Raw genomic sequence first — 72,089 nt, forward strand, 5'->3', positions numbered from 1 at the left:
GCAACTACAATGCTCTTCACCTGACAATTTATAATCATTACTGACTATGTCTTGAAGTTTGAGTTAAAGAGGCAGAAAGGGACCTCAGGAATCCTCAAGTTGTGCCTTCGGCCTGTAATCTGACGTTACAGTGATTGTCAGGTGAGTATAACATCTCTTATCTCCATGCACATATTATCTGGATCCATTTATTCATGTATAATTATATATTCAGATGATGAGTCATAATAACGTGGCTGAAAAATGTTGACCAAACCACTTACTAGAAATTTAAGAGACGACGACGTTTCGGTCCGTCCTGGACCATTATCAAGTCGATTGTGATGAGACGCGGGAGGCAAGGGCATTAAATAGGCAAGAGAGAAATGGGGAGATGGAAATCTTAGAGGAAGATAAGAGCAAGGCAAAAGGTACGGAAGGTAAGGTGTAATAATAGGAATAAGAAAGGGATCGTAAAGAAAAAAAACAAAGATAAAAAACAAAGATAAAAGGAAGGGTACGATTATGTTAGGTCACGTTTGTTAGAAAGTGTAAGCCATTTGAGTACATACTGTGAAAGGGAAGATTCAACAGCAACAAAGCCAGGACTAGGTTGTGTATCAGAGCCGATTCGACAAGACGGCGTCTGTGTAGAGGTAGGAAAGATTATTTTAGAGGAAGACCAATGAATAGGATGATTAGGATCTCTAACATGACAGAAGAGAGCATTGTTTGTGTCTGCAGACTTAACTCTTCTTTTGTGTTCGTTTTGTCTGTCATTTAGTGTTCGGCCAGTTTCACCAAAGTATTGGAGAGGACAAGACGAATAGCGAATAGAGTAGACACCAGCAGCATTAGAAGCAGGAGGAGCAGTGTGAACTAGATTGCTACGAAGTGTGTTAGTTTGTCGAAAGGCGAGCTTTATGTCAAGAGGACGAAAGGTATTAGTAGGAGTTTTGAGTTCAGAAATAAAAGGAAGGCAAAGCAGTGCTAATTGTGTCGGAAGTAGGTTTAGGATGAAAGAAATTTTGTTTAGCTTGAGAATAGACACAGTTGATAAAATAAAACGGGTAACCAAGGCGAGAGAATGATTTGTAGATAAAGGAAATTTCAGAATCAAGAACCTGAGGGTCGCTGATGCGTAGAGCGCGGAGGAAGAGAAACAAGAATATTTTTCTGAAGAGGATGATGGTAGGAAAGGAAGTGAATGTACTTGAAAATGGTCCAGGCCGGATCGAAACGTCGTCGTCCCTTCAATTTCTAGTGTGTGGTTTGGTCAACATAATTATATATTCTTACTCAAATGCTGGCTACATAGTATAACATCAACCAAACTGATCTGTTCACACTTGTATGTCTACATAACTTTATTGTGCAATTAGGGCAGACCTTAATAATCTAAACTTCAAATCCCATTGTGCTGATGGAAATTCCCTGTTGAAGTGATTATTAAAGTTAAGCAATAAACTCACTTGTAGACCTCCGATTCTCGTATACATGAGAATGTATACATGAGAATATATATACTCGTATATATGAGAATGTATAGTCTTCAACACAATAATGCCAGTAGCCTCTTCACTTTCAAACTATGTATTATAGTATTGGGTTAACCACCCTGAAAAAACTCATTAACTTTGACATTTGGGATTACGGAGCATTTTGGTTTCACATTTCCATTTACATGATACACATGAGCAAAGTAAAAATTTTCCATTTGTCCCATTTTACATTCCATGCGGTTGTGATCCATGAGTCTTTCAATTTTTACCGAGTCCTCAGTACTTCAGTTCACACATGATTTTCGTATCGACTGTGCATTCCCTCTCCTCGACGTATACGTCAAGACCAGAGACGCCACCTTCACTACTGACGTCTACATGACACCAACAATCATGGGTGTGTGTGTGTGTGTGTGGATGGCCTCAGTGAGTGACGCTACTGATACAAGACAAGTGTGATGAACTCATACACACTTAGACCTCTCACCCACTGCAGAAACTGCACCAAGCGCACAAAGAATTGGAGAATATGGCGAAAGCCCCAGTAAACTATGGATAAACAAAGAAGTGAACACCTGTATTACGAAGTATCTAAATAAATTGTACAACTCCACCCACACCAGCAGTCGCCCCCACGCAAGTTAGTCAGTAAACTAGCCCGACATTCAAGAAAATAGGCAAGCAGGCAGTCAGGCTGACATGAAGGCAAGATGGTAGGCAGGGAGACAGAAAAGCAGACATAGAGGCAAGCGATCTGGAAGGCAGGCCATCAGGAAGGAAGACAGGCTTGCAGAATGGCCAGAAAGCAGGAGGTGAAGCAGAATGACAATCAGGCTGGTAGGTTTGCAAAATGGCAGGCAGGTTGACAGGATGGCATGGAGTCTGAGAGGCAGGATTGCAGGCAGGCTGGGAAGCATGATTCAGGCGGGAAGGATGAGAGGCAGGTTGGCAGGACAGCAGATTAACTGGCCGGCGGGACGTCCTGCAGACTTGCAGGAAGGCTGGCAGATTGGCAGACAGGCTGTGAGGCACACTAATATCATGGCAAGCAGTCTGTCATGACGGCAGGCAGGCTAGCAGTACGGCAGGTAAGCTGGCAGGCAGGCTGGCAGGAGAGAAGTAAGAACGGCAACAGGCTGGCAGGTCGGAAGACAGGTTGACAGGATGGTTGACAGGACGGCAGTAAGGCTGACAAGATGGCAGGAAAGTTGACAGGATTGCAGGCAAGATAGCAGGTAGGCTGACAGGAAGGCATACAGGCTGGTAGGACGTCAGGCAGGAAGCTGAAAGATTGGCGATCAGTCTGGGAGACACGCTGGTATGATGACAGGCAAGGTAGCAGGATGGTAGGCAGGACTGCAGGCACACTTGCAGGAGGGTAAACAGGCTTTGATGGTCGACAGAACGGCAGGCAGTGTTGGAAATTTCCAACAGTTATTCTCATCCCTAATACAATAGGATGTATTTCCTGTACACACACACTTCACACTCATTAAATACTCATTTACTAATCCTTAGTACAATGGGATGTATTTCCTGTACTAAACGTAGTAATTAACTAACACTACTAATCCGTAGTTTAGTATCACAGAATTCATTGCATTAGGATGTGAAACATCATGTAATTTCACCTAGAATTTTGGCAGTGTTGTGTCAGCCACCTACGGAGAATAAATTTCCACATATCTGTAGATGTAATAGAAGTCCAACCATTTACTTTCCGTTATCAAGGATAATTATTTAGTAATAGGTTTACTTTATTTAGTATACAACAGTTTACTGGAATTCCTTTACCAAGCTTGATAGCTGTGCCAGTAAATAATATTATAATCTAAAAGGATTTTCACCTCCAAAGGATTGTCGTTTTATTTGTGCAGTCTACATTAACAGACTAGCACTACGAGAAAATATATTACTACATGATGCATTTATATATGACGTAAATATTCGTCATAAACATTTCCTTCCCTATTAAACTTCAAATAATTAAATATAATTTATGGTTGGGGCCCCGACTGGGAGCTATCGAGCATACCCGTCCCGAGAGGGAAGGGGACTCTCGCCATTTTTCATCAACTGGCAATACGGTGTTCCGAAGAGATCCTTACAAATCCCACAATCTAGCAAGCATCCGTACATCATCGGGCTTCAGATTGAGGACGCAGCTTACCAGAATCACGGACACCAGTTCGGCAGACATTTTTACCTTTTGTATTATTATTTTAAGCTCTAATAATAATTAATACAGGTGCCATATCGTGACGCTGCAGGCGATAAAATAAACCCCATGTAAGTGTTGTTTCCACCCCTCCAAATATTTAGATATTGCATTTATGTGTGTGAATACTAATTTGGAGTGGAAATTATGGAATTTAATTATTGCGGCCTGGGGCAACACCACTGAAGAAGCGTGTGACTCATATACTCACGTGTTCCAAGCATCACTATCTCAAGCTGTTTCCAGGCTGTTGTAGAGATTGGACTCCACCTACGTCCCTCTGTCACAGCTGAGATTTAATCAGTTTTCATTGAAGATAGTACCTTTTAATTATTGAGAGTCAATACATACTATATTGCATTGATTACTTATTAATCTTTATCGTGCAGTAGCATTTTTGCATTACAAGTTATATCATTATCTATGTGTGTACATATTGTCATTATTATTATCATATAATATATGTTGCAAGGAGATTAAACTCATAGAATACCCCCCAAGATGTGTCATGGGAAGCTGGTTCTAGATTGTATAGAATTTAGTTACTGCAGAATAGAATATTAGAATTTATTACATATAATCATAGAGATCAATAAGTCACTGGTTCTCTCATTTATCAACGCATTCTGATCCTTCGAGCTATCTTAGAATTATTATTATTTGCATTTATAGAATTATACACTTTATCAGTATTAAACTACAGCCAGATTTCCCCTCAGGCAGGCTGACATGAGGTCAGGGAAGCTGGCAGAATGGTAAGATGGCAGGCAGGACGGCAGACAAGTTAGCAGACTGGCAGGCTGAATGGCAGCCAGGATGGCAAGACGGAAATTAGGCTAACCTGCTTAATGTCTGTCCTAATATCAGGCTATTTAGCAGGATGGCAGGCAGGCTGGCAGGACGACAGGTAGGATGGGAGAACGGCAAACAGGATGGCAGGCAGACTTGTAGGTAGGCTGGCAGAACGGCAGACAGGCTGGCAGGCAGGCTGGTAGGATGGTAGGCAGAACAGTAGGTAAGCTGGCAGACAGGCTGGTAGGTAGGCCGACAGGATGGCAGGCTAGCTGACAGGCAGGTTGGGAAAGGTGGGAGGTGGGCAGATGGGTGGCAGCCTTGAGTTAAGATGGTCAGTAACCACAAGTGGTTAATCTGGTTGTGTCTGAGCCTTAAATATATGATGGAGGAATTGTTAAACAGAGCAGTATGTATGGAGTAGTTTGGAACCCTAAAGACATGCTGCATTTTTATCAGATTAATAATTGCAACTAACTCTAGCAAGCTAGAGTATCAGAACCTTTAGTCAGACCCACCTCTTCCCATGGACACTAGTCAGACCCACCTCTTCCCATGGACACTTTAGTCAGACCCACCTCTTCCCATGGACACCTTTAGTCAGACCCACCTCTTCCCATGGACACTTTAGTCAGACCCACCTCTTCCCGTGGACACTTTAGTCAGGCCCACCTCTCCCCATGGACACTTTAGTCAGACCCACCTCTTCCCGTGGACACTTTAGTCAGACCCACCTCTTCCCATGGACACCTTTAGTCAGACCCACCTCTTCCCATGGACACCTTTAGTCAGACCCACCTCTTCCCATGGACACCTTTAGTCAGACCCACCTCTTCCCATGGACACTTTTAGTCAGGCCCACCTCTTCCATGGACACTTTAGTCAGACCCACCTCTTCCCATGGGCACTTTAGTCAGACCCACCTCTTCCCGTGGACACTTTAGTCAGACCCACCTCTTCCCATGGACACCTTTAGTCAGACCCACCTCTTCCATGGACACTTTAGTCAGACCCACCTCTTCCCATGGACACCTTTAGTCAGGCCCACCTCTTCCATGGACACTTTAGTCAGACCCACCTCTTCCCATGGACACTTTAGTCAGACCCACCTCTTCCCATGGACACCTTTAGTCAGACCCACCTCTTCCCATGGACACCTTTAGTCAGACCCACCTCTTCCCATGGACACTTTAGTCAGACCCACCTCTTCACATGGACACTTTAGTCAGACCCACCTCTTCCATGGACACTTTAGTCAGACCCACCTCTTCCCATGGACACTTTAGTCAGACCCACCTCTTCCCATGGACACCTTTAGTCAGACCCACCTCTTCCCATGGACACCTTTAGTCAGGCCCACCTCTTCCATGGACACTTTAGTCAGACCCACCTCTTCACATGGACACTTTAGTCAGACCCACCTCTTCCCATGGACACCTTTAGTCAGACCCACCTCTTCCCATGGACACCTTTAGTCAGACCCACCTCTTCCCATGGACACCAAGGAAGGACTGTGGGAATTTACATATGAGAGCAATATTTAATAAGTTTAATTTTATATGATAAATTATTAAATTTTGGTTAAATATATATTTAATTACATTATAAGTTTATTTTATTAAAAGTAGTGGACTGAATCAGTCTGCACAACTGATTCCTTTCACACTTGGGGGGGGGGGGGATTATATATAAAACCATAAATAACTAATCTTAAAAAATCTGTTAATTAAGTTAAGATTTTGGATTTATGGCGTTGCTTTGCTATACGGTCTTGCTCTCAGTCTGGACGCCAGCCTGCCTACAATATACATTGCAGTAATGCATACAAAATTTATTGAATTATTAAATCACGAAATAATGTGATTTATTATCGGGGATACTTACCCATCAGTGCTGGTTGATCATGCCACATAACCATATCAGGCTGGTAAGCTAAGAAGGGCCACTCCCTATAACTATATCAGAAATGGAACAAGGCACTTCCCTTATTGTAGAAGAAGTCAATCAGCTGAGTGTACCATAGAACCTTAATACTCTTCAAAACTCCAGCCCTGCATCAAGTGCACTCACTTAATAGGTCTTGCGGGGTTTGTGCTTTGGCTCTTTGATCCCGCCTCTCAACTGTCAATCAACTGGTGTACAGATTCCTGAGCCTACTGGGCTCTATCTTATCTACATTTATAACTCTGTATGGAGTCAGCCTCCACCACATAACTGCCTAATGAATTCCATTTGTTAACTACTCTGACACTGAAAAAGTTCTTTTTAACGTCCCTGTCGCTCATTTGGGTACCCAGTTTCCACCTATGTCCCCTTGTTCGCATACCACCCGTGTTAAAGAGTTTATCTTTATCTACCCTGTCAATCCTCTGAGAATTTTGTAGGTAGTGATCATGTCTCACCTTACTCTTCTGTCTTCTATGTCGTGAGGTGCATTTCTCTCAGCCTTTCCTCGTAACCCATGCCTCTTAGTTCTAAGACTAGTCTAGTGGCATATCTCTGAACTTTTTCAAGCTTTGCCTTGTGCTTGACAAGGTACGGGCTCTATGCTGGGGCCGCATACTCCAGGACTGGTCTTACATATGTGGTGTACAAGATTCTGAATGATTCCTTACACAAGTTCCTGAAGGCAGTTCTGATGTTAGCCAACCTCGCATACGCCGCAGATGTTATTCTTTTGATGTGGGCTTCAGGAGACAGGGTTGGTGTGATATCAACTCTTAGATCCTTCTCTCTCTGTCCGTTTCATGAAGGACTTCATCTCCCATTCTGTATCCTGTGTCTGGCCCCCGGTTTCCACGGCCTTGTTTCATTACCTTACATTTACTCGGGTTGAACTTTAGTAGCCATTTGTTGGACCATTCATGCAGTCTGTCTAGGTCATCTTGTAGTCTCATACTGTCTTCCACAGTCTTAATCCTCCTCATAATTTTTGCATCATCAGCAAACAATGAGAGGAATGATTCTATACCATCTGGGAGATCATTGACATATATATAAGAAACAGTATAGGTCCAAGGACTGAACCCTGCGGAACCCCACTGGTGACATCTCGTCAATCTGAGACCTCACCCCGCACAGTGACTCGCTGTCTTCTGTTACTTAGGTACTCCCTTAGAGTATGTACCGTTTGGGTTAAGTGTAATATGGCGAGTCTCCTTTCTCAGTCAAGGAGCGCTCTTGCCCATATATATTTTATCACATTCCCAGAGGAGAGGTATTTAAATTTTACTTTCTTTAAAATGATTTCAGCTTTTATTTATTTTGTTAACTTATGCTGAAAACCGTAACCAGCTTCTATGAATTAAATATTTATGTATAGACACAAATACGCTCTGTACTCTACATGTTTGTGACGTGGCGGTCACATTTTCTCCACAATGAATGGAGGAATTATTTACATTTCTTCCTATTGAAGATAAACTTAACTTTAATTTTGTTTTGAGGGTTCTACACAGCAACAGAAACTCTCTTTTCCTGGTGTATATTTAGTTAGGTAAAATATAATAACTATAAATAAATATTGTGTGGGAAATTTCCCACATAATTCCAGGGAAAAGAAACATGGATCGGAACCCACTGTTTAGGACTAGCCGAACACTTCATTACTCCTTTTCAGAATTTTTAAAATATTGTTTTAGTTTTAGTTTGCACTCCTGTGTAGCAGTACGTACAGGATGGACTTCCAGTATTGGAGGTTTCTTGGCGACCTCTTCTCCGGGCAACTTTTATAATGTCTTGAGGCTAGTGGTGCCTTTGCACTTTACTTCTACTATCGTCAAGGTAACCTGGCTGTGTGGGTGAACAGTAACAATACATCCTATAAGCCACTCTGAACGTGTGGCTGTTGCTGTTCATTAGAACAACATCGCCATGGTTGAAAGTGAATTCGGTTATAGGGGTTGGTAGCCCCATTGTGATACTCACGCAGAACAGTTAATTCTTCCTTGTCCAAAATTCATTTGACCGACTGATTACCTGTGACAGGTGTTTATAACTCCGAGGTAAACCATTCTTCCCAACGTTTGAAGGATCTCTACGTTCTTCATCAGTGAGGGAGGCAATAGGGGTGACAGATCCTCCATACATCAGATGAGATGGACTAACAGGCTCGTGTTGTGAGTTGTCGTCAGAGAGGTAAGTCAGTGGTCGGTTATTGACCCGGGAATTAATTTCTGTGACAACGGTTTGGAGTTCATAGAGATCTATTTTCTGGTAGTTCAGAGTTTTTTCCTTAGACAGCGTTTCACTGTCCCTACCATCCTCTCGTAGAACACCCGGGTCACAGTGTTCTGGGTGGTAAAATTGCCAGTATCACTGCCATTGATTCAGGGCAGTCTGAACAACTGGGTGGTGCAAGACCTACAATAGGCATACTTCACCAGCCACCAAGCTGGACCCGTTATCGGGTATCATCAACTTGGGGCAGGCTCTACATACAGCAAACCTGTGGTAGGCCTGGATGAATGATTGAACATTCATTGGGGAGTCACTTCCAGGTAAGCTCCTCGATTGGTGGCACAAGTATATAGGCCTTAACAGCCTTAACGGGACTTTATCCCTGGTGTCTGTTAGGATAATAGCTCCTGTGATGTCTACCACAGTGGTCTCAGAAGGATGAAGGTGCAGTTCTCGGTCCCTAGGATGTGGTGGAGGTCCAGGGAAAGGACACATCGAGCATCGCATCTCAGGTAAACAGGATTTAAGAATTGCAGGAATTAAGAATTGACTTAACAGTTTGGGAACCTTAGGGAAGCCAGTAAGTACCCCACCATGGAGTGCGCAGTGGTCGTGAAAGTAAAGCACAAGCAATCTACTTATCTAAAGATCCCGGGGGGAGGAACTGAGGTTGTTTACTTCAAGATCAACGTCTGTGTGCTGTAATCTTCCCCCACAATGCAGAGCGTTCTGATTGTCTGGGTCAAACCAGATATTTAAGTCATTTATATTTTTTGCTGAGAAGTTTCATAGTCCTCACTCTAGGGTTACACTTGTGCATGTTTGACCCAGTACTTAGGAGCACCTTGTGCTCTTAATAATCTATCTACTTGTGCTTGATACCTACTTTCTGCAAAAAATCAAACACATTTTGGGTTACTCTGAGTAGTTTATTCAGAGCAGAGCACTGAGAACAGTCAATTACTGAAGTCAAGTGAGGCTTGGGATCTCAGTGAGAACAGTGATATTGGTCACTATGACTTGTGACTTTTGTTCAGGCCACTACCTATCCACTTCAGTGGATAGGTAATTATTTACCTATCCACTGAAGCCCATGGAACCACATCTCGGCTTTAGTTATTTGCTTTAATGTCAGTCCTCTAGATAGATTATCAGCTGGTTTCTCCTTAGTTGGGACTATCAGAGTTTGTATCCAAATGATAAGTCTCTAATTAGTTTAGAGTTGTTACTGACAGAGCATTTTGCTCTTATAGTTGCATTTCAATTGCAGTACCGCTTCATTGTCTGGCCACACCACAGTTAGTTGGATGTTTATTAATGTTTTCTGAAGATTTACTTTATACATCTTCTGAAGATTTAAGTTGAAGATCAGAAGAACCGACACCATTTACAAACCTTTAATACAATATTCAGTTAATATTGCTGCTGTTTTTGTACTAACAAATTCATTCAAAAAAACGAGATTGCTGTGGAATTTTCCTTGAGAAAAACGAGATATCACTGCTATGTCCCAATTAAATTTACCAGCTAACAATAAAGTGAATCACTTTAAACACCAGTCTATGCTTTCGAATTAACGAAAGTATTCTATATGACTGGATCTAATATACTTACTAAAAAACTAGTCTGCCTCCCATTGTCAATAAAAGGACATTATAGGAACTGGCGAGAGAGATACGTCTCTCAAGCCGGGAAGGAGGCAAACGCCGTTAATTTTAACATCAATAAATCTCGCTTGGAAAATGCTTGTAGCTTCACAATTATATTCCTCAAGACGCAGGGTTATGTGAAGTACAAACTCCCATCATCATCACGATCTTCGTCAACAATAAGGGGTGTTCTTTACCCGATAACCCCATTAATTAAATCTAGTCATTCCTTGCCAGTAATGCAGGTAGATTAGGGTATACCGGTTAGGACATGTGATGACTTGTACACACTTGTACACACAGATTTGAGAACCTGAATTTGAGGAAGTTGACTCGACTATCACAGGTCTAATACCTGACTAGTAATCCGCGCTCCTGTCTCACTGATATTGCCACACTAACCGATAAATTACAAAAATATAATATATATACATATACAGGCAATGATGAAATGGAACAAAATAAGTTTATTTAAATTTATATACGTATCTAGCTAGGAATACGTAACACTTCCACCTCCAAGAAAAAAAATGCAATTGACTGAAGATCAATGGCATTTTTTCTGAAAATAAAAATGTGTGACACTTGAGATTTATTGAATTAATTACATCAAACATGTAAAAGCAATAAGTACATATTTCTGAACAAAAGTGAAAACACTTCCAATATATTCTTACAAGAAAATTAAGAAGTTCAGACTTGTGATCTTGTTCTACATCACTGTTTCTACATATGTTCCTCTGGAGTATGTAACTTTATCTCTCCAGGGTACTATCTCATTTAGTTCACTTAGTTTCAGATTATATTTCACATTCCCATCAACAACATTATTATTATTTGCATGAATAGAATTGTCAATAAAGGTAATTGCATTCACAAAGTCAATACCGCCTTTTATCTTTCCATCTGTTTCTACTACTGTTCTGCGATCAGTCCCATGTTTCCAGATTATCCCTTTTCTAATTGGTGAAATTTTCCTAGACAGACTCCCTTTTCCATTACTTGCTTTTTCTGGAGCTGAACTGCATAATTGAAGCTGACTGGATGTAAGGTAGTTTAGGAACTTCTCCTGGGTATGCCCTGACAAAGACATCTGCTTATCATCACACGTGATCCTCTGTGGAACACATACTCTCGCCCAATGGATACTAAAATTAGAGAAATTAGCGTTAAACCTCACAATTTCATATAAAACTTCTTCACTCATAGAACCTGCAGAAACACAGCACAACGACTTAGCAAATCTTTGACCTCCCAACCAATAAATACAACCCAAGATAAGTGCAAAGGCTACCTGATCGAACTAACTCAGATTATCCATAATGAACACGTAAGTCAATTTCTTCATAACTCTGCCATGACGATCAATGAAAGAAAACAGGTTTATGCCTAGGCACCATATCTCAATCACAACTCCAAAAACAAGTTCACACCTTCTGATGGTGGACTTGAACACAACACACACTCTCATAAGCCTTCTAGTCTTCAAAACTAACAAAAACATGCCGAAACCTGGACAACCCTTACCATGGATTTCACTTCCCAAGTGATTTCCTTCTGGTGACAAACAATCAAACAAGAGGTTTAAGGGTCTTATCATCTTGAAGATGCACAGCAGATTACCTGGGAACCACCCAAGGATAATCTGTAACCCTTCACAATTATTAACACTAGGTAGGATAACCTTATCCCCCAACTTGAAACACACACCTGGAGCCTCAAACATCTGCTCCCAAGTGTGATTAAATCCGTCAATACCAATATGACTCTGAAAGTCTACACCGCGCTTGAGTGGAACATATATGTTGTTCACTACTCGTACATCAAAATAAACTGGATCTGAAAATAGAGACACTGCTCTAGTATGACTCACCACTTCCTCAGAACTGGATGCACAACCTACTTGAGTAAACTCTCTCTGCTCAACAACAAGGCTGGACAAAGATGTCCCACAGTCCATTGCTATAAGAGAGAATGTCTCCTGCGGAATAAAAGTAGATTGCAACAACATCCTACAAACACTCTGACTCAATTTTTTACACAATGACAAATACTTACTCCACATCGAATAAGAATCACAATCCACAAAACTCTGCAACTTAGATCTAAAAGATACATTACCACTCTTAATGGTTATACACGATTTACCAAAATCTCCTTCCATGATATCTGGAGCTGCTTGGAGTACTCTCTGTTCACAATCAATAACACTACCAAGTTGGGTCACATACTAACAGACAACTGAAGAGGGAGGCTCAATGGGTCTCCATCTACTCGACAGAAGCTGATCCTCTGGCTACTTTCCCACACCCTCCAAAACTGGATCTACAGTACAGACTGTCTCCTTGCTTCTCTCTGAAATCTTGGGGTCAGTTCTACTAAACTTACATAAACTAAAGGGATCTGAAGCGAGCGGGCAAGTAACAGGCAGTTTGACCTCCTCCCCTTTACTATCACCTTCACTAGGGTGAGGCGGGGCCTTACAACAGACTTACTCTCGACAACTGATCCTAACTGGTCAACTGATTCTAAACTTGGAGTGAGCGGGAATACTTCTGCCAACCCGACATCTTGTCCTAAACCATTCACTTGGCTGGAATACAATAGAGTCGTCGCTTTTAAGTTTCTCTCAACTCCTGGCACAACGTTCGTAGTGAGCGGGCAAGACAATGGTACATGGACATCCTTTCCCAAATTGGAATAAAGCTTCTGATATTATCATGTTACTGATTATTATGATACTGATATTATCTTCCTAGGTGACTTCAACTTGCCTAGTCTCAGGTGGAAAATAGCAAACAATAATATTATACCAGGAAATCTATCAGGACCTAACCAACCACAGATTAGAGAACTACTTAGATTCTGTGACAAATTTTCACTCAATCAGCAGATATCGGAGCCAACGAGAAATGAAAATATTCTAGATCTGGTCTTTACGAACAATGAAGACATTATCAAAGACATTACGATATCAGATACCACATACTCAGATCACAAGCTCATTGAAGTGCAAACGACCATCAATACTCAGAATAGACCTAAAACGTTGATAAAGCGAGAGGGGCTATTCAGTAAATTCAATTTTAATAATAAAAGGATAGACTGGGAGATAATAAACAGGGAACTTACAAACATTCCATGGGGAACTGTTCTAAGTAATACAAGTCCTACAGAAGGAATAGAAAAACTGACTTCAGAAGCGTACCAAGTCTGTCTGAAACATGTTCCTTTGAGGAAAGCCAGAAAGAGATCTAACGTAGAAAGAGAACGCAGACGACACTATAAACGCAGGAAAAAAATAACGGAACTGCTTATGCAGACACGAATTTCCCGTCAAAGAAGGAATAATTTAAATAGGGAGATTGAAGAAATCGAGCGGATTTTGAAACACTCATATGAAACTGAAGAAAGGCAGTTAGAACAGAAAGCAATTCAGGAAATAAAGAAAAATCCAAAATATTTCTTCTCACATGCGAAATCAAAAGCAAAAACCACTACCAGTATTGCACCTATTCGTACAAGTGAAGGTTCATACACGGAGGATGACAAAGAAATTAGTGAAATCCTAAAAAAGCAGTATGAGGACATGTTTAGCACTCCAATAAACAACATGAAGGTGGAAGATCCAGACAATTTCTTTATGCGGGATATTCAAACCCCTGTAAATATAACTGATATAAACAGGAGCACACTAAATTTTGAAAGAGAAATTGAAAACATGCCCATGCACTCGGCCCCAGGTTCAGACTCATGGAATTCAATATTTATAAAGAAATGCAAAGTGCCGGTAGCACAGGCACTCAGTATAGTGTGGAGGAAGAGCTTGGACACAGGGGAGATACCAGATGCACTTAAAGTAGCAGACATAGCCCCTCTACACAAGGGAGGGAGCAAAGCATTGGCAAAGAATTATAGACCAGTTGCACTAACATCGCACATCATAAAAGTATTTGAGAGAGTGATTTGGAGTCAGGTCACCAATTTCATGGAGACCAATGACATTCACAACCCAGGCCAACATGGATTTCGAGCGGGAAGATCGTGCTTCTCACAGCTACTTGAGCACTACGACAAAGTCACTGAGGCATTAGAAGAAAAACAGGATGCTGATGTGATATACACGGACTTCGCAAAGGCTTTCGATAAATGTGACCATGGCGTGATAGCACACAAAATGTAGTCAATGGGAATAACCGGTAAAGTAGGACGCTGGATACTCAGTTTTCTGTCAAACAGGACTCAGCGAGTAACGGTCAACCATATAAAATCTAGTCCAAGTGCAGTTAAAAGCTCTGTACCTTAGGGTACAGTCCTTGCACCGCTGCTTTTCCTTATTCTCATATCAGATATAGACAAAAATACAAGTCACAGCTTCGTATCATCCTTTGCAGATTACACAAAAATCAGTATGAAAATTACCTCGGCTGAAGACATTGAAAAACTTCAAGCTGGTATTAATAAAGTTTTCGACTGGTCATCAGAAAATAACATGATGTTTAACAGCGATAAATTCCAGGTACTCAGGTAGGGTAAAAATGAGGACATTAAACATAATACAGAGTACAAAACACAATCAAATGTACCCATAGTAGGAAAACAGCATGCAAACGATTTGGGAATAATAATGTCTGACGACCTAACGTTTAAGGAGCATAACCAAGCAAATATTGCGACAGCCAGAAAAATGATAGGATGGATTACGAGAACTTTCAAATCCAGGGATCCCATCACAATGGTTGTACTCTTCAAGGCACTTGTGTTGTCCCGTCTTGAGTACTGCTCAGTACTCACTTCCCCCTTCAGAGCAGGAGAGATTGCTGAAATAGAGGGAATACAGAGAACATATACGGTACGCATAGACGCAATAAAGCACCTAAATTATTGGGATCGTCTCAAAGCCCTCCAAATGTACTCACTAGAAAGAAGACGAGAGAGATATCAAATAATATACACCTGGAAGATACTGGAGGGCCAAGTACCAAATCTACACAGAAAAATAACAACGTACTGGAGTGAACGATATGGAAGAAAATGTAGAATAGAACCAGTGAAGAGCACAGGTGCCATAGGCACAATCAGAGAACACTGTATAAACATCAGAGGTCCGCGGTTGTTCAACGTCCTCCCAGCAAGCATAAGAAATATTGCCGGAACAACCGTGGACATCTTCAAGAGGAAACTAGATTTATTCCTCCAATTAGTGCCGGACCAACCGGACTGTGGTGGGTATGTGGGCCTGCGGGCCGCTCCAAGCAACAGCCTAGTGGACCAAACTCTCACAAGTCAAGCCTGGCCTCGGGCCGGGCTTGGGGAGTAGAAGAACTCCCAGAACCCCATCAACCAGGTATCAACCAGGTAAAGCAGTCATAGTACCAGGTTTACTTTCAACAACTAGGTCGGACACACATGAATCTGGAGCATCCACATCCCACTTCTCCACTGAAGGGTACTGGTTACTGGAACAATTACTTAAGTAACATCAGAACTGACAACTAGACTAATAATAGTACTGACATCAGCACAGGTAGGATGGATAAAACCATCTACTACAACAGATTGTTCATTCATAGAACTAACTTCAGCACAGGCAGAACAAACAACAGGGTCTGCAACTGGCTGTTTAATTAAACTGGGATCAATCTCACCCACAACATGATTTATGGCCACATCATTACCCAATATAACATCCACCCCTGGGATGGGCAACTGTGTACTAACACCCACAGTGCATAAACCTGGGGTAATGGTGGATCTCAAATTAACATCTATCAGAGGTACAGTTTAACATCCTGCAACACTCTGAAGAACTACAAACTTACCAGTATCTCTCTTTGCAACACTAGAAAGTATACCGGCAGATATTAAGGTTAGGGAAGCACCCGTATCACGAAGAAGAACTACTGGCTTCCACTTCCTAGTTACACACAAAACTTCACCTGAAGACATATATGGAGAATACTGTTTCACCCAATTGGGGTTTACAGTTGCATGTTCATTAGTTAATTTATTCTGCACACCTCTACAATAAATGAGACCAGTTGGTCGTAACTGAGGGTGCAGAATAAAACATGAAGAAATCACATGGCCTGTACATGGTACAGTACCTTACAGTGGACACACTTGTGGAACCAACTGTAGGTTTAGAATTAACATTACTAATATTTGATATTCCTGACAATGAAGTAGCAGGATTAGGTTTTGCAAGAGAAGAGTTCATGGGAGTAGCTAGAGCACTAGTACTGGATTGGTTCTGATAAGGAGTTCTGTGAGCATTATAATTTACTCTACGGTTAAACTTAGGTGATTGGCCTTAAACTGGGCCTTAGTTAACAACTCATGCTCATCAGCGAGCTTAGACAGCTCATAAATATCTGTTATGCTTTTCTGCTCTGCCATAAAATTAGACAATTTATCTGGGAGACATGACAACACTTCTTCTGTTATAAGAAGATTCTTAAGAGCATCATACTCTGTGATAGAAAGTGATTTAAGCCATCTGTTACAATAGTTAGGTTTTAATCTGGTGAAATCTGCAATTGTCTGTTCACTTACCCTCTTTAAGTTCCTAAACTTTTGTCTGTGTGCTTCAAGATTTTACTGGTAAGCATTTAAGATGCTTTTAAGATGCTAACAAACTCGTAGTCAAACTATTTTCATCAGGAAGGGATGCAAAAACCTCCTGACTTCTCCCTTTTAATTGACTTTGCATGATTGCAACCCACTGATCCATTGGCCAGTTCATACTGACTGCAATTTTAAAGAAATGTGAAAAGAAAACCTCAGGGTTCTCCTCATTGAACTTGGGTAACTCTATGTATTTATTTATTCTATTGGGATTACTATCATTACTATTAGGAATATTGCTAGTATTACCATGCTCAGCTGCCAATCGTTGTCTCGAGTCTGTTTTTATCCTCAGCCATTTGTTTTTGAATTTCTAACTACTGTTTCTTTGTTGCTTCTAGCTGCAACTGAGCTATAAGCCTATGATTTTGTGCCACATTTTCTAGCTGTTGCTGTCTAGCCTGAGCCTCAATGTCTAGCTGTTGCTGTCTAGCCTGAGCCTCAATTTCTAACCGTCGAGCGTCAAGCTCTCTGTTGAGCTTCAGCCTCTAATATTTTCTGTTGGTTTTGAGCTTCAATCTTTAATATTTTCTGTTGCTTTTCAAATTCACATTCTTTCTCTCGAGCTTCAAGCTTAGCATATGCTACTTGTGCTTCTAACTCAAAACGCCTTAAAGCAATTTGCTCACTAGTCTCCTCTTTGACCTCACCCAAAATTTCTTCTCCTAACTCATCATTTTCTACTAAATGGGTCATTATGACTTTCAGAATTTGTGTCTTATTCATTTTATTGTTGGCTGTTAATTCTAACTTATTTGCCATATTTATTAAGGCAGACTTTTTAGACTTTTAATTCCCTCAAAGTCTGGATTAGCCAACAGCGACACCACTTGATCGTCCATTGTTAACTAACTCTTGGCACTTTACTAACTAAAATAATTAAACATAATGGCACGGCAGTACACACTTCACTTTATATTGACACGACACTAAAAATTTGCTTGGCCTCACTGCACAAACCAAAATATGGATGACTTACCTCCAAAAATTGTGAAGCGTAGGTTACTAGTTACACAGGACGACCCTGGCATGGTATACTGCAAGGTTTTTAAAGCACACAGATTCCTAGGAAGGCAAGGTTAGATTAGCAAAGATTTAAATATACGTGGGAAACAACATCTCCGGACCTAGGCCCCCAAAATATGTCATGACTTGTATACATCGTTCGTTGGACTTACAGGGATAAGACGTTATAATTCTAGGAATAGATTTGAGAACCTGTATCTAAAGGCGTCCAACCAGGGCGTCTCATCAGTACATCACATTCAATAAAAGTAAAATTGACTTCACCAAGGATTAAGAAACTCACACGAATATAAACTATGTAAATAATGACAATATATATTTATAAAACTAAAAAAAGGTCATTTATGTATAACAATAATCAAACTGGCTAACTTGAATAAGAATGATTAAATTTATATGCATAAACATAGATAATGTATGTTATAATAAATACAATTATTCATTTATAATAATAAAAGTGAAACTACTGGCAACTACACAATACCAGCTTCCTGTACTATAGCAGGAAGTTGACTCGACTATCAGAGGTCTAATACCTGACTAGTAATCAACGCTCCTGTCTCACTGATATTGCCACACTACACGATAAATTACAAAAATATAATATATATACATATACAGGCAATGATGAAATGGAACAAAATAAGTTTATTTAAATTTATATACATATCCAGCTAGGAGTACGTAACAGGACACGCAGTGAGCCACCCAACAGCGTAAATACTAATTCAATCTTAACTAATAAATTACAGTAATTTCCCCTGATATAGCCGTCATATATTGGTTACGATTATTACTGTGTTCCATACCCTTTTGACAAGTGTAATTGAAGGTGAAGAAGAATTAGCAACAATTAACTGCTACAACACATGACATGTGATTACACTAGCATCACCTAGGGGAGTATTAGTCTATTGATCATTGGGGTTCATATCTGGTTGACCAGGCCATTAACAACCATACAGATAAGCTGCATGTGTTTAATTTAGTTTACTAACCAAGGTGTCTTGACGTTTGTAGTAAATGTCTACCAATCGATTAATATATCATATAATTAATGAACGCCCCAGCTTGTGTAGGAAATGATTTGTGGGAATTTAGTATCAAACTGTCCATTATTGAAACAAATACATTGACATAAGAAATAAATTAATATAAATTACTAATAAATAAATCAAATAAATAAATAAATCCCATAGGTCAGTTTTCCCAACATGATTGGTCTACATCAAACCCGATGAACCAGAACTAGCCAGTTTTTCATTATATCTAGAAATACACTAGTTCTCAGATCCATATGATTGGGTCTTCGAAGCGGGATAGTCTAGAGAGCTAGACTATTATTAAATAAAAAAATCAGTAAACAATATCTTATAAACAAATACCCAGTCACAGACTGGCCACCCAGCCTAGTCTCAGTGGTTTTCACCGAGTTTAACCATGAATTGTGTGGCGTTTTTATATCTGCAGAGTGACACCGCATAAAATAACTCCAGCCAAATTGAGGCTACATCTTCGCAGAGTTTATCCACACAAAATTTGTAGTGTTTATTTTTGCCAAATCACTAATAAAATAACTTATACGTCCAAATAACACTAGAGGCTACCATTGACTAGTTGAACTAAATATTTAACAAACTAGCACAATAGCTGGTAGTATCATCGTTTTAATATCGAGCTATCTGTGCATCTACAAACGCCATCAAGACGCAACTGCTTCATTATCTCAGATACTGTGCCCGGCAAACCAGTTTGTCCTACAGTATTTTTTGTGACATACATTTAATAAGTTAGACAGAATGGTTTGTTGTCATGATGTATACCCTTTAAAAAAAAACCGTAAGTTTCATTCCCCCTATCTTCCCACATTAATTTTTATGAATACATGAGGAACTATGTATTCTCAAATAGATTTTACATGTGAATTGTCATTACGCTGTAGTACAAGCGTAAGAGAGACGATAACTTCCACAACAATCACATATTCCCAGAGTAGTCTGCTGAAACAAGTTTACTGTGACGAGTTTTATGAGTTTACGAGGCGCATGCTATTATTCCTACCTACAGCTAAGCTGTCAATACTTTCTTTGTAGATAACCTTTAGTAGTATTCACTGATTTATTGATATCATATGCCTGTTTGTTACTCATACATGTGATTTATGAATTTATATGCATTATCATCTCATTATTTTATTATTTAAAGAGCATTAATTTCTCTTTACAAATTAATCCCCCTTCCCCCCAAAGTGTGTGGAGAGAATTGGCTCTATAGTTTACAGTAAACTACTTATTATTATTATACATTAATAGATTTCAGTTACACTTTATATAAGAGATCCATGGGCACTGGTTCTCTAATTTATTTTATTTTCATAAGAATGGTCTTTCGAATTATATATTAGATTTATTATCATTATTCTGGAGCCAGATTTCCTCATCTTTTTTGGTCGACTTAGAACCGTATAAATCAGTTCATTAAATATTAGTGGTTCATAGACCAACACATTCAAATAAATTACTGTTCTACATAAACCATTATAAATTCACAAATATTTACGGTCCAGTATACGAAGTTAAATTACTGGTCCTATATAATCCTTTATATTTAATCATATACTAACTCTGTTTATAGTCTACTATTAATTAAGTAGTATTATCAGGTACTAGGCAATATATTCATTATTAGTTACGACTAACAGCAAACTGCGACACATATATTATAGCCTGACCCCATTATTTCCTGTTATTAATTTACCAGAATAAAGCCGATGTCTACATCTGGCTTTAGTGGGCTATAGTTAATTACCCACAATGTTCAGACCTATACCTCACACAGAGCTGAGGATAACTAGGTCGTCTAGAGCAACTGTTCACAATTAATAACTTCGTGTTAATAACTACATTAAATTGGTCACACCATATAACCATTATTTTCTTGGTGGTAATACCACCCATATTCATTTTGCCAGACTATTTCGTGAAAATCAGTCACGGGAGTCTAGGGCATATGTGACTAGTAAATTAATCAATGATATTGATCTTCACAGAAGATTGTGGCCAGAGACAACATTAACTGTATATAGTAAAATTTCATATACACGTATAACCAACACGTGTATATTCTGCATATAAAAAACTGCAAAAAATCCAAGAAAACATAACACTATTTGTATACCAATATTGCCCATCATTTGTGGTATTTTATGCCAACCCACAGGGGTAGGATATTTTTAGACTGGAATTGTACTATGGTATGTACAACTCTGGCCTAAACTATTTAGCAATTTATCCACTGGGCTGCTCGGCTTCCAAATACGGTACTCCCCTTCCGTGTGCGCAGGAAATAAATTCTCTGGATTATTTTTTTTTTCTCTTTTGAAAGTGTTAATAACCCTTCCATGAGTATGGATATGTTAACCAAAAGTCGAAATTGTACTTAAACCCGCCAAACACACACCGAAACTACGACGTTGGTACAACGTTCGAACACGTTTTAACACCTCCTAACCAGTTATAACAACCAATATAGCAAGTTGTAACAACGTTCTAATACGTCATAAACATGTTAAGCCAAGATGTAACAACTTTATTACAAGTTGTAACGAGCGGAAAATAGAGACTGTTACAGTTTGTGTTTCCAGGGTTACTTTGGCCGCAATGGGAACCGGAAAATGGCGTGTGACTTCACGATTTGGTGGTCGTCCGTGACATAGACTCCCGGAGTCAGTCGCCTGCCAGCTTCAACATGCACGAGTTCCCACAAATATATTTTTTTTAATTTGCGTTCATTTCCATATACATTTGTTTTGTTTTTTCCTGCCAATCCTATATATAATGAACACATACACAATATTATGGCAGTAGGACATCCGCACTGTCCCAAGACTGTGTTATATGTGTCTCAAATGTGTCCACATATATTGCTCATATATCAAATGTTTCATGTTCATTTATGTATATTTTCAACATATTTACACACTATACACTATCAAACACTATATACATTCGCCATCAACACACTCAGAACTCTGCAATTGTGAGCTGCCACACCCAGCCACCCTTCCCTCACTCCTCCAACACCTAGCTTACTCCTTACACCTTACTCGCCAACGTTCCTCCTCCCACCATACTGTTATTGTTTTTATTATACTACTAGTTGTACCCAGCCACGCGTTGCTGTGGCACAGCAACACATTTGCGCTGCTGAGCCACAACTACCTACACCTGTTCTCCAGTCCTCCCCACCATCCCCCCCTCCATCCAACCATTACCCACTCCCCCATCCCCTCGTCCTCCCCACCAATCCCCCCTCCCCCATCCCATAGTCCTCCCCACCATTCCCCACTCCACCATCCCATCATCCTCCCCACCATCTCCCACTCCCCTATCCTCTCGTCCTACCTTCCATTTCCCCCTCCTCTGTCCCCTCTTCCTCCCCACTATCCCCCTCTTTCATGTCCCCTTGTCCTCCCCACCATTTTCCATTCCACCATCCCCTCATCCCCCACTATCCCCAACTCTCCCATCCCCTCGTCCTCCTCACCATTACCCCTCTCCCCTGTCCTCTTGTCTTCCCAACCATATCCCACTCCCTCGTCCGATGCATTCCCAAATGATCTGATGTTCTCATCACTGAAAAATAGGAATAACAGTTAAGAAATTTAAATGAAAAAATGAAAAAAAAAAATATAAAATAAACAATATCCACAAAATGAACGGCCTGGTAAACAAAACAGCTCAATTTAATAAATAAATATATATATATATATATATATATATATATATATATATATATATATATATATATATATATATATGTATATATATATATATATACATATATATATACATATATATATACATATATATATGTATATATATATATATATATATATATATATATATATATATATATATATATATATATATATATATATATATATATATATATATATATATATATTGTAGGGGTTTACTCTCGGATGAGCAACAGTATACTCAAGGTCACTCACCGTAGCCCTGCGGGTCTTCACTCTATCCTCGTGGCGCCACTGTACGCCAGGAGAGTATCCCAGTCAATCCCAACCGGCCTCTGATCGAGAAGGAGTGGGAACACAACTTGTTCACTTAACTGTTGTATGCCCGCCCCAACAATAGGGCTCTACTACTAACCACAAGGTCGCCAACTGGTGTTTTCGGTGTCCAGTAACACATCAGTGGATTTGTTGAATTGTGGTAACAGTGGCAAGGACACACTCAATAGATCTGATATCAGGCAGGTATTTACTTCTATCACTCTCTGCTTTCAGGTATTATATAGCCACAAGAAATATGGAGGGGATGATATAAACACCAATGTATTTTGTATTTTACTTAAAACTCATTCAAAGACATCACAAGATTATATCAACAAGCAATCAGCTGTTTCAGGCGGGAGTCGCTGGTTCCCACGTATAATATGAACTCACTAAGCTGGCAACACTCCCCCTCTCGTCAATGTCAAAATCAGCTGGGCGACTACCCCCCGCGCGAATGTTTATTGCTTGTTTCCCTGGCGTCACGCGCTCTGTTTCTTTAAGTTCTCAAAGATCACTAGAAATTCGATCACACAATATTTGTGACAACAGCACGTAAATACTTCGCTACACTGATCTTGGGCTCAATCAAACATTTCTATATTAAACGTGACAATAATTCACTGTCATAGTATTACACACTGCCCTTCAGCTAATGATAACTTATGAAGTATTTATCACTGGAGTTCTCAGTAATTCCTTTCGGGGGCGATAACACAATTAATCACTAGTTCTCAGTAATTCCTTCCGTGGGCGATAACACAATTAATCACTGCACACATGAATGATTATTCAATACACGAGCATAGACATATATAATGATAATAACATAGTTACTGGGCACATAGCCTAACTCCCAAATACTGGCATAACTATATATATTAATTCTCTCACTATGTGATCACATTAAAGTCTCATGAAAGACATTCTCAACACAGTAAATTCATCAATTACTCCGGGTGCCTGTACACACCAATAATAATCATATATATCGTGAGTACTCTTTATAGTACCACTCTGCACACTGGTGCCTTACTGTGACATAGGTGAGCCTTGCTCACGACATACAAAATACTCAGACTAAATAATATAGCTGACTAAAGGGGAAATGGGAGGGAAACTAGAATCACCTACTTCCACCTATCCTCCGATGAGAGTTGAGTTGTAGCTCCTGGTCCTGGCTCCTGCCTCGTGTAGGGAACGCCCCCACACACACACTCTGTCGTGTCCTCCAGGAACTCAATCAACGTCCCACCGTCAGCGCGTCGTCTCCGTGCCTTTTCCCAGCAGGTCCGTGCTCCTCCTCGACTTCTTGTAGGGTTGCAGTCGGTCTCCCAGCCATCAACTTTTCCTCCCAGCTACGGCTGCCCGCCTACGTCTCGGCTGCAGTCGTTCGGATTCCCTAATAGTTTCCTTCTTCCACTGCTTCCCGGTGGCTCAGTCCAGCCACTACGCCGTCACAAAAGGGTGAACTGCCTCAGACGTCACATACGTCACTGCACAGACTTCACTGCTTCTTGCACAGTACCTGTCTTGGAGCACTTGTTGCTCAATATCCCGTCGATTCCCTCTCTGGTCCAGCACATGAACGAAGGAAGACCTCACAGAGTACTGGCAGACTTCGGGTGACGCGTAAAATCCACGGGAGCGGGAAACAACTGTCAAACTGACAGGACCAATCTTCGCACGTCCAACCACCTTGACGTGCTGTCTTAGACTGATGGCGCCAGCGTGGCGCGCTGACCGGACCCCCCTTCCTTCGTGACGTCATATTCGCCACGGAAGGTTTTCATTGGCTCCCTGTGCCACGTCGCTGTCGGCGACCAATCTGGTGTCACTGACGTCACACAGTTTTGGCGGGAAAACAGAAGAGCCAGCGCCATATTGGCTTCCTAAAGGGCCTAAACCACCGCCCAAAATACTCTTCTTTGATAAATTTCTCGGCACTCCGAGAACACTACATTCCCCTACACATATCAAACTGATGCCTACGACGTAGAGAACGCTCGGGTAAAGTGGACATGACTCTTACTGCAGGCGCGGGAGAAATATAAGGGGGGGGGGGAACACCGTCACATACCCCTCCCCTTAAAATAAGAGTCATGTCTGATTAGTGTATACGGGACAGGGCATCTGCAACCACGTTGTCCTTCCCCTTGATGTGCTTGATGTCCAGCCGGTACTCTTGCAGTAGTAACGCCCACCTCGTCAGACGTTGGTTGGAGTTCCTCATTTTGTACAAAAAGGTGAGAGGGTTGTGATCTGTGAACACCAGAACAGGTCTCGCCCCTCCTCCCACGTACACATCGAAGTGCTTCAGGGCCATAACTAGCGCCAATGCCTCTTTCTCAACGGTACTATAGGCCCGCTGGTATTTCACAAACTTCTTAGAGTAGAAAGCAACTGGCCTATGTATCTCACTCCTCTCTTGAGCCAACATGGCCCCTATCCCAACGTCGCTGGCGTCTACGTACAGGATGAATCCGGCTGAGAAATCTGAGGATATTAAGACCGGGGCCTCCGTCAACAGTTTCTTGGTCTTCTCAAAAGACTCTTGGCAAGCCTCTCCCCATCTCCACCGCACATTCTTGGAGAGTAGCTCGGTCAGGGGATGCGCTACCGTGGAAAAATTCCTGCAGAACCCACGATAGTACCCTATCATCCCGAGATACCTTAACAATTCCTTACGCGTTCTGGGCACGGGGTATTCCTTAATGGCTGATACTTTGTGATCTACAGGGGTGACTTCACCTTGGCCGATGACAAAACCAAGGTACTCTAAGTGGGCCTTCCCAAACTCGCTCTTGGCTAAATTTACAGTCAAGTTAGCCTCCTCTAGCCTTCTAAACAATTCCTTGAGTCTCTCCAGGTGCGTCTTCCAATCGTCGGCGTACACGACGATGTCATCGATGTATACTGTGCAGCCTTCGGCACCCCTTAGCAACTCATTCATCATGCGCTGGAAACAGCTACCGCTGTTTTTCATTCCAAAGGGTAATACCTTGTATTGGTACAGCCCGTCAGGAGTTGCGAAAGCTGATATTTTCCTGGCCTCAGGAGTCAAAGAGATCTGGTAGTACCCCTTGAGCAGATCGACCTTGGATACGTACCTTGCACTGCCCACCTGGTCGATGCAATCGCTCACTCTTGGCATGGGGTGAGAATCTGCCACTGTGATGGAGTTCACCCTCCTGTAGTCTGTACAAAAGCGGAAGGTACCATCGCTTTTCTTCACCAACAAGCAAGGGGAACTCCACTCACTTTTACTGGGCTCCGCAAGGTCGTTCTCAAGGAGATACTCCACCTCCTTCCTCATCAGCTCTCGCTTCTCCGGGCTCACCCTATATGCGCTCTGCTTGACGGGCCTGGCGTCCCTCACCTCTACCTCGTGCGTTACACTCTTGTGTCGTCGGGGCACGTCGGTAAAGAGGGAGGCATTCTCCCTCAGTAGGTTCGTCAGGTCCGCGCTTTGTTGCCCTTCCAGATGTAGTAGCTTGTCCTCGATCTTCGCCAGACTCTCAGTGTTGGTGAGACGGGTGCCGTCCGCCCTGGACCACTTTCCTTCCTCCTCCGGAAGTTCCTGGTCCACCTGCACGCACAAAATCGTCTTCTGCTGGGGGTCTCGGGTCACCGTCCCGTCCTGCACGGCGGCTCCTCCTTCCACAGGGAAGAAAGGCTTCAGGCGGTCTACGTGACACACCTGTTTCTTGCGGGGTCTATCCGGCTTCCCAATTTCATACGATACAGGACCCAACCGCCGCAGCACCTGGAATGGTCCCTCGAACCGCGACTCGGTCACCCTACTTTTGCCTGGCAGCAATACCATCACCTGGGACCCGACCTGGAACTCCCTCGGCGTTGCTCTCTTGTCGTACCACTCCGACATCTTACGCTGCGCCTCCTTCAGATGTTTCCCAGCTAGTTCCTTTGCTAGAGTGAGACGCTCCTTGAACTTTTGGACATATTCATTGACCGTTCCCACGGTCACTCCCGGTGTCCATTGTTCCTTCAGCATGGACAGAGGGCTTCGCACCTCGTGTCCATACACCAGCTGGAAAGGTGAGAAACCTAACGATTCTACCACCGCGTTACGTATGGCACACAACGCGGGGTATACTGCCTCATCCCACTCAGCCCCCTGTTCTGCGCAGAACACTCTCAGAACGGTCTTCAAGGTGGAGTGAAATCTTTCGATCGCCCCTTGCGACTGCGGTCGGTAGGGCGACGACCGAATCTGAGTCACTCCCCAACCTGTCACCGTCTGTCGGAACCACTTAGACTGGAATATACTTCCACAGTCTGTCTGAATTTCTCTGGGCATTCCCACCCAAGAGAAAAATCGTTGTAGTTGCCCGGCTATTCCTCTCGATGTCAAACGTCGCATCGGGACGGCTTCTGGAAATCTGGTGGACGCACACATGATCGTCATCAGGTAGGTATTCCCTCGTTTCGTCCTTGGCAACGGACCCACCCTGTCGACCAACAGACGCTCGAATGCAGGCCCAAACGCCGGAACAGGGACCAACGGGGCCTTCGGTATCGCGGATTGGCTCTTCCCTGCCCTCTGGCACGATAAGCACGTCTTACAATAACGCCTCACATCGGCGTCCATACCTGGCCAGTAGAAATGATCCCTGATCCTTCGCAGCGTCTTGGTCACCCCCAGGTGACCTGCAGAGTCCACGGAGTGTGATAGGTCCAACACTGCCGCTCTGCACTGGGCCGGCAACACTACCTGGTGCCTCGTACTTAGAGACTCTTCTCCGGCCTCCATCCTCACAGGCCTCCACTGTCTCATCAGCATGCCGTCCTGTGTGTAAAAATGAGTGGCCCTCTCAGGACCAACACGTCCTCCTTTGGCCTCACGAATTAATTCGGGGAACTCCATCTGCTGCAACTCTCTAAGACGAGTGCGGTCTACCCCTAGAGAACTGGTGAGGGTCACCTGCAACTCACCATTCGGGTTGCCTTCGCCCTCCGCTCGTTCTCCGGGTACCATGAAGAGGTGATCGATTCCCAGGCTGTCGGACGTCTCCTCAGCCCCATCAGATCCACACCCTCCGTGTCCTCCGCGCTGTCTTGGCATCACAGCACAAACCGGGAACGCCACCGTGGCGATTCCTTTCTCGTCCCCACAGGCGTCTAACACTCCGCCCGTCTCCTTATAGTGCTCTAGGCACTCCTCGCCTTTCACGAGATTCGGAAGGACATATCCTCCACATGCGTCATTTCCCAAGATGACCTGTGCCTCCATCTTGGGCATTGATGCACAGACCCCCACCACTAGGGTCTGGCAGCCGTAATCAGAATTCAGAGTCACCTGGTGTAGGGGCATCCTCACTGGGCCTCCCACAGTGGTCACACTTGCCACCCCCACACTGGTACTCTCGTAACCCTCGGGGAACAGGGTTTCACTCACAAGGGTAAAATCGGCCCCAGTGTCTCTTAATATCTTCACCGGGATGGGGTCTGCGTCCCCCATCCGTACGGTTCCCTCACACACGAATAGGTGAACTCTCTTCTCCCCACTCAGTACGGGTTCATCCCGCACCCTCTCGGCCATCTGGGCCTCGACCCTCACGAAAGCAACGTTCCCCCGCTGCTTAGGGCGTCTGCATTCCCGCGCGACGTGTCCGAATATTCCGCAATTGAAACAGTGGATCTTCCTCGTCGGAGACCATCCGCCACCGCTTGCCTTGGCACTGCCTCCAGAGGCCGTCGCTCCGTGTTCCTTCCTTGTACCATCCGTCGACTCCTTCGTCGCAGCAACAGCTCCTGAGCTCTCAGCTTGGTACTTCTTTACCGGCTCCACAGCACTCTTCGATCCTCTGTTGTCCCCACTCGAGAGGTGGGACTTGGGAGAACTCGCTCCTGTCCTCCATCTACCCGTCCTCCTATAGTTTCTACCATTTCCGGAGTATACGGGCGGTCGGTGGTGTCCCTCTCTGCGTGGGCGTAAGGCTTCTTCCAGCATGTCGGCTCTGTCGGCTGCGGCCCTCAGGTCCTTTATGTCCGCCTCCTTTACTCTCACCCTGATCTCAGGAGAGAGCACGGACATAAACTTATCCATGACCATTAGCCCCTTGACCTCTTCAGCCGACCTTGCTCCTTCAGAGTCCAGCCACTTAAGGAACTTTCTCTCCATGTCCCTCGCCGTCTCCGCATAAGATTTTCCTGGCGAACGGGTACATTCCCTGAATCTCTTCCTGTAACATTCCGGTGTGAGCTTGAAAGAATGGAGCACAGCTCTCTTTACAGCATCATAGTTGGTGCATTCTTGGAAGTCAAGCATATTGTAGGCTTCACGAGCTTCACCGGTGAGCCTACCCTGAACCAGCTCCGCCCACTCCGCCCTCGGCCACCTCTTCAAAGTAGCAACCCTTTCGAAGTGGTCGAAGAAACCTTCAGCTTCATTTGGTACAAAGACCGGCAAATCTCGCTCCCTCACTCGGCGGTCCTCCTGCTGTGGTGGAGCAGGGGGAGCTATCCCTAGCTCAGCTCGCCTCAGCTCCACATCCTTGTTAGCTTGTATCTCCTGCTGTCTCATTCTAGCTTCTAGTTCGTCTTTGCGCTTCTGTGCTTCCGCTTCTCGCTCTTCTTTGCGCTGCTGTGCTTCTGCTTCTCGCTCTTCTTTGCGCTGCTGTGCTTCTCGCTCCTCACGCTTCAGCTGTGCTTCTCGCTCCTGTTCTTCCCTGCGCAGCTGTTCTTCTCGCTCCTCACGCTTCAGCTGTGCTTCTCGCTCCTGTTCTTCCCTGCGCACCTGTGCTTCTCGCTCCTCACGCTTCAGCTGTGCTTCTCGCTCCTCACGCTTCATCTGTTCTTCTCGCTCTTCCCGCTTCAGCTGTGCTTCCAGCTGCAGCTTCATTATCTCCAGCTTAACGCTGTGCCTGCTGCCGCTGGATCCTCTGCTGCTTCCACCAATGCTCAGGTGTTCTCCCACACTGGCAGGTGTTTGGGGCCGTTCTTCCCCCAAAGCTTCGTCTCGTGCCCTGAGCTGTGCCATGATCTCCAGTCTTCTCTCTCCCACTCTGGAAGATCTCAACTTTATCCCAAAATGGTCTGCTATTGCCTGTAACTGTGCCTTGGTGCACTCCTCCAGCACCTGCTCATCTCTAGTGTCAATGAACCTCGTTACTTTATCATCCTCCATCTTGTGCTATAAGTGATAACCTGCACCTGATACCTAATACCACTGCAAAGTACCACAACTGCAATCTTTATTTCGATCGTGATCCTGGCAAGGTCGCCAATGTAGGGGTTTACTCTCGGATAAGAAACAGTATACTCAAGGTCACTCACCGTAGCCCTGCGGGTCTCCACTCTATCCTCGCGGCGCCACTGTATGACAGGAGAGTATCCCAGTCAATCCCAACCGGCCTCTGATCGAGAAGGAGTGGGAACACAACGTGTTCACTTAACTGTTGTATGCCCGCCCCAACAATAGGGCTCTACTACTAACCACAAGGTCGCCAACTGGTGTTTTCGGTGTCCAGTAACACATCAGTGGATTTGTTGAATTGTGGTAACAGTGGCAAGGACACACTCAATAGATCTGATATCAGGCAGGTATTTACTTCTATCACTCTCTGCTTTCAGGTATTATATAGCCACAAGAAATATGGAGGGGATGATATAAACACCAATGTATTTTGTATTTTACTTAAAACTCATTCAAAGACATCACAAGATTATATCAATAAGCAATCAGCTGTTTCAGGCGGGAGTCGCTGGTTCCCACGTATAATATGAACTCGCTAAGCTGGCAACTCTCCCTCTCTCGTCAATGTCAAAATCAGCTGGGCGACTACCCCCCGCGCGAATGTTTATTGCTTGTTTCCCTGGCGTCACACGCTCTGTTTCTTTAAGTTCTCAGAGATCACTAGAAATTCGATCACACAATATTTGCGACAACAGCACGTAAATACTTCGCTACACTGATCTTGGGCTTAATCAAACATTTCTATATTAAACGTGACAATAATTCACTGTCATAGTATTACACACTGCCCTTCAGCTAATGATAACTTATGAAGTATTTATCACTGGAGTTCTCAGTAATTCCTTTCGGGGGCGATAACACAATTAATCACTAGTTCTCAGTAGTTCCTTCCGTGGGCGATAACACAATTAATCACTGCACACATGAATGATTATTCAATACACGAGCATAGACATATATAATGATAATAACATAGTTACTGGGCACATAGCCTAACTCCCAAATACTGGCATAACTATATATATTAATTCTCTCACTATATGATCACATTAAAGTCTCATGAAAGACATTCTCAACACAGTAAATTCATCAATTACTCCAGGTGCCTGTACACACCAATAATAATCATATATATCGTGAGTACTCTTTATAGTACCACTCTGCACACTGGTGCCTTACTGTGACATAGGTGAGCCTTGCTCACGACATACAAAATACTCAGACTAAATAATATAGCTGACTAAAGGGGAAATGGGAGGGAAACTAGAATCACCTACTTCCACCTATCCTCCGATGAGAGTTGAGTTGTAGCTCCTGGTCCTGGCTCCTGCCTCGTGTAGGGAACGCCCCCACACACACACTCTGTCGTGTCCTCCAGGAACTCAATCAACATCCCACCATCAGCGCGTCGTCTCCGTGCCTTTTCCCAGCAGGTCCGTGCTCCTCCTCGACTTCTTGTAGGGTAGGAGTCGGTCTCCCGGCCGTCAACTTTTCCTCCCAGCTACGGCTGCCCGCCTACGTCTCGGCTGCAGTCGTTCGGATTCCCTAATAGTTTTCTTCTTCCACTGCTTCCCGGTGGCTCAGTCCAGCCACTACGCCGTCACGAAAGGGTGAACTGCCTCAGACGTCGCATACGTCACGTCACAGAACGCTTTGAAAGAGACTAACATCGTCTATGCTTTCAAATGCCCTCTTGGGGACTGTAAGCTCCAAAAAACCCAGTATATAGGCAAGACAACAACATCTCTTTCTAGGCTTTTAATGATGCATAAGCAACAGGGCTCCATTAAGGAACATATAATCTCCTCCCACAACCAAACCATCGCCAGAGAAATCCTAGTAAACAACACAGAAATCATCGATAGATACAGCGATAGCAGGCGGCTTGACGTTTGCGAGGCACTTCACATCAAGAAGTCAACACCAGCAATCAACAGCCAATTAATGCACAACTATATTCTACCCACCTCAAGACTCCGCTCCAATATAGAAGCATCAAGAAATATGGACCAATAGGCTTTCTACAAACACTTCTATTCAATAACCATTGTTTCGTGTTCTGTCTTGTGTTGATGAAATTATTACCCTATTAATACCACCTCTTGTTCTGTCTTGTGTTGATGAAATTAATACCCTATTAATGCCACCTCACCCCATCCACCTCACTCAAATGTAGATATAAAATCGGAGATGCGTAAGTTCTATTCAGTTGTGTATTTGTAAACTAAAGTCTTTGAAAATGTAATAAGTTTTACGAAACGCGCTCGTGTCGCGTCAGACTAGATATAAAAATGAATTTTGGAGAATTGATTTTTGATTTACCTCCAACAGTGAAAAGAAATGTACGAAAGATTGAGAAAATTCGTGTTAGAATTATTAATCTTACTTTTTCGGTCATATTTAATAATATATGTCTACAGGAAAGACTGCTACCAAAATATACTAATATATATATATATATATATATATATATATATATAGTTATATTTATATAACTAATATATATATTCCAGTTATATTCATCAATAAACTGGAAACATTGAAATGGAATCATAACGTGTTTAGCATAGCCTGTGTTGCACTTACGTGCAACAGATGGTGCTTTTTTCAAACAAACATGTTTTTACCTGTCACAGGTGTGGCATCTATATAGTAGGTATATAAAAGCATATGCGTATTCGAATGGAATGTTGTGTCAAAATTTCAAAGCAATCGGTGAAGAACTCTCGGTGATCTCAGCCTGTGTTGCTCTAAGTCAAACAGATGGCGCTGTTAAAAAAAAAAACGTGTTTTTACCTGACACAGGTGTGGCATCTATATATTGAGTATACAAAAACACGCTCCTATTCGTATGCAACGTTGTGTCAACATCTCAAAGCAATCGGTAAATGGGTTTCGAGGATTTCCCTCACATGAAAAACACAGTTTTTCAAAAAGCATATTTTTTCTTGTCAGAAACGTGATATCTATAAAATGTGTATAAAACCCCACTTGGATGCGAATGGTACGTTGTGTGAAAATGTCAAAGCCAGCGGTGAAGAACTTTCGGAGATTAGCGATTTGGAACAAACGAACATTTTCATTTTTTTATATAGATTTACACACGTTTTGTATACGTATCTACATATTTTATTCACCATAACTCTGCAAGTAAGCTGGTATTGTGTCCAAACAGCATAGTGGCCACCATACACTCCATGAGAAATCACACAGCAGCCAGCAGACGATGCTACAGGTATGTCGCCACCTCCCTCACCAAAAAGGCTCCTCCCACCAAACCCCTGTTGCTGTTATTACACTATATACACACATTGTATTTACCCATGTATATATGTGTTCACCATAGCAAACCATTAGGCTAGTATAATGTGCATAACAAGAGTGAGAGCAAATTTATTAAATCAAATTATACAAATCACAAGGTAAGAGATAGAAATCTCACACAAGTTCAGTGTTGCAAGGTGTGAGAAGTTACATCATACAATAACCAGAATCTCAAGTAAATGCAATATTGTCCACTGCCCAACTCCAAGTCAAGAATAAAAGGACCAAGATCACCATTCGAGGCCTATTCGACTAGGGATCCAGAAAACTTTCATTACTCAGAAAGCGGCAGAGACACTTAAATTAAAACCAATCACACAGGTGAAATTAAACTTGTCAGGACTCGTGATAAGTAGAGGACGCCGAGAATATACAGTAGTACAACCGCTCATACGCCTAGGTGGTTATGTCAGGTGTTATGATCCCAGGTAGCTGAAAAACGAGTCTCCCCCTGAAAGTTATTCTGCCAGGCCTGACCTAACTATTTATTTGACCTAAGATTAAAGAAATATTGACCTGGAAATACATATAGTAAACACTTGATTAAGTTTGACGACTAGATTAAAAGTATGGGCAGTGAATAACAATATAAATAAATGAATTGACATGAGATGTGGAGAATTTCCGTGAGGTTCGCTTCAGAGGGGTTTGACCTTACTTGAGCTGCAGAAATCGTGACGGGAGGTTGTGCTCCGTTTGAGCCTCTGTTGAAGAAGAACCCCTGAGAGATATACATTCAAGAAGATGGAAGTGGACAGACTTCTCGCTTATGGAATAAGTCTGTGGACGTGTCCGCTCAAGTCATGGACTGCAGGGAGAGTGTGGGAGAGTCTTTAAAGCTGTTTTGTACTCACCTAATTGTGCTTGCGGGGGTTGAGCTTTGGCTCTTTGGTCCCGTTACGGTGGGAGGCGGTTTTGTGGGCAGCTTAGTGTGCCCTGGTGGTGACCGCTCAGTCAGTGAATGGCATGAGCGGACCAAATTCTGTGGTAAGCCATTTTAAACCAGTTGATAGTTATTGCCTGTGGTGGTCGTGTGCCCAGCGATAGTAGCAAGTGTCTATTGATATATTAGGCATATTTTATTAAGGCAGAAAGCCTAAGTAAAAGAATAGAGATGAGGGAACCAGCTAAGGAGAGGAGCAGCACATCCTCTCCCGCCGAAAGCTTGGAGGTAACTGACTGGGCCCGGTGGCACGGTTGCCAGATCCAAATTGCTAAAAGTCGCGAGCTGACGGTCAAAAAGTAGCGAATTTGCAGGTAGAGTAGCCCAATTTTTCAAATCTAATCAAATGTTTATTCAGGTAAAAGTACATACATACAAGATGAGTTACAAACATAATGTTAGATTTCTAGATAGCGACAGTATATACAGACAGACGACATTCAAATTTAGTAGGTTTATCTTCCTTCTTTGATAGAACAGACTTGATGCTCATCTGCTGATGACTTACCTCCGATACATTTTGTCTGTGTTTTAATGTTTCACTGTGTTTCTTTAAACCACTTCTATGAGCTCCTATCTCAGTTCTACAAAACTTTACAATATGCCATATTTCCATCTTCTTTCACTTCAGCCAACCACTTTTCAAACACGGGATCCTTAAGCCAGAACATCTGAAACGCTTTCTGGTATATAGGCCACTTCCCCATTTTACACTTTTTTATCTTAACACTTAAGCAAATTCTAAAAGTAACAGCGGTAACTTCTTTTCTATATGCGGTAACTTCTGGAGGTCAGAGCCACACTAACAATGAAGCACAGATGAAGCTGCCAGGTTCACTGTATGCTAATCCGCTCTAACAACAGTCATTTGATTCTTGGAAACACCTAAAGAGAAACCTAATACAGTAGGCAACAGTGGGAGGTCACTTAACATAGACAGTACCCGGGATGAAGTATTAATGGCAATAAAGGTCGGGAAATTTATAGCCCCTGGGGAGAATTATCTTGCCTTGCGGTTACTTTTTCTTTGGGAAGTTCCTAGGACCAACATCCCAGGGGGTCGGTCTCTGACCTGGCCTCCTGCGGTAAGTGGTCTATTCAATCAAGCTGTTGGACGCGGCTGTGATCTGTGCACATGACATTATAAAAAACATAAAAATCATCATTGAGTTTCTTAACATTAATAGCCCAACTTGTTTTTAAAGTAGCCCAAAAAGTCGCAAGTAGCGAAATTAAAAATTTGGGAGCGCGGGGCTCTGAAAAGTAGCCCAATTCGCTACTTGTAGCCCAATCTGGCATCCCTGCCCGGTGGCTGGCAGTCTCAGGCGGGCTGCCACAGGCGGGTGGAGAATGGACTCGCCCGGGCATGGGGGAGTCACCTTATGGCAGGTGGGAATCAGAGGGATGTTGAGTGGAGATATTTATTGTTCAGTTTATTTTAGTTATTTGTTTGTAGAGGAAGATCTTTATGGCATGTAAATGGGTTGCTGGTTTGTCTGGGGAAGGAGTTTCTGAGAGAACTTCGAGGTTAGAGGAACTCCAAGGCTATTGAAGAAATACTGAGCTCTGTGGAAGAGCAGTCCCATAGTGAGGAATTGGCCCTCAAGCTGTGAGAGGAGAAGCAGTGGAGTGGAGTTTCACGGGCTTCTGTGATACCAGTGGTGAAGCATCATTGCTGTTCAGGGAAAACTTCATGGTGCAGCAGCTTGGAAGAGCTGTAGAGGACCATGGTAGATAATTGTGGAAGAAACTAGAGACGTTCTTGGTAGTGGACCTCTAGATGTAGAGAGGAGGTTCTTAATGTCCACTGATAGAGGGTTGATAGTGTTTGAGTGTCATTAGTGTTACGAACCCTTCATAACTGTTGGATTTCTGGGGCTTGACTCATATATTCAGTTATTTGCTTATTGTATTTAATAAATCGAAGGACCACCCACTTTTGAGAAAAGAGGGAAAATGAATAAAAGTGATCATTAGAATGACACTAGAGAACCAGTGTCTATGGATACTAATTAAATGAATAATCACTTGAAAATAATGAATAGACTGTATTATTAATTAATTAAAGTCAAAGCCTCAAATATCAACATTGGGGGGGTATTTCTAGAAGTTCATATATATCTAGGAACCAGTGTGGTTCGTCACTAGTTCATTGTTGAGTTAGTAACATAGTAAATCTAAACTACAATAGATTCAAAGATACAATAACTCAAATTATGAATTACTGAGCAACAGTCAGAGCAAAACACATTAATTACCAAATCATCATTTCTGGCAATAATTTATTCAATGTAAAGATCCTATATGAATTATATGGAAATCAGTAATAATATTAGATAAATTTGTACGAAATGAATGTCTTAGCTGTAAGACGATTTCTGTAATGCCATTTCGTCATTCATCCTCGTGGTCACAGGATCCCATTAAAGAAAGAACCCGAGGTGAATATCACGAATGATGAGAAACAACTTGTCGACTCCTCGTATACACGCTGAAATTAGAGAAATTTAAGTAGCATCTTAATTAGGCTACGATTTATTTCAAATATTCATGAAAACGGAGAAATTGTTGAAATTCAACTAACGTTGTGTATTAGGTATCCTTGCTGTATAACGACAGACTACTCAAAAATATACAATCTAGGATGATGCATCAAACGAGAATGGTATATTTAACATGAACGTATCAAATACTGAGGTCTGCCGAAACCGCGTCAGCCAGTCCCAGGCGTCCACTGCTGTGTATGTGTAATTACAGGTCATGTCTTCAATTGTTGACGCGTTATTAACTGGCTGGGCACTATAGAACACGTGAATACGTAATTGTTAACTGTTAACCGGGTATCAACGTAATTCTTGTCGATAAAAACTCCCCAGTCACTACCACGTGTCTTGCCACTCTTCACGCCAGGGGTGCCTCATGTGCAATGGCGTCTCCGCCTTCCCTCAACCTGTCTCTCGCATTCACCCCAGAAATTATTAATCACGAATAATTTTTTCCGCGCAATTATGGATGTAATACGTTAATGAGAACTGGGTTGTAATTATAGGGACTTAAATATTATCATATTCTCGTTTAATGGTATTAAATGAGAAATGGAGAAGATTTTATTCTCTCCATGGCATTCGCACGTAACAGATAAAACTGCTACTTGATAACAATTTCAGTTAATAACTCTCGGTTTTAGATTATCGGGAGTCATATTATCCGTAGGTAATTATTACACGAATACTGATAATTTTAGAGAACCACAATCAATACTCTAACACATTGGTAATAAACGTGTCTAACTAGACATTATCTGTCGCAATGCTGCTACTCGATTTCATGAGAATTCTTGCAGTAATACGCAGATGAAATGGTTTAATTTATGTTTACACTACCGTTAGTGAAATTAATAACTACTGTAGTTAGTATATAATGATGATGATGTATTATAATACAATAGTAGTTTATTAGTGTTGGAAATTTCCAACATAACTCCGGGGGGAGAAAACTCGGATCGCAGTGCAATGTTGAGTACTGATGTACCTATCCCGAAGTTAGTATTAAGGTTAGTATGTTAGTACATTAGTACACACATAACGGATGTCCCGTAATTGTCAAGGACATACAAGAATTTAAGTCTTGTAAAGGAACTCATGTTAAATGAAAACATGGAATTGTGAATCATCTAAAGTTAATGATTACTAAAGCCTGCAATGTACTCTGTGACTGGTGTCGCTATGACATGTGTTACGGTGCTCTCTCCTATTTCTTTCGTTTGCCGGCTTAAAGAGTCATATCAGCTCTCCCTACTGATTCTCTGAGGTTCAGGGAGTCTAATGATATATGTGGCGACCAAACCGGCTGCCATTTAATGGAAGGAGGTTATATTATAAGTTGTAAATAAAGGAAAATTGGCGCCCTGTTATAAAATGAAACAGTATCCCCTACGGCAGATGTGACCTTTTGGAAGGGACATTAGTCGATCGCGGATTGGTCGACGTAGGTCGCGGGCGACAAATCAGGGCCCGCCATGACGTCACCGAGTGCCCCGGGCGGCGCCAACGTCAGAGTTGTACTGACCGTGGAAGCGACAGGACGCGCCTCGGTCTGCTCTCAAGAATTGGAGGCTCTGCAAGCCTTGTCCAGTGGATTGAGCTGACCATCGCCGCCAACATAGTTATTGGAGACCCTGCGCTTCTGGGAAGCCAAAGAGGAACCAAGTTCAGTGAGCAGAGAAGTGCCCAAACTTGGAAAATAGTCGGCGACGACGCTGGGCGGCGCCGCTGGCTGGACGTTGAGGTCTGGAAGGTGGGCGAGCAAGCTAGCTGTGACTGGGGTCACATCCACTGAGAATCTTGGAAGGACGACACCGTGCCTAGGACAAGGAGCGACGCCCTGTGGGAGAGGCGAGTGTTGGGAAAAAATAGTGATTAGCTCAGCGCCCATCGATGAACCAGGATTGGGGCAGCTGAATCTCAGGGATTGGAACGGCGACGACGCGAAGGCTTCACGACACCTGAGGACCTGTGGAACGCCCTGGATCGTCGAGGATCGACCCAAGGAGGCGTGGGAACCTCACACCATCGAGGGACAGGCGTCGTGAGCCAGGAGTGTAAGGTAGATCATTTTTCCCTCCCATTACCCCTTGTATGAGTAGGCTAGTTAGGCCACAATATTTACTCGTGTATGTGGCAGCAAGACTTTATTACTTTAATAGTAGAGTAGGCTGCAAGGCAGCTTGTGTCCAGGACTGTCAGAGAGGACAGTGTGTATGGATGGCAGGACAGTGAAGATGAGGTGCCGACGTGGTGAAGAGGCCCTCCTGTGAGAGTGTGAGACTCCGGTCTTCCTGCCCATTTGAAGGAGTGTTGGAGGTCGTGGAAGAAGAGGCTGACGATCTCCAGACTTATTATCCATATTCCCATATTCATGTATTACTTGTGATTGTGTGTGTGTGTTCATGTAATTTGCGTCAGTAAATCCACACATTTTATTACTGTGTTTGAGTGTGCCTCCATTTGTGATTTTCTCTATGAGCATACATTTCTGGCTACAAACGATATATGATACACCCACTGAACTGCATTGCTGGGGTGCAGATATAATAACCCAGCTGGCGACCTTGCTAAGAGGAAGATAGAGAAGACAGGCGGGAAAGGAGTTCCTGCAACCTTTTTTTGTCTGGCAGGCAAGACTCAGGGAGGTTATGGTTATAGGTAAGCCTGAGTCTTCCTTCACTCCCCCACGGGTCTAGGCCGGAACTGTTAACAGCAGTTTCCCCGTGGTTGACTGAAGGGCTTCCAGGGTGAATCAGTGGCACCCCTTTGTGGTGGAAGCAAAGACCTGCGGAGGTGGGCATTGTTGGTCCTATCTTGTGTGACCAAGGAGACTCCGGTGAATCCAGGGAGTCGGAGGGGCTGAGTATTTGGGCCCTTTGAGCCCCTAGCAGCCGAGTGTTAGCAGAGCCCCGGACCGCCCACCCCCACGTGACAAGAGAACTGGCGACCTTGCCAGGATTCGAACCCCAGTAGCCAAGAACTGGGAACTTCGCCAGGAAGCGTGGATCAAGCTACAGTGTGGACCAAATTGCAAGACAAGTGTTGCCAGGGTACTAATACAGTGTGGCCAGTGAATTCGGTGGTACTGTTACTCAACCAGCTAAGGGACTGAAACGGTGAAATTAGTGCCTACTAACTTGTCTGTGCTGTCGTGTATGCTCAATGATATAGAGATGGAGGAAGACAAAGTAAAGAAATTTATTGACACAAGGGACGAGAGAAATTTGGAAGAGTGTACCAAGGCCCAGCTCCAACAAGTGGCAAACCACTTTGGGATCAGGTTGAGGACGACTAAGGTAGCGGAGCGAAGGATAGAGATCATGGCACAGCTCACAGCTCGAGAGGAAGCGACGGGAGAGGAGCCATCTCAAGAGGAGCCGTCCCGAGGAGAGCCGTCGCAAGGTGAACCGTCCCGACTAGGGCCACCCCAAGCGCCTACCAGTGTGGAGAGAATTCACAGTGAACATGGGAGCAGTGGAAGGTCCAGCTGTAGTAAGAGGAGCCTGCAACTGGAAATAATGAAGATGCAACTGGAAGCCCAGCTGCGACGAGAGGAAAGAGAAGCGCAAATGCAGCGAGAGGAACGTGCAGCTGAGCTGCAGCGAGAGGAACGTGCAGCTGAGCTGCAGCGAGGTGAGCGAGAAGCACGGCTGCAGCTGCAGCGAGAGGAGCGAGAAGCTCGGCTGCAGCGAGAAGAAGGAGAGAGACAACTGCGACTGGAGGAGATAAAGGCAAAGAAAGAAGTCGAATTGCGTCGCGTTGAACGTGGTCTGCCCTCACTACCTGCACGGCGGGATGACCTCAAGGTAAGGGAACGTGACTTACCTACGTTCGAACCACAAGAAGCTGAGGCGTTCTTCGAACACTTTGAACGGATAGCGACTCTGAAGGAGTGGCCGGAAGATGATTGGGCTGCTCTGGTCCAGGGCAGGTTGACTGGTGAGGCCCGGGAAGCCTATAACATGCTGGACCTAGAGGAGTGTACTAGTTACGACGCGATTAAGAATGCGGTTCTCCACTCATTCCGGCTGACTCCGGAGATGTACCGGAAGCGGTTCAGAGAGTGTACAAGAGCGTCGGGAAAGACTTACGCCGAGACCGCCAGGGAGATGGAACGGAAATTCCTACGATGGTTGAAGGCGGAGGAAGCGGAGTCGGTGGATGATGTTAAACGACTGATGGTGATGGAGAAGTTCATGTCGGTGCTCCATCCTGAGTTGCGAGTAAGGGTGAGAGAAGCAGGTATTAAGGACCTGAAGGCTGCGGCGGATCGAGCCGACATGCTGGAGGAGGCACTACATATCAGGAGGGAGGGGCCGCCCAGACACTCGCCTTACCCCAGGTCGGGAGGGAACTTTAGGAGTTCAGGGGGAGCGAGGACGGGTGGGGACTCTCCCAAGAGCAGCGTGCCCGATGAAGTAACGCAGTTCAAGAGCTCAAGAGACGCGGGGAGGAAGCCCCAAGCTGTGAGCAGTGGACCTAACTCGGGAGCAAGTGCTGCAGTCCCGGATACGACGACAAGGAGTCCAAGGAGGACACAGGGTACGTCTGCAAGTGGTACCGCCAGAGTGACTAGCGAGTGGCCGCCCAGGGGAGGCAGCCGATGCTACAACTGTGGCGTGAGAGGACATTATGCCCGCGAGTGTGAGGAGCACCAAAGGAATGTAGGATTAATGTTGGAAGAGGAGAGAGTGTTTGTTCACACCCCATATTATAGTGGACCCAACGTGAATGGTTGGGAAATGAAGTTGGGTGAACATCCCTTCGTTTTCGAGGCCAACGTGAAGTTTGGAAAGTCAGACCCAGTGGAGGTTGCCGTGCTTCGAGATACGGGTGCTGACATAAGTATGGTGACCAGGAGTATTCTCCCCAAGGAATTTAATGATTCACCTGTGGGAGTGGTGAGGATACGCAGTGTGGGGGAGGAATACAGGTTGCCACTTCACGAAGTACAGCTGATTGCCGACTGCGGAGTCGAGAAAGCTATAGTAGCTGTAGCCCCTAAGTTACCCCTAGAGCATGTACAGATGGTGCTGGGTAATGACCTCGGAGGAGGCAGGATACAACCCGATTGGGCCAGGAGTGCCTATGTTTCAAGCAGCGGTACAACCCTGCCAGGTGAGGTATCAGTCGCTCCAAATAATAGTGAGGAAGCCGACTTCGCCAGGGGAAACGTCGCCAGAGACGACGACAACGTGGGCGAGAGTGCAGAGAGGTCGTCGGAGGTAGTGGAAAACCCCGACGAAGCCCTCCGACTAAGCCTGATGATGCGTGTGGAGGAGTGGCGAGGAGCAGCTGTACAAACGCCTGGGGCGGTGAAGAGGCTGCAGACCGCACTCCCTCCATACAGAAACGTGAATAAAGTAAGCTCAGTGGATGAGCGAACGGCAGTGAGGGGCAGAGTGGAGGAGCCACGACGCAGTGCACCCTATGCCGGCCAGATGAATAGTGGTAGGTGCAAGATGAACCACCGTAGTGAGGTGAGCCACAGGGAGGTGGAAGAGCCCAACCACGAACCGAAGAAGACGTCTGCAGGGAAGAAAATCTCATGGAGGAGTGAAGATGTTCGTCGGGAACGAAGGAGCGAGTGGTATAGGAAAGGCAATATGAAGAAAGCAGGGAATAGGTACACCCAGGGTAGGCGCCAGCCTAACCAGAGGGGCATTGGGCCATCGCAAAAGCCTAGTGTGGCAGAGAGGGAGCTGCTGGATGGAGTACAGGTTACAAGTGCCACTGTGAGGAGACAACGCACCTACGGGAGAAGAGGAACCGAGAAGAGAGAAGATTGGCGAAGAGGAGATCATGGGAGGAAACATGGAGTACCTGTAGGACGCAATGGAAATGCAAGACTATCTCGGAGTGCACGACGCGGTGGAGGCGCTGCATGCACTGAATCTTACAGTGGTAACGAGCCGTGGGAGTACACTCGCAGCCACGGAGAGAGGATTTCTTGTAGGTGTTCAGGGAACACCCATCACACCCGGTACTATGCGAGGTGGAGATACAATGAGGCAAGTGACTGGCAAGGTGGTACGAGCCACGTCACCAACTGGAGGAGTGACACTTCAGGAACGGAGGGAGCAAGAGTATAGATTGCCCTCTTGAGTGCTGCTCTTCCGATATGACTCTTATTTTAAGGGGAGGGGTATGTTACGGTGCTCTCTCCTATTTCTTTCGTTTGCCGGCTTAAAGAGTCATATCAGCTCTCCCTACTGATTCTCTGAGGTTCAGGGAGTCTAATGATATATGTGGCGACCAAACCGGCTGCCATTTAATGGAAGGAGGTTATATTATAAGTTGTAAATAAAGGAAAATTGGCGCCCTGTTATAAAATGAAACAGTATCCCCTACGGCAGATGTGACCTTTTGGAAGGGACATTAGTCGATCGCGGATTGGTCGACGTAGGTCGCGGGCGACAAATCAGGGCCCGCCATGACGTCACCGAGTGCCCCGGGCGGCGCCAACGTCAGAGTTGTACTGACCGTGGAAGCGACAGGACGCGCCTCGGTCTGCTCTCAAGAATTGGAGGCTCTGCAAGCCTTGTCCAGTGGATTGAGCTGACCATCGCCGCCAACATAGTTATTGGAGAACCTGCGCTTCTGGGAAGCCAAAGAGGAACCAAGTTCAGTGAGCAGAGAAGTGCCCAAACTTGGAAAATAGTCGGCGACGACGCTGGGCGGCGCCGCTGGCTGGACGTTGAGGTCTGGAAGGTGGGCGAGCAAGCTAGCTGTGACTGGGGTCACATCCACTGAGAATCTTGGAAGGACGACACCGTGCCTAGGACAAGGAGCGACGCCCTGTGGGAGAGGCGAGTGTGGGGAAAAAATAGTGATTAGCTCAGCGCCCATCGATGAACCAGGATTGGGGCAGCTGAATCTCAGGGATTGGAACGGCGACGACGCGAAGGCTTCACGACACCTGAGGACCTGTGGAACGCCCTGGATCGTCGAGGATCGACCCAAGGAGGCGTGGGAACCTCACACCATCGAGGGACAGGCGTCGTGAGCCAGGAGTGTAAGGTAGATCATTTTTCCCTCCCATTACCCCTTGTATGAGTAGGCTAGTTAGGCCACAATATTTACTCGTGTATGTGGCAGCAAGACTTTATTACTTTAATAGTAGAGTAGGCTGCAAGGCAGCTTGTGTCCAGGACTGTCAGAGAGGACAGTGTGTATGGATGGCAGGACAGTGAAGATGAGGTGCCGACGTGGTGAAGAGGCCCTCCTGTGAGAGTGTGAGACTCCGGTCTTCCTGCCCATTTGAAGGAGTGTTGGAGGTCGTGGAAGAAGAGGCTGACGATCTCCAGACTTATTATCCATATTCCCATATTCATGTATTACTTGTGATTGTGTGTGTGTGTTCATGTAATTTGCGTCAGTAAATCCACACATTTTATTACTGTGTTTGAGTGTGCCTCCATTTGTGATTTTCTCTATGAGCATACATTTCTGGCTACAAACGATATATGATACACCCACTGAACTGCATTGCTGGGGTGCAGATATAATAACCCAGCTGGCGACCTTGCTAAGAGGAAGATAGAGAAGACAGGCGGGAAAGGAGTTCCTGCAACCTTTTTTTGTCTGGCAGGCAAGACTCAGGGAGGTTATGGTTATAGGTAAGCCTGAGTCTTCCTTCACTCCCCCACGGGTCTAGGCCGGAACTGTTAACAGCAGTTTCCCCGTGGTTGACTGAAGGGCTTCCAGGGTGAATCAGTGGCACCCCTTTGTGGTGGAAGCAAAGACCTGCGGAGGTGGGCATTGTTGGTCCTATCTTGTGTGACCAAGGAGACTCCGGTGAATCCAGGGAGTCGGAGGGGCTGAGTATTTGGGCCCTTTGAGCCCCTAGCAGCCGAGTGTTAGCAGAGCCCCGGACCGCCCACCCCCACGTGACACATGTAACGTTTATGTCACTAAGTCTTAAAGTTTTGCAAACTCATAGATGCTCTAGATGAAATAATGTTATAGTTGATAGCCTACACAAACAAATTAAGGATTAAATCATACAATTTAAAGTAACTGAGAATCCACTGTGAGGTGAAGGTCTTGGGTCATTGTGACTTGTAACTGATTTGTTACTTGACATCACAACACAGCATCATCATGATTACTCAAATTGGATGGGAAATTATTTGTTCTTAGTCAGAGCTATAATAGGCTTGTAGTTTCCGTTTGCATTGTTGAGCAGCTGCTCTAGTTGGGCAGGTGCTCAGTGGATTACAATTGTTGTCCTCGGAAACTGTAGGTGAAGCTGGTTCTGTTAAACACTCGTTCTGCTAATTCGAGAGGTACTAACTTCTCTAATGTTTTTAGGGTAGTAGTGCCTCGGCACAAAACCCGCACTACTCTCAGGATGCCTTGGTGATCTGGGTGGATAGCAACAATTTTGCCTATAGGCCATTCTGACCTTGATCCATCACTGTCAACCAATACTAGGTCTCCTGGTTTGAGTTGAACTTTATTATAGGGGCTCGAAGCTCCATAATGGTACTCTCGTAGAGCTGTGAGGTACTCTCGAGTCCACACCTCATTCCACCTTTCAATTACTCTCGAGAGATGTTGGTAACTTTCTACTAAGTCACTCCTGGTTACATGAGAAGGGTCGACGGGGTCCTCTTATGCCAAAGGTATCAGAGGGCTCAGCAGACCTCCATGTATTAAATGTGAGGGACTCAGGGGTTCTCTTTGAGAAATCATCTGATAGGTAAGTTAATGGGCGATTGTTGACTCGCGCCTCAATATCCACGACAAGTGTTTGGAGTTCGGAGTAACTAATTTTCTGTCGATGCAAGGTCTTCCTTAAACATTTCTTGACAGTCCCTATCATACGTTCGTAGAACCCACCTTGCCAGGGGGCTCTGGGAGCAATAAATTTCCAGTGGCATTGTCGTCTTTGCAGGACAGACTGCACTTTTGGATGATTCCATATCTCTCATAGGTTCAACAAAATTTGAACCATTATTAGATATCATTAGTTTGGGACAGGATCTGCGAGCTGCAAATCTACGAAAAACTTGGATGAAGGCTTCGGCACTCATGTCAGAAGTCACTTCTAGATGTACGCCTTGTGTGGTAGCACACGTGAAGAGGCAAATATAAGCTTTCACTGGTATCTTATCTGGAGTGCCAGTGAGAAGCAAGGCTCCTGTGTAATCGACACCAGTGGTCTCAAAGGGACGAAGATGGACTACTCTCTCCTTAGGGAGTGGTGGAGGTCCTGGGTAAGGACACACTCGAGCGTCGTATCTTTTGCAGATTACACAGAACTTAATGATTGATTTGACAGTTTGACGACCTTGAGGAAGCCAATATTTCTGTCTTAGGTCGGTGAGAGTGTCTAACACTCCACCATGCAAAGTACCATATTGATGGTGATGTAAAACTAGAAGTTTTGTAATAATGTGGTGACATGTTAGAAGGATCGGATTCTTCGCATCCAAATCAATTTTTGCATGAAGCAAACGTCCTCCACACCTTAATATATTATGAGTGTTGGTATCATGCCAGATACCTAGAGACTTTGTTAATTTATCTGTAAGATTTTCATATTCACTTCCATATGTCTCTTGTTGTGCACGTTTGATCCAGTAGAGGATAGGACTGGGAAACTTATGTCTGATTCCTATCTTAGCAAGAAAGTCAAACACATGTGCTGTCACTCTTAATAACTTACTCAAGTTAGAATAATTGTGAGGATTAATAGCTGAAATTCGATGAGGTTCTGGTTCCTTCATGGGAGTAGTGATACTGGTCATTATGACTTGTGGCTTCTGTTTGGGCCACTGACCACTAACAAGCCATGAAGGTCCATTGAACCACATCGAAGACTTGAATAGTTGTTTTAATGTTAACCCTCGAGATAAGTAATCTGCAGGATTATCCTTAGTGGGGACATGTCTGAATTTATATCCAGCAGATAATTCATGATTTTCCCGATTACTAACGTAGGGAGTTTTGTTGTTGTTATTTCTTACCCATTGTAAGACTGTTTCATTGTCTGACCACACTACGATTTCACCAAAGTGGATATTATTGAGTGTCTTGGTCAGGCAATGAGCCAATCTTACTCCCACCAGCAATGCAGTTAACTCCATTTGAGGTAAAGATCTCTTCTTGGTTGGAGCAACTCTTGCTTTAGATGTGAGTAAAATTGATTGTGCACTATTGACTAAGTAGGCTGCAGCGCCATACGCTTTGCCAGAGGCATCGCAAAAAACGTGCAAATTTGTGGGTAAGTTTTGTCCTGAAGCATTACGAGGAAATTTCAAAACACCTAATTGATTGAAATCCTTTGCGAGTATTTGCCATTTATCCTGCAACTCAATTGGCAACGGATCATCCCATCCCATATGTTTCTGCCAGCATTCCTGCATTAGGAGTTTGCCCCTTATTAATATAGGACTAAGTAAGCCTAAAAGGTCTAAAGGTTGACTGACATACGAGAGTAATTTTCTCATGGTAAGGGATGAATTATTGGTTTGTACTGACTTGACATTCATCTCATCAGTACCTGTGTTCCATTCCACGCCCAGAACTTTTAATTGATTAGGCACCTGATAACCCGGAAATTCTTTCTCGATTATCTGGTTTAATGATTTATTGTTTGAGGCCCATGATTGTAGTGGCGTATTGGCTCCTAATAACTCACGGTTAGCCTCATGGTAAATTTCTACCAATTTGGATTTGTCATTTGTAGTTCCCTGGAAATTATCGACATACAAGTTGTCACTGATCTCTGTTTCATAAGGGCTATTTGACTTCCTCAAATGTATATCTAATGTGGCTTGAAGTAGAAACGGGGAGGAAGTCGCTCTGAATAGCACAGAGGCAAATCGGTAGGTTATGACATCACTGTCAGGATCCAGTGGGTCCTTAATCCAGAGAAATTTGGTGTAATTACGATCCTCTTCTTGCACGCCTACTCTAAGGAAAGCTTTACTGATATCAGCAGTATAAGCGAAAATACCAGTGCGGAATCGTAATAGTACATCATGTAGCCTTTGTGTTAAGCTAGGTCCCGTTTGGAGACATTCATTCAAGGACATGCTGTTTGGCTTCACTTTGGCACTACAGTTGAAGACAATACGTATTGGCGTTGTCAATGAATCTTTCACCACAGCGTGATGGGGTAAATAGTGACCTATTTTTCGGTCATCATTATCAACAACTTCGATAAATTTACTATTGAGTTGTTGTTGAATTAATTGTTGTTACATGTTCAATTTGTCTGGCTATTTCTTCAGCCGTATTAATTGAGACTGTAATTGAGAGGCTGCCATGAAATAATTAACTGGAAGTTGTGGATGATTCAACTTCCATGGTAGTCACACCCAGTATTGTTTGTCCTTATAGACAACTGTGTCCAGATATTGCTGGCAAGTCCACATATCATCAGGGCTTGGTTGTTCAGGGACAATACCTAAAGTGTCTAAATCCCACAGACGATGTACAGGTGGATCAGACTCATTTTCTTCAGATATTTCTCTGAAATGTAGAGATGACAGTTCCAAGCCTAGTCACGCCACTATTGTATTGTTAGATTGTTGGTTGGTTGACGATGGGTTTTGTTGGAAAAGCACCGGTCCAGTAAGCAATTTGCCTCCAGCAGATGACAACAAATTCATTCCATGCTGTCTGGTGCATCCTGTTATAAATTTATAATAATGGTCAGCACCTATAAGTATACCAACATCTGTGAGGCAGTCAGAATTTATTTTGTAGTCTGCTAGCCTCATGCGGTTTCGTTTAAGATATCTCGTAGTGCGAGCTAGTCCTGTGACCTGCAGGTCTAAAGGAAGTTTAATCTACTACTACCGCTTGTATTGGACTAGTGGAAGATCCAAGCCTCACTAACACCTTGACTACTTGGTATTCACGAGGTCCATTAATAGTCAAGAACCCAGAAATATTCAGTCTCACACTTATGGCAGGTTTTAATTTTAACTGCTTGACTAATTGTTGTGTGATGAAGGTTTTCTGTGATCCTTGATCAAAGAGACCTCTAGTGTTAACTCTAGATTTCCTGTCAATTAGTTTGAGTTGAGCTGTAGGCAGAGTGGTATTATTGCCTGACTCAGTAGCAAGTACATTTATTTCTTGATGTACCTTGCAATATTGTACTGTGGTAGAATTTATAGAATTCTCCCCAGGTGTCATAGATTGTGTAGAAGTTTTTCTACATAAGGCATAATGATGTACACCTTTATTGCATATACTGCATAACCGTAGCTGCACTACATATTTACTGGGATCATGGGAACCCATGCACTTGGTGCATCTGTGTAATTCTTAAAGCCGTTTATTCCTGGTATTAAAGTTAGGATAAACAGTGCATTTGTAGGTGACATGCTCTTGACCACAGAACAGAATCTTTCTATCTCTGGCTGAATTTGTCCTTTTAGTAGACATATCAGTTGTAACGTCAGAGGGAGATACAGAATAAATACCTAAACTACCTCTCCTTTATCCAGTGGATGGAGTAGTCTTAGGTTTGAATTTATTGGATTTATTCAAAGTCGATTTGGGTTTGAGTGAGTTGTCAATGTTAGGTGGTTTAGACTCAGATTTAATTTTATCATGAGTCTTCAACCTGTTAACCGTTATTCTCAGTCCTTCGAATATTTGCTCGAGAGTGAGAAACTCGGTTTTATAGTGTGAGCAGATTTCTGCTAAGATATTTCGAGGCAATTTCCTCTGCAAAAGTAACTTGATTGACCATTCTGAGGCTGGTACATCAACTTTAGTACCTAAGGCCTTCACTAGAGACTCTACTTCTAGCCTGAAGCTTTGAAGTGAGTCTGGTCGGTTACTTGGTGCATTCAGATCTAGCAACTGGTAATACAGGTTAGCTATACTCAACTCCTTGTTGTGATTGTTCAACTTTAATAGTTTTATAGCTTCCTCATAATTACTCTCAGTGAGAGCTAGGTTATTTATGACCTTTTTAGCCTCCCCTTTGAGAAGACTAATCAGGTATGAGAATTTAGAAATTCTGTCAAGAGAAGATTTCTTATGTACATGAACTTCAAATGAACTCCAAAATGTGTCCCAATTTTCTTCATCCAGCCCTGCAATTGTAGGTAAGTCTAAAGTAGGTAGACAAACCTCAGGTAATTGATTACTGGACTGAGACACAGTATTATTTGCATTAGATTTAGATTGTGTTACTATATTGGATAGTATGTCAAGTTTATCTTGAGTCTCATCTTCATACTGAGAAATATCTGCTATAATTTGATCTATTTACTCAGGATCAGTTTCAGTTGCATTCAGTAGGTTGAGATAAGACTGGCTTGTAGATCTAACTTGATCAAATTTTAGATCAGCTACTCTCACTGATGTTTCTAGTCGATAGTAATCAATGGAAGTTGCTTTAGACAAGGTATCAGACTTATTAATTGGTCTAGTTAAATGACCTTTGAGACCACTATAGGTTCTCCTTAATTGTTCAGGAGTAGCTATGGTGGCTTTAAGTCCAAATTTCATAGGACTTGAATAAGTATTACTATTGAAGCTTGGGTACTTGCTCATTAGTTGACAAGTAATATTGAGTATAGCCTAAATTAATCTGGCTAAATTACACTCTACCTCACTCCAGGTTAAATGTACCTACTTAACAATAAGTAGCTAAGGATTTTGAGCAGTGCCTGAACTTCACCATTAACTTTCTTCCGGCTAGCTCATCTTTATCACCATTAGATATAATGGTGATCATTCAGCAGCACTCAAAATGCATACATACTGTCGGGGTTCCTCGGTGAGCAACAGTATACTCAAGGTCACTCACCGTAGCCCTGCGGGTCTTCACTCTATCCTCGCGGCGCCACTGTATGCCAGGAGAGTATCCCAGTCAATCCCAACCGGCCTCTGATCGAGGAGTGGGAACACAACTTGTTCTCTTAACTGTTGTATGCCCGCCCCAGCATAGGGCTCTACTACTAACCACAAGGTCGCCAACTGGTGTTTTCGGTGTCCAGTAACACGTCAGTGGTTTTGTTGAATTGTGGTAACAGTGGCAAGAGCACACTCAATGTGTCTGATATCAGGCAGGTATTTACTTCTATCACTCTCTGCTTTCAGGTATTATATAGCCACAAGAAATATGGAGGGGATGATATAAACACCAGTGTACTTTGTATTTTACTTAAAACTCATTCAAAGACATCACCAGATTATATCAATAAGCAAACAGCTGATTCAGGCAGAAGTCGCTCGTTCCCACATATAATCATGAACTCGCCAAGCCGGCAACGCTCCCCCTCACGTCAATGTCAAAATCAGCTGGGCGACTACCACCGCGCGAATGTTATTTTGTCTGTTTGCTTGTGGCGTGACGCGCCAGTTTCTTTAAGTTCTCAAAGATCACTAGAAGTTCGAACACACAATATTTGCGACAATAGCACATAAACACTTCGCTGCACTGATCTTGAACTCAATCAAACATCTCTATATTAATAGACACAATAACTCACTATCATAGTATAACATACTGCCCTTCATTTAATGATAACGTATTCAAGTATATATCACTGCAGTCCTCAGTAATTCCTTCAGTGGGCGATAACACAATTAATCACTGCACACATGAATGATTATTCAATACACAAGCATAGACATATATATATTGTGACGGTAACGCGTTGGTGTTCGGCTGTTCAAAGCTAGGGGTATGGCCTCGTCACATAGTATAAAAAAAAAAATAGAAAATCTGGAACTTCGTCTGTGGTAAGGTAAGGAGAAGACACACAAAACACAAGTAAACTTTAACAATGAAATTTTAATTACGTTAAAGAAATAAAACATGAATAAAATGGTCAAACAAATTCGTATAATAAAATCAATCAAAATAATAAGAATAATTAAATGACACAATGAAAAGTTACGTTAAGACAAAATAACAAGAAGTGCAATAGACAAGTATGAGAGGTGCTGGAATATTGGCTTTAAGCTATCACCTCTCTCAGTATACGTACGCTAAAGCTTACGTCTAGCAGGGAGAAGTGTTAACTGTGAAAGCACGGAATATTCTGAGGACTGAGGTCGTGGCGGCCCCAGACATCAAGTAGTATGGGGGGGCGAGTGCAGTTGCAGCCAGACCGGCGACCAATCAGCGGGGAGCCGGCAGTAAGACAGGTAGTTTGGCAGTTTGAGTCTGAGCAGGTGTCCCTGGCTGCATACGTTTTGCTCTCTGGCAAACCTTGCTGGTGTTGTTGTCGTTGTTGGACATTTCTTCCATAGTAGTTTTATATAGTTGTAACGACGTAATTGTGGAGGGAAGAGCAGGCTCAATCTCTTGAAGGAGATTATTGTCACAACTCTCCCCCGAAGCCTGCGGTTCTGGAAGAAGTACGTCGTTATGTGGTGGAGTAATGGATGGAGTCGCTTCTACTTCATAAACTCTGGAGAGGGCATCGGCTATGGTGTTGTCAGAACCCTTGATATAGCGGATCTCCAGGTTGAAATCTTGTAAATACAGAGCCCATCGTAGAAGACGCTGGTTGGTGAATTGGGCTTGATGTAGGAAGCGGAGAGGGTTGTGGTCTGAGAAGATGGTGGTAGACCTGGCGCCTTGTAGGTACGGAGCGAAGTGTTGGAGGTTCAGGACGATGGATAGTAGCTCCTTTTCAATAGTGCTGTAGTTCCTCTGGTGTGGTTTCAGTTTGTAGCTGTAGTAGCTGACAGGTAGAACCTCCTCGCCTCGTTGTTGCATCAGGACACCACCAACGCCGGTACCACTGGCGTCGACATGAAGGACGAAAGGCTTGGTGATATCTGGAGAGGCGAGAATGGGATTAGAACAGAGGAGGAATTTGAGTTGTTCGAAAGCAACGGTTTGCTGCAGGGTCCAATTATACCGTTGCTTGGGACTGGTTAATAGAATTAGAGGTGTGGCGACTGTACTGAAATTCCTCACAAACCTACGGTAGTAGGAGGCAAGACCAAGGAAGCGCAGGAGCTGCTTCCTGGTGGTAGGCTGTGGATACTGTTGGATGGCTTGAGTGTGTGAGTCTAACGGAGCTATGCTGCCACTCCCAATAACATGACCCAGATAACGCACTTTACCTTTCGCGAAAGTGGACTTGCCCAGGTTGATGGTGAGGCCGGCTGTCAGGAGCTTGGAGAACAGACGTCGCAGCTGGAGCAGATGTTCACTCCAGGTGTTGGAGGCTACGACGATATCGTCCAGGTAGGCGTATGTGTTATCCAAGCCCTGGATGACACGGTTGACAGCTCTCTGAAAGGTGGCCGGGGCATTACATAGTCCGAAAGGAAGGCGTTCATATCTGAAAAGTCCAAAAGGAGTGATGAAGGCAGATATCTCTTTAGCGTCGCTCCGTTAGACACACTTGATAGTACCCCTTAAGCAAGTCCACTTGGGACAAGTACTGGGCACTACCAATGGCATCAAGGATGTCATCTATCCTTGGCAAGGGGTAAGCATCCTTGACAGTTACATTGTTCAGTTTACGATAGTCGGTACATAACCGCACCTTACCTTGGGGTTTGGGCACCAAGATACAAGGTGAGGCCTAGGGGGACTCACAAGGTGTAGCCAGTCCATGATCCAAGAGGTACTGCACCTCAGCACGCATGACTTCCTTCTTGCTCGGGCTGATTCGGTAGAAGGGTTGACGAATCGGCCGGGTGTCGGGGAGCAGTTGGATGTCGTGCTGGGTAACATTACACTCTTGGGGGTCATCTCGGAACAACTCTTGATGTTCTCTGAAGATCTTGACGAGAGGTGCACTATGATTATCCTGAAAGTATTTGGGAAGATCATTAAGGATTTCGGAATTAGAAAGCGCTGACTCCTTGTCAGTGCTTTCGGGAGGAGAAGCTGGGAAGGTCTCACTGTGGATGTAGGGTTCTGTGAAGGTGGAATAGTTAATTAGGACAGTGGGAGGAGTACCATTATATTGCTTCAGGAGGTTGACGTGGCACAGCTGGGTCTTCCGCCGCCTATCTGGAGTCTCTATTACGTAGTTGTTGTTATTCCTGCACTCTTTGACGCGGTAGGGTCCTGAAAACCTGTTTTGTAAAGGTGAACCTGGGATAGGGAAATATGCAAGGACGAAGTCTCCCGGCTTGAATTTTCTTACTTTGCTGGTCTGGTCATAATGAGTCTTCATTCTCTCCTGGGCTTTCAATAGATTATCATGGGCAAAGCGGTGGACTCTCTCGAGAATGTGTTGAAGGTTTTGAAGAAAATGGGGCACATTCTGATGCTCACTGAAGGTGGCATCTCGGAGAGAGTCTTTGAAAGCCTTAAGGGGAGTACGGCACTTACGGCCGTAGAGCATCTCATAAGGAGATACTCCTAGGGACTCATTGGGGAGACTTCTGAAAATACACATTATAAGGTCAATCTGCTTATCCCAATCCTTCGAGGTTTCACTACAAAACTTTTTCAAGAGTGCTTTGATTGTCTGATGACTACGTTCAAGAGAACCCTGTGAAGCAGGATGATAGGGGCTGGACAATACCTGTTTGTATGGCCTCGTCACATAGTATAAAAAAAAAAATAGAAAATCTGGAACTTCATCCGTGGTAAGGTAAGGAGAAGACACACAAAACACAAGTAAACTTTAACAATGAAATTTTAATTACGTTAAAGAAATAAAACATGAATAAAATGGTCAAACAAATTCGTATAATAAAATCAATCAAAATAATAAGAATAATTAAATGACACAATGAAAAGTTACGTTAAGACAAAATAACAAGAAGTGCAATAGACAAGTATGAGAGGTGCTGGAATATTGGCTTTAAGCTATCACCTCTCTCAGTATACGTACGCTAAAGCTTACGTCTAGCAGGGAGAAGTGTTAACTGTGAAAGCACGGAATATTCTGAGGACTGAGGTCGTGGCGGCCCCAGACATCAAGTAGTATGGGGGGGCGAGTGCAGTTGCAGCCAGACCGGCGACCAATCAGCGGGGAGCCGGCAGTAAGACAGGTAGTTTGGCGGTTTGAGTCTGAGCAGGTGTCCCTGGCTGCATACGTTTTGCTCTCTGGCAAACCTTGCTGGTGTTGTTGTCGTTGTTGGACATTTCTTCCATAGTAGTTTTATATAGTTGTAACGACGTAATTGTGGAGGGAAGAGCAGGCTCAATCTCTTGAAGGAGATTATTGTCACGATAATGGTATTGGGCGATAACACAATTAATCACTGCACACATGAATGATTATTCAATACACAAGCATAGACATATATATATATATATGGATGAGTCATAGACACCAATAATGGTAATAACATAGTTACTGGGCACCTAGCCTAACTCCACATACTGGTATATTTATATATATATTCTCTCACTAAATGATCAAATTAAAGTCTCATGAAAGACGTTATCAACACAGTAAATTCATCAATTACTCCGGGTGCCTGCACACACCAATAATAATCATAAATATCGTGAGTACTCTTTATAGTCCCACTCTGCACACTGGTGCCTTACTGTGACATAGGTGAGCCTTGCTCACGACATACAAAATACTCAGGCTTAATAATATAGCTGACTAAAGGGGAATTGGGAGGGAAACTAGAATCACCTACTTCCACCTATCCTCCGATGAGAGTTGAGTTGTAGCTCCTGGTCCTGGCTCCTGCCTCGTGTAGGGAACGCCCCCACACACACTCAGTCGTGTCCTCCAGGAACTCAATCAACGTCCCACCATAAACGCGTCGTCTCCGTGCCTTTTCACTGCAGGTCCGTGCTCCTCCTCGACTTCTTGTAGGGTTGGAGTCGGTTTCCTGGCCGTCAACTTCTCCTCCCAGCTACGGCTGCCTGCCTATGTCTCGGCTGCAGTCGTTCGGATTCCCGAATAGTTTTCTCCTTTCACTGCTTCCCGGTGGCTCGGTCCAGCCACTACGCCGTCACAAACGGCTGAACTGCCTCAGACGTCGCATACGTCACTGCACAGACTTCAGTACTTCTTGCACAGTACCTGTCCTGGAGCACTTGTTGCTCAATATCCCGTCTATCCCTCTCTGGTCCAACACATGAACGAAGGAAGACCTCACAGAGTACTTGCAGACTTCGGGTGACGCGTAAAATCCACGGGAGCGGGAAACAACTGTCAAACTGACAGGACCAATCTTCGCACGTCCAACCACCTTGACGTGCCGTGTCAGACTGATTCCCTCCGGAGGATTGGCCCATCCACTACGTCACCACTGTGGAGCTATCAGCCGTCGCATACGTCGCTGCCTAGACTCCACTCTTGCACAACACCTGTTCCTGGAGCACTTGTTGCTCAATATTCTGTCAATTCCTTCTCTGGTCCAACACATGAACGAAGGAAGACCCCACAGGTGATGGCAGACCACGGGTGATGCGCAAATCCTCCGGAGACGGGGTAAACTGTCCAACTGACAGGACCCCCCAGCGCACGTCCGACCTCCTTGACGTGCTGTCTTAGACTGATGACGCCAGCGCTGCGCGATGACCGGACCCCCTTCCTTCGTGACGTCATATTCGCCACGGGAGGTTTTCATTGGCTCCCTGTGCCACATCGCTGTCGGTGACCAATCTGGTGTCACTGACGTCACACAGTTTTGGCGGCAAAACAGAAGAGCTAGCGCCATATTGGCTTCCTAAAGGGCCTAAACCACAGCCCAAAATACTCTTCTTTTATAAATTTCTTGGCACTTCGAGAACACTACTTTCTCCCACATATACCAAACTGATGCCTGTGACGTAGAGAACGCTCGGGTAAAGTGGACATGACTCTTACTGCAGGCGTGGGAGAAATATAAGGGGGGGAACACCGTCACATACCCCTCCCCTTAAAATAAGAGTCATGTCTGGTTAGTGTATACAGGACAGGGCATCTACTACGTTGTCTTCCCCTCGGATGAGTTTGATTTCCATCCAGTATTCCTGCCGCCAATGCGAAACGCTCCTTACATATCCGTCGACCGTTCCCACGGTCACTCCTGATGTCCATTGTTCCTTCATCATGGACAGAGGACTTTGCACCTCTCGTCCATACACCAGCTGGAAAGGTGAGAAACCTAACGATCCTACCACTGCGTTACGCATGGCAAACAACGCAGGACATACTGCTTCATCACACTCAGTTCCCTGCTCTGCGCAGAACACTCTCATCAGCCTGCCGTCCTGTATGTAACAATGAGTGGCCCTCTCAGGACCAACACGCCCTCTTTTGACCTCATGAATCAATTCGGGGAATTTTATCTGCTGTGACTCCCCAAGACGAGTGCGGTCCACCCCGAGAGAACTGGCGAGGGTCACCTGTAACTCACCATCCTGGCTGCCTTCGCCCTCCACTCGTTCTCCGGGTTCCATGAAGAGGTGATCGATTTCCAGACTGTCGGACGTCCCCTCGTCAGCCCTATCAGATCCACACCCTCCGTGTCCTTCGCACTGCCTCGGCATCACAGCACAAACCGGGAACGCCACCGTGGCGATTCCTTTCTCGTCCCCACAGGCGTTTAACACTCCGCCTGTCTCCTCATGGTGCTCTAGGCACTCCTCGCCCTTCACGAGATTCGGGAGGACATATCCTCCACATGCGTCATTTCCCAAGATGACTTGTGCCTCCATCTTGGGCATTGATGCACAGACCCCCACCACTACGGTCTGGCAGCCATAATCAGAATTCAGAGTCACCTGGTGTAGGGGCATCCTCACTGGGCCTCCCACAGTGGTCACACTTGCCACCCCCACACTGGTACTCTCGTAACCCTCGGGGAACAGGGTTTCGCTCGCCAGGGTAAAATCTGCCCCAGTGTCTCTTAATATCTTCACCGGGATGGGGTCTGCGTCCCCCATCCTTACGGTTCCCTCACTCACGAATGGGTGAACTCTTTTCTCCCCACTCAGTACGGGTTCATCCCGCACCCACTCGGCCATCTGGTCCTCGACCCTCACGAAAGCAACGTTCCCCCGCTGCTCAGGGTGTCTGCATTCCCGCGCGACGTGTCCGAATATTCCACACTTGTAGCAGCGGATCCTTCTTCGGTGGATCTTCCTCGCGCCATTCATCGACTCCTCCGTTTCGGCAACAACTCTTGAGCTCTCAGCTTGGGACTTCTCTACCGGCTCCACAGCACTCTTTGAGCCTCTCCTGTCTCCACTTGAGAGGTGGGACTCAGGAGAACTCGCTCCTGTCCTCCATCCGTCCGTCCTTCTATATCTTCTACCATATCTGGAGTGTATGGGTGGTCAGTGCCGTTCCTCTCTGTGTGGTCGCAGAGCTTCTTCGAGCATGTTGGCTCTGTCGGCTGCGGCCCTCAGGTCCTTTATGTCCGCCTCCTTTACTCTCACCCTGATCTCAGGAGAGAGCACGGACATAAACTTCTCCATGACCATAAGCCTCTTGACCTCTTCAGCTGACCTCGCTCCTTCAGAGTCCAGCCACTTAAGGAATTTCCTCTCCATGTCCCTCGCCGTCTCCGCATAAGATTTTCCTGGCGAACGGGTTCATTCCCTGAATCTCTTCCTGTAACATTCCGGCGTGAGCTTGAAAGAATGGAGCACAGCTCTCTTTTCAGCATCGTAGTTGATGCACTCTTGGAGGTCGAGCATATTGTAGGCTTCACGAGCTTCACCGGTGAGCCTACCCTGAACCAGCTCCGCCCACTCCGCCCTCGGCCACCTCTTCAAAGTAGCAACCCTTTCGAAGTGGTCGAAGAAACCTTCAGCTTCGTTTGGTACAAAGACCGGCAAATCTCGCTCCCTCACTCGGCGGTCTTCCTGCTGTGGCGGAGCAGGTGGAGCTAGCCCTAGCTCAGCTCGCTTCAGCTCCACATCCTTGTTAGCTTCTATCTCCTGCTGTTTCAGTCTAGCTTCTAGCTCGTCTTTGCGCTGCTGTGCCTCCGCTTCTCGCTCTTCTTTGCGCTGCTGTGCCTCTCGCTCTTCATGCTTTAGCTGTGCTTCTCGGTCTTGTTCTTCCCTGCGCAGCTGTGCTTCTTCTCTCCTCAGCTGTGCTTCTGCTTCTCGCTCTTCTTTACGCTGCTGTGCCTCTCGTTCTTCTTTGCGCTGCTGTGCTTCTGCTTCTCGCTCTTCTCTTCTCAGCTGTGCCTCTCGTTCCTGTTCTTCCCGCTTCAGTTGCGCTTCCAGCTGCAGCTTCATTATCTCCAGCTTAACGCTGCGCCTACTGCCGCTGGATCCTCTGCTGCTCCCACCAATGCTCAGGTGTTCTCCCATACTGGCAGGTGTTTGTGGCCGTTCCTCCCCCAAAGCTTCGTCTCGTGCCCTGAGCTGTGCCATGATTTCCAATCTTCTCTCTCCCACTCTGGAAGATCTCAGCTTTATCCCAAAATGGTCTGCTATTGACTGTAACTGTGCCTTGGTGCACTCCTCCAGCACCTGCTCATCTATAGTGTCAATGAACCTTGTTATTTTATCATCCTCCATCTTGTGCTATGAGTGATAACCTGAATCTGATACCTAATACCACTGCCAAGTACCACAACTGCAACCTTTATCTTGATCGTTATCCTGGCAAGGTCGCCAATGTCGGGGTTCCTCGGTGAGCAACAGTATACTCAAGTTCACTCACCGTAGCCCTGCGGGTCTTCACTCTATCCTCGCGGCGCCACTGTACGCCAGGAGAGTATCCCAGTCAATCCCAACCGGCCTCTGATCGAGAAGGAGTGGAAACACAACTTGTTCTCTTAACTGTTGTATGCCCGCCCCAGCATAGGGCTCTACTACTAACCACAAGGTCGCCAACTGGTGTTTTCGGTGTCCAGTAACACGTCAGTGGTTTTGTTGAATTGTGGTAACAGTGGCAAGAGCACATTCAATGTGTCTGATATCAGGCAGGTATTTACTTCTATCACTCTCTGCTTTCAGGTATTATATAGTCACAAGAAATATGGAGGGGATGATATAAACACCAATGTACTTTGTATTTTACTTAAAACTCATTCAAAGACATCACCAGATTATATCAATAAGCAAACAGCTGTTTCAGGCAGAAGTCGCTCGTTCCCACATATAATCATGAACTTGCCAAGCCGGCAACACTCCCCCTCACGTCAATGTCAAAATCAGCTGGGCGACTACCACCGCGCGAATGTTATTTTATCTGCTTGCTTGTGGCGTGACGCGCCAGTTTCTTTAAGTTCTCAAAGATCACTATAGAAGTTCGAACACACAATATTTGCGACAATAGCACGTAGACACTTCGCTGCACTGATCTTGAGCTCAATCAAACATCTCTATATTAATAGACACAATAACTCACTATCATAGTATAACATACTGCCCTTCATTTAATGATAACGTATGCAAGTATATATCACTGGAGTCCTCAGTAATTCCTTCCGTGGGCGATAACACAATTAATCACTGCACACATGAATGATTATTCAATACACAAGCATAGACATATATATATATATATATATATATATATATATATATATATATATATATATATATATATATATATATATATATATATATATATATATATATATATATATATATATATATATATATATATATATATATATATATATATATATATATATATATATATATATATATATATATATATATATATATATATATATATATATATATATAACTGAAAACTCACACCCCAGAAGTGACTCGAACCCATACTCCCAGAAGCAACGTAACTGGTATGTACAAGACGCCTTAATCCACTTGACCATCACGACCGGACAAAATGAGGTGATAGCCGAGGCTATTTGAACCACCCCACCGCCGGCACTCGGATAGTTATCTTGGGCATAGCATTTTACCAAATCACCTCATTCTTTGGGGCACACGTGAGGAACACAAATGCGAACAAGCCTGAATGGTCCCCAGGACAATATGCAACTGAAAACTCACACCCCAGAAGTGACTCGAACCCATACTCCCAGAAGCAACGTAACTGGTATGTACAAGACGCCTTAATCCACTTGACCATCACGACCGGACAAAATGAGGTGATAGCCGAGGCTATTTGAACCACCCCACCGCCGGCACTCGGATAGTTATCTTGGGCATAGCATTTTACCAAATCACCTCATTCTTTGGGGCACACGTGAGGAACACAAATGCGAACAAGCCTGAATGGTCCCCAGGACAATATGCAACTGAAAACTCACACCCCAGAAGTGACTCGAACCCATACTCCCAGAAGCAACGTAACTGGTATGTACAAGACGCCTTAATCCACTTGACCATCACGACCGGACAAAATGAGGTGATAGCCGAGGCTATTTGAACCACCCCACCGCCGGCACTCGGATAGTTATCTTGGGCATAGCATTTTACCAAATCACCTCATTCTTTGGGGCACACGTGAGGAACACAAATGCGAACAAGCCTGAATGGTCCCCAGGACAATATGCAACTGAAAACTCACACCCCAGAAGTGACTCGAACCCATACTCCCAGAAGCAACGTAACTGGTATGTACAAGACGCCTTAATCCACTTGACCATCACGACCGGACAAAATGAGGTGATAGCCGAGGCTATTTGAACCACCCCACCGCCGGCACTCGGATAGTTATCTTGGGCATAGCATTTTACCAAATCACCTCATTCTTTGGGGCACACGTGAGGAACACAAATGCGAACAAGCCTGAATGGTCCCCAGGACAATATGCAACTGAAAACTCACACCCCAGAAGTGACTCGAACCCATACTCCCAGAAGCAACGTAACTGGTATGTACAAGACGCCTTAATCCACTTGACCATCACGACCGGACAAAATGAGGTGATAGCCGAGGCTATTTGAACCACCCCACCGCCGGCACTCGGATAGTTATCTTGGGCATAGCATTTTACCAAATCACCTCATTCTTTGGGGCACACGTGAGGAACACAAATGCGAACAAGCCTGAATGGTCCCCAGGACAATATGCAACTGAAAACTCACACCCCAGAAGTGACTCGAACCCATACTCCCAGAAGCAACGTAACTGGTATGTACAAGACGCCTTAATCCACTTGACCATCACGACCGGACAAAATGAGGTGATAGGCTTGTTCGCATTTGTGTTCCTCACGTGTGCCCCAAAGAATGAGGTGATTTGGTAAAATGCTATGCCCAAGATAACTATCCGAGTGCCGGCGGTGGGGTGGTTCAAATAGCCTCGGCTATCACCTCATTTTGTCCGGTCGTGATGGTCAAGTGGATTAAGGCGTCTTGTACATACCAGTTACGTTGCTTCTGGGAGTATGGGTTCGAGTCACTTCTGGGGTGTGAGTTTTCAGTTGCATATTGTCCTGGGGACCATTCAGGCTTGTTCGCATTTGTGTTCCTCACGTGTGCCCCAAAGAATGAGGTGATTTGGTAAAATGCTATGCCCAAGATAACTATCCGAGTGCCGGCGGTGGGGTGGTTCAAATAGCCTCGGCTATCACCTCATTTTGTCCGGTCGTGATGGTCAAGTGGATTAAGGCGTCTTGTACATATCAGTTACGTTGCTTCTGGGAGTATGGGTTCGAGTCACTTCTGGGGTGTGAGTTTTCAGTTGCATATTGTCCTGGGGACCATTCAGGCTTGTTCGCATTTGTGTTCCTCACGTGTGCCCCAAAGAATGAGGTGATTTGGTAAAATGCTATGCCCAAGATAACTATCCGAGTGCCGGCGGTGGGGTGGTTCAAATAGCCTCGGCTATCACCTCATTTTGTCCGGTCGTGATGGTCAAGTGGATTAAGGCGTCTTGTACATACCAGTTACGTTGCTTCTGGGAGTATGGGTTCGAGTCACTTCTGGGGTGTGAGTTTTCAGTTGCATATTGTCCTGGGGACCATTCAGGCTTGTTCGCATTTGTGTTCCTCACGTGTGCCCCAAAGAATGAGGTGATTTGGTAAAATGCTATGCCCAAGATAACTATCCGAGTGCCGGCGGTGGGGTGGTTCAAATAGCCTCGGCTATCACCTCATTTTGTCCGGTCGTGATGGTCAAGTGGATTAAGGCGTCTTGTACATACCAGTTACGTTGCTTCTGGGAGTATGGGTTCGAGTCACTTCTGGGGTGTGAGTTTTCAGTTGCATATTGTCCTGGGGACCATTCAGGCTTGTTCGCATATATATATATATATATATATATATATATATATATATGGATGAGTCATAGACACCAATAATGGTAATAACATAGTTACTGGGCACATAGCCTAACTCCAAATACTGGTATATTTATATATATATTCTCTCACCAAATGATCATATTAAAGTCTCATGAAAGACGTTATCAACACAGTAAATTCATCAATTACTCCGGGTGCCTGCACACACCAATAATAATCATAAATATCGTGAGTACTCTTTATAGTCCCACTCTGCACACTGGTGCCTTACTGTGACATAGGTGAGCCTTGCTCACGACATACAAAATACTCAGGCTAAATAATATAGCTGACTAAAGGGGAATTGGGAGGGAAACTAGAATCACCTACTTCCACCTATCCTCCGATGAGAGTTGAGTTGTAGCTCCTGGTCCTGGCTCCTGCCTCGTGTAGGGAACGCCCCCACACACACTCAGTCGTGTCCTCCAGGAACTCAATCAACGTCCTTGTGAGAGTTTGTAGTTTGTTAACTTGTGAGAAGTTTTGGAATAAATTATAATTGGTATAAGGAATTTTAGCTTGGAAAATTTCTAAGAGCTTTCTTTATTCTTTAACCTTTATTCCTGTCGTGATATTCAACTAGGTCGCCTGAGGAAGGACTTGCTTAGCTAACACACCAGTGTAGTAACCAGCTCATTCCTCACTGTGGGACCATGTATGAACAATTGACTAGGCGCGAGCAAACACCGAGACCCCAATGAAAATTGAAATCCCCCCCACTAGGCCGCCGACCTTCGCCAATCGCCGAAGCGAATCTAACGAGTAGGTCACGGGCTCTCACAACAATAATTTATTGTTGTGTGGTGCCGTATATTTGATCCAAAGCTCAGAAAATTAGTCTCAATTTATTTAGTCGAGTGTGAAGAACATTTGCATAACAATAATAATGTGTGGGGGTGTAACGAAAAGACAGTGTTAACCATAACAACTTAGTTTATTCAATAAAGTACTAACTACTACAACAAAACAAAAGGAATGTCAATGATGTTACTCGAAATCCTTCCTGTGACACTATCAATGACAGCTAGACACCAGCCCCTCGGATTGCATAATGAACTAACTCGAACATAAGCGTGAACACAGAGGAATCAACAAGCAAGCAAGAACTAACAGATCTATAATCACAATTACAACAAATGACACAGTAGGTTCTGAAATACGTCTCCAGTAACCTCCTAACTGTTCTACGCCTCAGTGCAGTCTACTCCTGCAACAGCGGTTGCAATGCAATCAAATCAGTAGTCTTTCAATGACAACAATAACTAATGGGTTCAATGGCAACTCCAGCACCCTTCCTCAAATTAATCCATACGTTAACACTCCGTCCCACGGACGATCAACAATCAATAACAATTGATTTACGTTAATAACACAATAACATTTACGTTAATAACAAGGTAACATTTACGTTAAATTAACAACTCTTACAACTGTCACTAGTATCACGGAAATCAAACAACACTCTACCCGTCGAGCATTCAGTGAGAAAATCCCATTAATCCCTGTACTTCCAGACGGCTGATTAATCTCTTTACTAGTTACGTTAATTTACGTTAATCGGTTACTAATCACTCTGCGATGGTAAACTCTGATTTACAATGTCCAAAGTACTAAGAGAACGGTAATCACTCGTGATTACCTTTAGAGTAATTAATTATTATCCTCAAGATCAATAATTAAACAATTAAAATACGCAACCTTTCACACTGACTCAGCAATTTACATTAAGGTACGAATTCCGTCTGAGCCTTCCATACTCAGACCAATTCAGGCTGCTAATAACAGTAATTAGCACCACGTTTACGTTATTCTAAAATGACGCTACTCCTCCCACGAGTCAATCAAGTGCCGGTACTTCCGGGCAGATAACGACGTTACGTTAATGGAACAATGTAGCCTTCGTGCGAGTCAATCAAACAAGGATCGAGGTTAATTACTTTAACTTCCTGAAACACGTCAATTACCCGGCCCACTGACCGTTAATTACGACAGACAATACTCTAATTCTTATCTGGCTGATGGCTAGGCTCCTCGAGACTACCGTAGCTGCTTACAGGAAAGTAAATTAACCCAAACGCATTCTACGTTACTCAAATTGTCAAAGAACAAATTCTCTTGAAGCAATGGGCGTTCCCTTGGTTACGTTATATTAATTGCCTCGCAATCACCTCACTGAATACTGGACTTCGATGTCCTACCAGATAACCAGGAGAATATATTTGTACCCAAGTACTCGTCTACAGCCGAGTTCGCCCACGACAATGACAAATCACACTAACAAATCACAGTGATTTACGTTACAATCCGGTTGCAATGACAATACTGCAGTACCTAGTAAAATAACCTACAGGACATGAACCCTCTAGAACACTGCCCCACAATGGTTTTACTGAACTGCAATCACATACGGTGATTGCTCAACACTAGCAACAATCACCATCAAATAACAACCCCCTTTGCAATAACACACACGGCAAGTACTCTAATTTCCAAATATTAGGATACTGCACACACTTACTTACTTACTGCTGCAAATGACCCCTAGAACATAGGTGAATATATATCAATCACCACACAGTAAATAACACAATAACACTGGGCACCGTGACACTACGATTATATATATATATATATATATATATATATATATATAATTACTGCTGACACATGTAGCCTACAGCTATCAAACGTTTTTGGGAACACTAAGGAGAATCTCATACTCCTTAAATTACATGGGTGAGTGATTTATCGGTCACGCATGCCAATAAACACTCGAGAGTTACGTTACTCGACAGAGCGGGGGCGGTCTCTATAGACAGCCTCGTCACTCACCAAAACTCACCAAAATTAAGTTAATTAATACTGCAACCACAATATATATTTATATAAATCACACTTGTCACGGCCCTGGGAACACTACAAGAAATTTAAGTCCACACTGTGGCACACTCCACAATAATCATTACCAGGAATCGCTGGCGTTACACATACCTGAGTGCTCAGCGTTGGAATTCCACACCTGCAAGACCACACATGGAAATGATATCACTCCGTCCCACGGACGATCAAAAATGATTACCACAATGCAATAAAAGAATTTATTACATGGACATCCTCTCCGTCCTTGGCTAATCTATGTATACTGTTCTCGTGTGTACCCACACACACACACACACTGTACGTCTGTGTACACCAGACTTAAGTCCCTCTGGACTGACAAGATGACAACACAGGTGATTAATCTCCTCGCCCACAATTCACTCCACCTGAACAGGTGCTGCGTGACATTGTGACGGAACACTTGACCTCGAATTCAAGCTTTAGAGACTACTAATCACCAGAGATACACACGTAAGTACTTACTCATTCACACTGCCGGCTTTACACACCATTCCCATACATCAGGCACCATGCTATAGGTGGCTGGCTCGTCCCAAGTGGCGTAAGCGGCGGTAGTTCCTGACGTGGTGCTTATACAGAAAATTGGCGCACACTCGAACCCCCTCCCACTCAACACGGCTGAGTTCGCACCCTCGACTCCCTGGTGAAGTGAAGCGTTCATACCCAGGTGACGCGCACAACGAAAGCGTCTCACACAAACACGGGAAATTGCCTTAACACTGACACGAATTTCACCGTTCCCATCGACTGCTACAGAGCACTAGCAAGTCTAATCATCACTGGTATGGGATCTACGAGTCTGTTGCTGCTCGTATGCACATTCCCCCACGATCCCAGATCACTGTACCTCTACCCCTGCATACAATAATGTCTTAAACCCCTCCAAGCAGCGACTTCGGAAGGATTCTGTGACGACCGTTGTCGTAGGTGAAGCAGGAAGCATCAGCAGTGAAGTAGTCCAGCCACCACGACGCCCTATACTCCAATTTGGCCGAATTGAGTACAGGAAGCGTCATGACAAGGTGGCGGCTGTGTTCAGAATGATGCTACACAACGGCTATCCCCGCGTCCTTCTCGAAATAACCAATGAGAGGAAGGCATACAGCGGCCTACCCCTCTCATCCAATCAGCGACGGTGTAGCATAGCCCCTAGGGCAACTCCAAGATGGCCGACCAACATGGCGGCTCAAGATGTTTCTAAGATGGCGGCTGGTTTCCATGACAACCACTCAAGTGGGCAGCCAGCGCGGGGCCCCACACCCACGCCGGCGGCCTAGCCGTTCGCGCGCAAAGTTGTCTGGCTCCATGCCATACAATGAGATGATGCTATCAGCTCTAGCACTGTCCACAGACATGCCACCCCGGCCAGGGTAACATTTATGGACTGCTGATGACTGGGGCTCTCACATGAGCCCAAACACAAGATGTTTTGGTTGCTGGTACAAAACTTAAGTCCGCCCACTTAACAAGTGCACTTAACAAGTGTACTGGCTCCCACAGGCATAAGAGCACTATTGTAAGTGAGCTGGTGAACCACCTCCTCACAGTCCCACCATAAACGCGTCGTCTCCGTGCCTTTTCACTGCAGGTCCGTGCTCCTCCTCGACTTCTTGTAGGGTTGGAGTCAGTCTCCCGGCCGTCAACTTCTCCTCCCAGCTACGGCTGCCTGCCTACGTCTCGGCTGCAGTCGTTCGGATTCCCGAATAGTTTTCTCCTTCCACTGCTTCCCGGTGGCTCGGTCCAGCCACTACGCCGTCACAAACGGGTGAACTGCCTCAGACGTCGCATACGTCACTGCACAGACTTCACTTCTTCTTGCACAGTACCTGTCCTGGAGCACTTGTTGCTCAATATCCCGTCGATTCCCTCTCTGGTCCAACACATGAACGAAGGAAGACCTCACAGAGTACTTGCAGACTTCGGGTGACGCGTAAAATCCACGGGAGCGGGAAACAACTGTCAAACTGACAGGACCAATCTTCGCACGTCCAACCACATTGGCGTGCCGTGTCAGACTGATTCCCTCCGGAGGATTGGCCCATCCACTACGTCACCACTGTGGAGCTATGAGCCGTCGCATACGTCGCTGCCTAGACTCCACTCTTGCACAACACCTGTTCCTGGAGCACTTGTTGCTCAATATTCTGTCAATTCCTTCTCTGGTCAAACACATGAACGAAGGAAGACCCCACAGGTGATGGCAGACCACGGGTGATGCGCAAATCCTCCGGAGACGGGGTAAACTGTCCAACTGACAGGACCCCCCAGCGCACGTCCGACCTCCGTGACGTGCTGTCTTAGACTGATGTCGCCAGCGTGGCGCGATGACCGGACCCCCCTTCCTTCGTGACGTCATATTCGCCACGGGAGGTTTTCATTGGCTCCCTGTGCCACATCGCTGTCGGTGACCAATCTGGTGTCACTGACGTCACACAGTTTTGGCGGCAAAACAGAAGAGCCAGCGCCATATTGGCTTCCTAAAGGGCCTAAACCACAGCCCAAAATACTCTTCTTTTATAAATTTCTCGGCACTTTGAAAACACTACTTTATCCCACATATACCAAACTGATGCCTGCGACGTAGAGAACGCTCGGGTAAAGTGGACATGACTCTTACTGCAGGCGTGGGAGAAATATAAGGGGGGGAACACCGTCACATACCCCTCCCCTTAAAATAAGAGTCATGTCTGGTTAGTGTATACAGGACAGGGCATCTACTACGTTGTCTTCCCCTCGGATGAGTTTGATTTCCAACCAGTATTCCTGCCGCCAATGCGAAACGCTCCTTACATATCCGCCAACCATTCCCACGGTCACTCCTGATGTCCATTGTTCCTTCATCATGGACAGAGGACTTTGCACCTCTCGTCCATACACCAGCTGGAAAGGTGAGAAACCTAACGATCCTACCACTGCGTTACGCATGGCAAACAACGCAGGACATACTGCTTCATCACACTCAGTTCCCTGCTCTGCGCAGAACAATCTCATCAGCCTGCCGTCCTGTATGTAACAATGAGTGGCCCTCTCAGGACCAACATGCCCTCGTTTGGCCTCATGAATCAATTCGGGGAACTTTATCTGCTGCGACTCCCCAAGACGAGTGCGGTCCACCCCGAGAGAACTGACGAGGGTCACCTGTAACTCACCATCAGGGCTGCCTTCGCCCTCCACTCGTTCTCCGGGTTCCATGAAGAGGTGATCGATTTCCAGACTGTCGGACGTCCCCTCGTCAGCCCTATCAGATCCACACCCTCCGTGTCCTTCGCACTCCCTCGGCATCACAGCACAAACCGGGAAAGCCGCCGTGGCGATTCCTTTCTCGTCCCCACAGGCGTTTAACACTCCGCCTGTCTCCTCATGGTGCTCTAGGCACTCCTCGCCCTTCACGAGATTCGGGAGGACATATCCTCCACATGCGTCATTTCCCAAGATGACTTGTGCCTCCATCTTGGGCATTGATGCACAGACCCCCACCACTAGGGTCTGGCAGCCATAATCAGAATTCAGAGTCACCTGGTGTAGGGGCATCCTCACTGGGCCTCCCACAGTGGTCACACTTGCCACCCCCACACTGGTACTCTCGTAACCCTCGGGGAACATGGTTTCGCTCACCAGGGTAAAATCTGCCCCAGTGTCTCTTAATATCTTCACCGGGATGGGGTCTGCGTCCCCCATCCTTACGGTTCCCTCACTCACGAATGGGTGAACTCTTTTCTCCCCACTCAGTACGGGTTCATCCCGCACCCACTCGGCCATCTGGTCCTCGACCCTCACGAAAGCAACGTTCCCCCGCTGCTCAGGGTGTCTGCATTCCCGCGCGACGTGTCCGAATATTCCACACTTGTAGCAGCGGATCCTTCTTCGGTGGATCTTCCTCGCGCCATTCATCGACTCCTCCGTTTCGGCAACAACTCTTGAGCTCTCAGCTTGGGACTTCTCTACCGGCTCCACAGCACTCTTTGAGCCTCTCCTGTCTCCACTTGAGAGGTGGGACTCAGGAGAACTCGCTCCTGTCCTCCATCCGTCCGTCCTTCTATATCTTCTACCATATCTGGAGTGTACGGGCAGTCGGTGCCGTCCCTCTCTGTGTGGTCGCAGAGCTTCTTCGAGCATGTCGGCTCTGTCGGCTGCGGCCCTCAGGTCCTTTATGTCCGCCTCCTTTACTCTCACCCTGATCTCAGGAGAGAGCACGGACATAAACTTCTCCATGTCCATATGCCTCTTGACCTCTTCAGCCGACCTCGCTCCTTCAGAGTCCAGCCACTTAAGGAATTTCCTCTCCATGTCCCTCGCCGTCTCCGTATAAGATTTTCCTGGCAAACGGGTTCATTCCCTGAATCTCTTCCTGTAACATTCCAGCGTGAGCTTGAAAGAATGGAGCACAGCTCTCTTTACAGCATCGTAGTTGGTGCACTCTTGGAGGTCGAGCATATTGTAGGCTTCACGAGCTTCACCGGTGAGCCTACCCTGAACCAGTTCCGACCACTCCGCCCTCGGCCACCTCTTCAAAGTAGCAACCCTTTCGAAGTGGTCGAAGAAACCTTCAGCTTCGTTTGGTACAAAGACCGGCAAACCTCGCTCCCTCACTCGGCGGCCTTCCTGCTGTGGCGGAACAGGTGGAGCTAGCCCTAGCTCAGCTCGCTTCAGCTCCACATCCTTGTTAGCTTCTATCTCCTGCTGTTTCAGCCTAGCTTCTAGCTCGCGCTCATCTCGCTCTTCATGCTTCAGTTGCGCTTCTTCTCTCCTCAGCTGTGCTTCTTGCTCTTGTTCTTCTTTGCGCTGCTGTGCCTCTGCTTCTCGCTCTTCTTTGCGCTGCTGTGCCTCTGCTTCTCGCTCTTCTTTGCGCTGCTGTGCCTCTCGCTCTTCTCGTTTCAGCTGTGCTTCTCGCTCTTCTCTGCACAGCGGTGCCTCTCGCTCTTCTCTCTTCAGCTGTGCTTCCAGCTGCAGCTTCAATATTTCCAGCTTGACGCTGCGCCTGCTGCCGCTGGATCCCCTGCTGCTTCCACCAATGCTCAGGTGTTCTCCCATACTGGCAGGTGTTTGTGGCGTTCCTCCCCCAAAGCTTCGTCTCGTGCCCTGAGCTGTGCCATGATCTCCAGTCTTCTCTCTCCCACTTTGGAAGATCTCAGCTTTATCCCAAAATGGTCTGCTATCGATTGTAACTGTGCCTTGGTGCACTCCTCCAGCACCTGCTCATCTCTAGTGTCAATGAACCTTGTTACTTTATCATCCTCCATCTTGTGCTATGAGTGATAACCTGCACCTGATACCTAATACCACTGCAAAGTACCACAACTGCAACCTTTATCTTGATCGTTATCCTGGCAAGGTCGCCAATGTCGGGGTTCACCGTAAGAGGGGCGAGTGACAGTATACACAAGGTCACTCACCGTAGCCCTGCGGGTCTTCACTCTATCCTCGCGGCGCCACTGTACGCCAGGAGAGTATCCCAGTCAATCCCAATCGGCCTCTGATCGAGAAAGAGTGGGAACACAGCTTGTTCTCTTAACTACTGTGTGCCCGCCCTGGCATGGGCTCTACTACTAACCACAAGGTCGCCAACTGGTGTTTTCTGTGTCCAGTAACACGTCAGTGGTATGGTGGAATTGTGGTAACAGCGGCAAGAACACACTCAATAGATCTGATATCAGGCAGGTATTTATTTCTATCACTCTATTTCCTTTCATGTATTATATAGCCACAAGAAATATGGAGGGGATGATATAAACGCCAAGGTATTTTGTGTTTTACTTAAAACTCAAGACATCACAAAATTATATCAATAAGCAAACAGCTATCTCATGTGAAAGTCGCTAGTTCTCACAAATAATTATTAACTCACCAAGCTGGCAATGCTCCCCCTCACGTCAATGTCAAAATCAGCTGGGCGACTCCCATCGCGCGAATGTTCGTTTATTTGTTTGCCTGGCGTGAGGCGCCTGTTTCTTTAAATTCTCAAGGATCACTAAATGTTCAAACACACAATATAAATAGCAATAGAACGTAAATACTTCGCTGCACTGATCC

The sequence above is a fragment of the Procambarus clarkii genome, chromosome 66, assembly GCF_040958095.1.
Source record: "Procambarus clarkii isolate CNS0578487 chromosome 66, FALCON_Pclarkii_2.0, whole genome shotgun sequence".
Taxonomy (NCBI): Eukaryota; Metazoa; Arthropoda; class Malacostraca; order Decapoda; family Cambaridae; genus Procambarus; species Procambarus clarkii.